This window comes from Seriola lalandi, unplaced genomic scaffold (assembly GCF_002814215.2).
Source record: "Seriola lalandi dorsalis isolate HSWRI2012SDOR001 ecotype SW California unplaced genomic scaffold, Sedor1 jcf7180002054470, whole genome shotgun sequence".
In the NCBI taxonomy this organism is placed as follows: domain Eukaryota; kingdom Metazoa; phylum Chordata; class Actinopteri; order Carangiformes; family Carangidae; genus Seriola; species Seriola lalandi.
The window spans coordinates 759,462-827,491 of record NW_019525023.1 but is presented as its reverse complement, the minus strand read 5'-3'; the positions used below and the strand labels follow the sequence as shown (position 1 = coordinate 827,491).

The 68,030-nt window shown below is 40.0% G+C and overlaps 3 protein-coding genes and 1 pseudogene across 6 annotated transcripts in view; all 4 read left to right on the top strand.

Moving 5' to 3' along the window:
* wdr27 (WD repeat domain 27) overlaps positions 1-19,533 on the top strand; it is a 44,529-nt gene extending 24,996 nt beyond the window's left edge. Inside the window, 3 exon segments of the mRNA XM_087175433.1 lie at positions 1,389-1,491; positions 4,649-4,747; positions 16,904-19,533. Coding sequence (XP_087031559.1) covers positions 1,389-1,491; positions 4,649-4,747; positions 16,904-17,017 — 316 coding nt within the window. The 3' untranslated portion in view covers positions 17,018-19,533.
* Positions 19,534-30,433: 10,900 nt separating this feature from the next.
* On the top strand, positions 30,434-48,281 carry thbs2a (thrombospondin 2a). Of its 3 annotated transcripts, XM_023411818.2 has the most exons (23): positions 30,435-30,681; positions 30,980-31,051; positions 31,390-31,943; positions 32,469-32,553; positions 34,988-35,187; positions 36,558-36,695; positions 36,781-36,874; positions 37,278-37,448; positions 38,294-38,470; positions 38,821-38,994; positions 39,496-39,623; positions 39,732-39,884; positions 41,167-41,385; positions 41,469-41,576; positions 41,669-41,828; positions 41,946-42,064; positions 42,157-42,391; positions 43,716-43,943; positions 44,066-44,337; positions 44,421-44,518; positions 44,963-45,102; positions 46,033-46,063; positions 46,430-48,281. In XM_023411818.2, the coding sequence occupies exons 2-23, from the start codon at positions 30,985-30,987 to the stop codon at positions 46,431-46,433; spliced, it is 3,555 nt and encodes a 1,184-aa protein (XP_023267586.1). In that variant the 5' UTR covers positions 30,435-30,681; positions 30,980-30,984; the 3' UTR covers positions 46,434-48,281. The 3 variants fall into 3 exon arrangements, with proteins under 3 accessions (XP_023267587.1, XP_087031558.1, XP_023267586.1); XM_023411819.2 differs by lacking the exon at positions 46,033-46,063 and having other exon boundaries at positions 30,434-30,681; XM_087175432.1 differs by lacking the exon at positions 46,430-48,281 and having other exon boundaries at positions 30,434-30,681; positions 46,033-46,067.
* Positions 48,282-60,393: 12,112 nt separating this feature from the next.
* LOC111658907 (1-acyl-sn-glycerol-3-phosphate acyltransferase delta-like) lies at positions 60,394-66,222 on the top strand. Its single transcript, XM_023411610.2, is given in 10 exon segments — positions 60,394-60,595; positions 61,401-61,582; positions 61,805-61,974; positions 62,073-62,234; positions 62,330-62,483; positions 62,627-62,729; positions 62,833-62,908; positions 63,386-63,539; positions 63,542-63,580; positions 64,250-66,222. Coding segments are annotated over 9 exon segments (1,128 nt in total). The 5' UTR covers positions 60,394-60,595; positions 61,401-61,404; the 3' UTR covers positions 64,342-66,222.
* Positions 66,223-66,313: 91 nt separating this feature from the next.
* The window catches only part of LOC111658960 (1-acyl-sn-glycerol-3-phosphate acyltransferase delta-like), a 3,485-nt pseudogene continuing 1,768 nt past the window's right edge, over positions 66,314-68,030 (top strand). Inside the window, exons 1-3 of the transcript XR_015437584.1 lie at positions 66,314-67,347; positions 67,578-67,747; positions 67,846-68,030. The exon at positions 67,846-68,030 is cut by the window's right edge and continues 226 nt beyond it. The product of XR_015437584.1 is annotated as a 1-acyl-sn-glycerol-3-phosphate acyltransferase delta-like (transcript). The remainder of the gene's footprint in view (positions 67,348-67,577; positions 67,748-67,845) is intronic.

Here is a 68,030-nt window from a genome sequence, read left to right as displayed (position 1 = left end):
TTATAAAATCAGGATTTTAGCGTTGCAGAGACTTGGAAATGGCTTGGAAGTAAGCCTGTAGTTTTAATGGGCTGCGTTTCAGTCATTATTTCAAACTTTTGACAATAGAAACAGAAAAAACATGAATAAGAACAGCTTTATTGGAAATTTGTCTGTATTAAAATACAGGATAAAATATAGGAGAGAAGCAAACAGATAAAATGACTGAACAGACTGAAAATGGTTGACACTAGGCAGATTGCAGATCGGATATGATGATGTCAGTTGTTTACAGCAGTTCCACAACAGTTTTCAACTACGCCCTCAATTTTGCACATTGAGCGCATGCAGTCCGGCCATATAGTAGTTTTTGACCTAATCTTGTTTTCCCATTTGATTGGCTGCATTTGCTGTCAATCATGCCCAAATTTTGATTTGTCAGCCTCTGTTTTCTCAGTTTATAAATGAGTGACTAAGCTCAGCTACATCTTAATTATGCTAATTACCTTTGCTCACCATACTCTTGTGTGTAACTCGAGACACAAGAGCATGGTCCCACAGTCTTGCCACAAACCTTTTTTTTTTTCAGTCAGGTGGCCATTTTTTAGCTGAACCAAGTCAATCTCATGAGGTGTTCAGTTGCAGCCAGAAACTTGTGACTTAAACTTCTGAGGGCTAAATGGGCAGATAGTGTAGTTAGCTGACAGCGAAAGTATTCTGGAAAAATGAGAGGAGCACCTTACAAATTAGAGTAATCCCTCTGAATTCAACACTGCAAAAAAAATCTTGTTGACTCAGTCTTAATAACAGTTTGACATTGTAAGATTCATAAAGGTTGTATTTATTGCTTAGCAATTATATGAACGTGTTCCCATGTGTCCACCCAGGGTATATTTAAAGAACTCACTGGTGCTGAGTATATCAAATTTCTTCATGGTCACAAGTGAATATGACCTACTTTTAGTTCAGCTTAATGACATTAGCATGTGAATGTGAAAGACATGCTCTCACCAGAGCCATGCCAGCCCATATAGAAACCCTAGCTCAACTAGCTGTTAGTGGCATTGTAAAGACATTACATGCTGTTGCAAACCAAATGAAACAGCACAGAAGTTGCACGTGGGGGCCATTCGTCATCTACTACCTTCTCTTTTCCTGTGTTTTGCTTGAGTCATGCTCAACTCTCCTGTCTTCGGCTGGTTCCGATGTTTGTAAAAATGTGAAGTCTGCAGGGTGGCATTCTGCTCCTCACACCAAAGATATCTTTCTATTTCACAGTCTTTCTTGGCACACAGAGATCAGGGTAAAAAAAAAAAAAAAAACCTAAACTAAAACTAAGATTGTATTATGACATCACCAGTCATGAGACTGGTTTATTAACCTCACCACTGTGTGCATCACTTCCTCAGGTGTGTACGGCGTTATGAGAACCATCTAAATCGCTGCCATCCATGCTCTTCAGCCATCTCACCATGTGGCCGGTTCATTGCCTCGGGATCTGAGGATAACTGTGTAAGTTGTAATAAGGTTTTCCTTGTAGAGTGTGTGTTTCATTCTCCCTTGTATAGACCTCTGTGGTCATATTATCCCAGACAGTCAGGTTTTGTGTAAGCATAATTTGAGAAAAAATTACAATGATAATCAATTTATTATTGATCTAAAATTGAATGGGGTGACAAAGCATTTTAAGAGGGTATCCATATATCAGTGTCTTCCTAGTTTTTGTCAAGTCTTTGGTGAATCTGCTGTTGAGAAAGCAACCAAATATGGGCTTGAGATATTTTCACAAAAGCATCAAAGTGAAATTATGCCTACAGTACCATAATGTAAAGGAGCAGATATGGCTTGTATACATTTTTTTAATATTATTTATATTATTGTTATAATTTTGGACCTTCTGCCATGTGTGTTAAATTGGAGCTGCAATTGACATAAGCAACAAAGTATTCGGACTACAGTAAATTATTTTATGTATAATTTGTTTATGCTTTATACTGTTTATATCTTAGCTGATCTTGTAAATGTGAAAGACAGCAACATGTCTTTATCAGTATTACCTCCATTTTAGGTGCTTGTTTGTGCTTGACTCAGAGATTTTTATTTGGAGCCAGGCCTTTTTCCATAGAGGTCAAATTCAGCATTCATGTTGAAGCAGAACTGTTTAATTGCTTTTCCAGACAGTGCCTTATAATTGCTTTCAAGACAATTTTCAGAAAACTGCCTCCCTTTTCCTTAACCATCTCTCTTTTCTTCTGGTGTATGTGCTTGTTGAAAGCAGTGGAATAATATATGCACGCCTCTGGTTATTATTAATTATGGGGACTCAACGCAACACGGACATTTGAGAGCATCTCTGTTGAGATCGGACATTTCCAACGTTTCGTGGAAATCGGGAGAGTATAGTGTAGTGAGCTACACCATATTTATTTGTAGCTGCCCAGAGACTTCTATAAGCCAGACACATTCGTACTTGTCTTAATATATCAAAAAGCAATCATGGAGAAAAAAGAACGTGAATACTCGAAAAAGACTCCCTAGATCATATTACACATTTTCCAAAAAACACAAGGCCAAAAACAGTCGGAGTAGAAAGTTATTTCAGTGTGGTCAACTTTAACCTGTTATATGTTCAATTGAAATATGTGTTATTTTCCCTTGCTTTGACCCTGCCTCTTATAATCTGACATGAAATTGATTTTTTTAGAAGATGGCAGTTTTCTTGTTTTAATTGTTAATCAAGACATATGCTGCTGATGCAGTTTTCATACCTCAGGCTCCATTGCTCCTGCTCTCTGCTTCAGTTACTGTTGATATACGGTGAACTGATACATCTGGGGATCCCTGTTATATTTTAGCATTCCTGAAACTTTTCCCTTCCAAGTATCTAATGCCCTGTTTGGCACAACACGTCATATGCCTCAGACAGGAGACACTCTACCCATGGACCATCTGACGAAGCTCACTTGAAGCGTTTTTCAAGGAAACATAATACAAAACAGCTGCAAGAATCTGATGAGTTGCTGTCTGGTAACAAACATCCCCACAGCTATTTTTATCTGTGCTCGTGGCACTGAAGCAAACAACTGAGCCTTAAAACTCAGGGATTCTACTTAAATAAAAAAAACTGTGCTAACAAGCAGATAACACATTCACATATCTTTTCTAATATTTCAGATTTAAGTGTTGATTCTAATGTCTACACAAGCAGAATGCATATATTTTTTGTGTATCCAATGCCAAGTGTAAAATCTACACCAACAAATTAAAGGGTTGGTTCACAAGTCTTTTACTGCCTCAAGGCAGAAAATAACAGTAATCTATGTGCAAGGGGTTCGTGTGAGTTGTCAATAAGTCTCAATGGCCACTTAATTTTGTCTCCTAAGTATTTGAGTGCTATGAGTGTGTGATGAGCCTCAACAGCCAAGACTTTTTTATTGCAATGGCTTTTGGATTTGATGCTGACGGGAAGTGTTACAGCAGTGTTTTTTGTTTTGTTTTTAAATGTGTGCGTTTTGATGTTTTAAATTTTACACTTGTAGAGTCTGTTTACTAAGAGTTTTTAGCATTTAAAGAGCAACTTGATACAAGAATGAAAATCTTTTTTTTGCCCTCCTTTCCCTTCCCCTTTAACTTCTGGTCTTGCTGCAGTGATGTACAATCACTGTTTTCACACATCACTGTTGGGCATAGTTACAGGTGCAACAGAGCAAACCTCTGACCATACCCAACCACAACCACCACTGATGCTGTGTGCTGGATACAACACACATGAAACTTTCAGCCTTGTGTGCAATGAAACACCACCTTTCCATCTGGTATTAAATTACTCTTGATCAAAATATGTGAAACCACTTTGTGAATCATTGTTTAATGTTACCGTAACAAGCAGTTTTACAAGCAGGGAATCAGGAAACGTTGCTAATTTTAGACCATTTTCTGTCAGCAACGAAAAATGAAACAAAATGAAGAATCTGGTAGTTTTTGATGTCAGCTTCTGATACGACAGACATAGTTTGTTTATCACTCAAAATGTATTGGATATTGTTTTGATTGCCAGCCCCAGAGTTTTCTTTAAATACACTGCAGAACTCCAGAGTCAGTTGGGTTTAGTTCAGCAGTTGGGATAACTGATTCTGGCACAGATGATGCATGATTTTATGTGTCTGATTACTGACATCAACATGCGCCAAGTCTTACCGTCTAGCCAATCTCTGAAAATAGTCAAAAAGGTCTGGTGTTCATCAAGAAAACTGTAATCAGTGAGAGAATATTTACAGTGAACTATTAAGGTGTCCAGACTCAATACTCTATTATTGACCCCAAATAGCTAATGGACAATATGGATGTTAGCTGTGCACACAATGACTGCATGAGTACGAAACATGCCTTTGTATGTGTGTTCTGGAGCTCGAACTCAGAATGATTGCAAAACCCAAACATAATGAGCCAAAGGTTTCCTTCAAAGTTGAAACTATCCCTAAAGTAAATCTGTTTCCATTTTTTTCTGTCTTTCTATTTGTATTGTATGTATTTTACACCTATAATGAGCCTCACTAGATGGTCAACTTAACTAATCTTATATAAGGTTAACATGTCCCACATCTGTATATCACTGCATGGTACAGTTTGCTTCTGCTTTTGTTCATGTAGTCCATCTCATTCATTTCAGGCCTATGTGTATGACATCCGTAGCAGCAGTTACCTCCACAAACTTCAAAAACAGTCGGACACAGTGCTCAGTGTGACGTTCAACCCTGCCACACCAGAGGTAAGAACCTTTCTTAACCTTTTGTCATTGTGGCTCTCTTATTTACTTTCTCTTGTTAGTCCTAAAACATGCTTTCAATGCCCCTTTTCTCATCATCTTAAATAAAGTATCATTCATATATCTCGACATCCCTGTAACATATTGACCAGAGTAAATATTTTGTTCACATGAAGTAAATGTCTTACTTTGACTTTCCCTTACTGACATCAGACAGCCAAAGTAAAACCAGAGATTGGTCTTATTTTCCAGATGTTGACCTGTGTTAACGCTGCATAAACACCCGAGGGGACATGCATACAGGCAACAGTGTTAATGTGTGTTCTACCCTCCACTCTATCCCTGATTTTGCATTCACATCAATACTGCAGTTCTACAAGGCTTGCTTATCCTTGCAACACAAGGATAGCTGAGTCTTTAAACATGTATCACCAAGTTTTCATTTGGCAAGGTGGATATTGTTTCTGCATCCCAAACAACAAACTGACCTCAATAAAAAAAATAAGGAAATAACCCTCCCCTGCACACCCTAGCTGATACACTACACTCAGAGTTAGAAGATTTTGTTTTAATGACAAATATTGTTCTTTATGTCAAGAATTTCAAGGTTATGAAGGAAAAATGTTCAAAAAAAGCAAAGAGGTCCCAGTGAGAAGTAGTGTCAGCCAGAGGTCATGTCATCTTTAGTCCAAAAAAACTGCTTCACCTCTTAAGTCTTTAAAAGTTTGATAAAGATATGCCTTGTACTTGAATTGTACTTGGGAAATTAACAAATATAATTACTGTCATATTGTTTTTCTAAATGTGATGTGATTAAAAAATTCACATTGCATGTTTTTTTTTAAGTTATATATACTGTAAATAATTTTCACAAATTTTGCATAGTCGGTTGGTTACACAGGTTTACATGATCTCTACTTGCTGTGGAGTCTTTGTAAAGAAGGAATGATATCCTAAGGCTGAGGTCACATAGCAGGTCTTATTGAGACCAACCCACAGTTCAGGGTGGGTGGATTTTATGTCAGGGACTTGAAGTAGCCATGAAGGAATTCAATATAAGGACAGAGTTAGAACTAATAACAAGCTCTTTGTATCATTCCATATGAGTGTGATGAATTTACTTCTATGTACTAGTGTTTTTATGTTTCAGTGTGTGGGTACATCTCATTTTGTCTTTGTGTATAAATAGTGCACACTATACTGAAATTTTTAACAAAACAAATTATCCTCATATAAAAATACAAATACCCCAGAATTCACATATGTATAAACCCCCACAAAAATTCTGTTTGCATAAAAACTACTGATACAACAACCTTTTTTTCTAAATGCTAGCCTCCTGGACCAATACCATTTTCATTTGAAATGGATATCCCCTAAATCACTCTCTGGGTTTAAGCAGTGGTAGCCAGTTTATAGTCCAATCAGATAATGACTACTGCTCTTCCACACCATAATTCTGTGGGATCTAGTGACTCGCTTTGTGCACTGTGCTGATCCACTTGTATGACTGACTGCCTGCAGGGTTGTTCCAGCCTGTGATTGGCTGCACAGTTCTCAAGTCGGCAAAAGGTATATACAGGGATGTGCTTGTTGACTTCAGGAGCTGCTTTCCAACTTTCTGTTGGCTGTTTATCATTTTTACTGTATCCCTTGTAGCTTAATGTCATGCCATTTTGTTGTGTTCTGTCTAAAATGATGCAACAGAGACAAAATTCAATATTGATAGGATTGTGTGAGCTTCAAATGTCAATTATGCTTTGAATTATTAAGTTTGTTGCTATGATCTTTCAGATCCATAAATATTCAGGGACAGTAGGCAGTCTTGCTAAAGAAAACATAAAGTAAAGAATAGCACAGGACAAATTTCTCTGTTGCTCTTGAATTGCCATTACAGGAAAGTAAGAATTCTGAGTTTACAATGGTACTTTATGCCAACATCCTTTCAGTGTCCAGAGCATTTCATATAGAGCAACAATTCCCTTTGGAGGTGTTTTATTGTCCAGTTAATGGTTTTCCTTTGTAACTGTTCAAAGCAAGTAGATTTGCAAAACACAGCTTTTAAAATATAATATCCCAACCTCTGCTGGACGCCTCATGAGACTTCTTGTTGACCGTCTTTTGGACTTGAGGCACATGTTTTAAATCTGCATGTCCATCTGTGGAACTCCATTCAGTTAAACTTTGCAGCACAATGATACATTCAGATTTCCAAGTTTGAAAGTGGAAAATTTGATCTGTGGCCATTTACTGGCTGAATTACAGTGATCTGCAGAGTTTAAAGACACACTTCATCAGTCAGAAAATGTCCATTCCCCATCAGTACCTCTGTACATTCTGTTTTGTTTGTTGGACATGCTGTCAAAGCAGAAACCCCAAAAAATACTGGCTTTATAGACAGAATTGTAATTGTATTTTTCACCACCAGTGTCACATGGACAGATTAAAGTCTTGTTTTAATCTTATCAAACTCAAAATGTATATGATATATTAGCAGAAAAATATAACCACTCACCGTAGTGGTATTGCAGTAATACATTGACAAACAATTCCCATGTGGAAATGTGGCTATTTTCCTTGACAAATATTCAAGTTTGTGCAGGTAATTCTTCAGATATATTAATGTGTCATTTTTTATGAGGTCATCTCTTATTGATTTCTACTCTCAGATTTATGTCACTGACCATCTCATACTACAGGTACTTGCAAAATTTGACCAGATTGAAGTCATAAATTTCACAAATGTGTGAAAAAAAACTGGAGGGCTCCAGAGGGTCTGCAGCTAAATAAAGAGCCATGAAAAGTCTTCCCACATTGGATGTCCAAATAGGAACACCCTGATTCAAAATTTTATTGACATACAGCACAAACTGAGTGAGAGCTATGGTATTTACTGTTGTTAGGTACAATACCTGGGACTTGAGTTTTGTTTTGTTTTTTTGCCTGTTTTGCAGGATTTCAGTGGTGCTCATGAAAGAAAGTTAGTTTGTCATACTAACAAATGACCAGTAATACTGTAGTCTATTGAAATACAGCCTCTTATTACACAAGCAATTCTGTATTGACAAACTGTCTGCTGCAGTATTTGTCAAGCAATTTTCTAAATGCAATAAGCACACAGCTACCTTTTTGTTTGCTAAACCAGAGGGACAGAGCTGTTCTTCGTCAACATTCACTGTAGCCTATTTAATGTTTCTGCAGACCTCTTTGAGGGAGGAAGACCTCTACAGTTCTCGAATTGAAATAAAACTGTATGAAATTGAAAAATTCATATCCTGTACCCCTTAGTTTCCCCAAATTAATTTCAGAGTAGTTTGACAAAATTATCCCAACGTGAGTTCCTCTTACTACTACCTACCTCTGTAGCACTTTTAGAACTTTTTGTCCATTATAACTTAAAGTTAGAAATGGAAGGTAATTCTTCATTCTTCAGGTCATCCATCCATTTTCTTCCACTTGTCCGGGATTGGGTTGCGGTTGCAGCCGTCTAAGCAGGGTATTCGAGAAGTCCCTCTACCAAGCAACATTTTCCAGCTCTTCTTTGGGGATCCTGATGCATTCCCTGGCCAGATGGGTTTTGTAATCCCTCCAGTGATCTCTGGGTATACCCCAGGGCCTTTTCCCAGTTGGAAAAACCTCCAAAGGAAGGCGCCCAGGAGGCAGACTAATCAGATGCCCAAACTACCTCAAGGAGGAGTAGCAACTCTACTCCGAGCTCCCTCCAGACATCCAAGATCAGTCAGGCTGATCCTGAACACTCTAAAGAGGAAACTCATTTCAGCTGCTTGTATCCACTGTCTCATTCTTTTGGACATAACCCAGAGCTCATGACCATAGATGAGGGTTGGAACATTGATCGACTGGAAATCGAAAGTTTTGCCTCCCAGCTCAGCTCCCTCTTCAACACAATTGTCCGGTACAATGTCTGCACTACTGCTCATGCCAAACCAATCCGCCTGTCCATCTCACGTTCCATTTTACCATCATTAATGAACAACACCCTGAGATACTTAAATTCCTTCGATTGGGGCAGCAATTCCCCCTCAACCTGGAGGAACCAGTCCACGATGGCCTATGACTTAGACTTAGGAGATGCAAACTCTCATCCCAGCCACTTCACACTCAGCTGCCCCAGTGCACACATCAGGTCATGGTCTGATGAAACCAACAGAACCTCATCATCTTCAAAAAGGAGTGGAGTGGTTAGACCAACAGTTCAGTCTGTGTCTGAGAAAATCTTTGCACAGTATCTGGGAAAACGTGAGGATTTATAATTATTTCAAGATGCTGAGGAGTTGACCTCTATATCCAGAAGGTTACACCTTTTACTCTCACAGTAATGCCCTTGTCATTTATATGGGCACTATTCTTACTATTACTGAGAGTGTAAGATCGCTCATAGACACATACATAGAGAGTTAGCTCTCAACAAGCTCTCCTTCACATTAACTGAAAAGTGTTTCTTTCCTATTCCTTAGACAGTTGAGCTACTACTGATATATTAAGGGCCTGGCTTTGCTCTGTGAGCCTGTTTCTAGTTAACTTTGAGTTGGTTGATCTAATGTCTGACTGGAAAGGATGCATGCATATTCAACTTTATTTTTCTTTTGTTTGTGGCCAAAGGAGAGATGTGTTAATAAAAAATGAGTAGAAGTTCAAGAAGTCCTGGGAAATGGCCAGTCAGTCTTAACAGTTAACTGAGACCAGGGTCCTGTGATATCATAATACTAACATTGTTGTTATTTCCTGAGCCTGTGCTTTCTCCTTACCAAGACATGAAAAAAATACTGGCAAAAAGTGTCCCCAACCTGTGCTCACCTTGCTTTTAGCCACATTTGAGGGCCAGATGTTCTCCATATTTACTGCTTTGAGAACCCTCCGATGCGAGGCACAGACAGATAATGCAATGCATATTTTCCACTCATTTTTCACTCATGTTTTCCACCTTAATACTTAAAAGACCATCAAGCAGGCAGATCTAGCTCCAGGGTTCATTCCCTCAGGTTTATTCCGGTACTTTAGTCTCTAATGAGAGATCCCAACTTTTACTGTCACTTTACTTTGTTGTCTTGTAAAATCTTGTGGGATTTCACATGGCATACTGTTAAGTTTTGTAAGCTCCCCTGTGTTGGACCTGAAAGTGCTACCATAAAAGTTGACTTGCAAATTTTAGAAGAAGTATTTTCTCACTTGTAATACGAATGATTTGCCTCGGCTTGTTCAATACATAAGTATGTTCTCTTTTAAATGTCTTTTCGGGGAGATTTGTTGGAGGCAAACAAAGCTTTGTCCAATTTGCATAGTGCCTGAAAACAAGACAGAGTTCATACTGTATCTGCAGTTAACTTCCTCCAATGTTTTTTGGAATTTAAGAGATTTAGGATCATAAGTAAAGGCAAGGAAAAATGCTGTAGCTTGAAGCGAATCAACAGCAACTTCAGAGAAACAGGTTACTAGGTCAGACTATAGAAATAGACTTCATGGGGCTGTGCTGTATTTGGGTTACACATATTTCTACCACCTCATCCCAAGCTGTTGATAGCTCCAATTACATTGTTCCACATCAGCAGTAAAAACCTCTTTGTAGTATAAACCAAAGATCAGCTTCTTGGTAAAGATGAGTTCTTTTAAGAGACAGTGGGGGACAGTAACCTCTCTTTTTTCTTGATTTATTTTCAGTGGACTTTTGAATGCTAATGTTATTTTTTTTTTATAAATCATAAGAAAAGTTGTTGAACCCCACAATTGTTTCTTCATTCAGATACCTTGGAGTTTTAATTGGTGACCTTTTCACTGACACCCCACTGAGATCAATTTGTGAAAAGCTAAAATTAAATTTTTTTCTTAGAAACATAGCCTTGTTTGTGCCTTTGTGCTTTGGATATTGGTCACAAATGGCAAAGCCCATATCTATCACTGTTGTTTATAAAGTTTCTTGAGTCTCCACCACCTTGTTTGTGTAAGAAGAGATTTTTAATCTTAATGACCAATCCCAAGGTAGGCAATTGTTAAATAAAAATGAAACAACTAGAATTTGAGTTGGCGACCATAACGAATGGCTCTCCACAATCTGAACTTTAAAACAACATACAATATCAATGAGAAATTACAAAGGAGGACATGACAAAGATACACTTTTTGTACACAAAAGTTAAAACTGATTCAAGAGAAAAGGGAAAGAAATCTTCACTTTAGTGTAAAAGTCTCCATATGTTATGTCAGCACTCATTAAATGTGACTCATACGAATTGGAACATTTGTTCTAACTTACCTGTGGGAGAGACTTTCTGGACATGAACAGGATGGTGCAGTGGGAAACATTTACAAGCCAGAGCCATCAAATAAAAACATGATTTTTGCTTTGAATAATCCTAAACCAGTTGTGCTTGTTTCAGTTTGTTTTACACATATTGGCATGAAGTTTCAATGTTAGCTGAATTAACTAGTAGTCAAGAGTCTGGGTTAGGGTTTGAGTAAGGGTTAGGGCTGGTTAAAATGACAAAAAGATCAGATGGATGAAAATGAAAGTTCATCAACGTATTAAAGGCAGTATTTAAGAATCAAAGAGACAAAAAATATACTTGAAAACCACCAACGAAAATAACTTTTCTTAATCTGACATAAAAAAACATACAATTAAAAGAGTTTGTGGTTGAAAATATAGAAACTCCTATCAGAGTCAGCAAGGTTTTTCTGTCTTTTAATAAGTGTGTTTGTGTGTGTGAAAGTTTCCTTGAGTAAGATACTAAACCCTCCTTTGTTCCAGAGACGCTGCTGCACTCTGACATATCTGTCAATTTTCAAATGCATAAGTTGTTTTTTTTGGAAGGGGATAAGAAAAGAAAGAAAATCCTAATTAGAACTCTTTCTTAAAATGAAAATACAGTTTTCAGTGTCAGTCTTTTGATTAAGTGAGAAGGTTCTGATCTCTTTCCCGCAAGTACTTTGGACCTCATTTGCACGTCATGTGTTGGAGTTAGTGCAGGACTCTGACCGCTTACTGACACAGGCAGCTGTCTCTAAAAGTTAACATGTTCTATCGTCCCAACTAGGAAGATGAACAGTGAGTGAATCATCTCATTGGCTTTCAAGCTCAGTGCTACTCTTGTCTCCATATGTCAGCATGTATCATCTTTGTTCTTTGCAGGCAGGCAGAAATGCAGCTGGCGTCCCACTAGACCTTTTTACTGTATCATTTCATTTGTGGCCATTTGTCTTTTGAAAAACTATTCACACGCCTTAGTTTTTTTTTTTTCATATTTTATCTCTTCGTTTCCTCTCTGCCTGACCCCGGAGAGCAAAACACTCCCTTCTTACTGTAGTGGCCAGACAGCAAATACAGAGGTGGACTCTGCTGTCTGGTCCAGAATGTCACATTAGAGTGAGACACAGACTGAGCTGAGACAGCCTCTCTGAAATCAACTGGCCTGTGTTCAGCACAGCTGGAACTGCAATGAACAGGAAGTGAGGACATAAAAAGTTTGGGTCTAGCCGCAAAGTTACAAGAAGTATCAAAACCTTTCGAATGTAGTAGACAGCATTTTCTCACTTGGCCATAGTGGATAGCTTTGTCCTGTTTTTTGTCTGAAAACCAAAACTGTGAGGAACACTGTAAACTTGAATGACACACAGCATTTGTCTTGAGTGTGCAGTTTCAATGCATTAAAGTAGCTCAGGTGTGAACATTTACATTTAAAATGAAGACAAAATTATGAAGGAGCATATATTATGTTTCTAATAAGTGAAAATTACCTGCGCTGGGGTTTTATGATTTAACTTTTTGAAATCACAGAGATCCGACTGATCTGTCCTGAACTCTGTGTAAGACAGCAAACACACTGAGAATCACACTGTGATACTCAAAAAAAAAGGAAAAAATACGCATCATATAGATTCAGTCAAAGATATACAGAATCTATTTAATGTTGGAGAGGTGAAGGACATTGTTTGTTTTGTTTTTTGAAGCACCAAATGAGAACTTTCAAGAGATTACACATCATGCTATAGTTCTGTTGATGTCATTATTAAACTTGCTTTTAAAATGGCTGAGATATTGGCAGGGCTAGCCCTATGACACTGTCATAGAATAATTATAATAATAATTAAGTAATAATGCGTTCTGTAATGGTGTCAGCCTTAATAGACATTCACCACTCTTTTTTTGGGGCCGTTCCCTGCACACATGGAATGTTGTGACTGTTATTGTATCTGTTTTTCTCGGCATTACTTTCACTCAGATGGGCGTATCCATGGCCTTAGAAATGAGCTCTATACCTACGCAGACACTGGCTAGAGGGCAGATGGATGACAGAGAGGCAAAAAGTTGAGTCAGACACATATAACTTGTGTCCTACTTTCAGTATTTGGATATTGTCATCATTATAATAATGATAAATATGATAAGAGCTTTGGTTGGATTAATGTGAACTTAGTTGAAAATTTATTGAATTAAAAAAATCATTGAGGAATGTCATGTCTCCAATGTGATGTGAGTCCAGTACGACTTGAAGAAGCTGAGGCTGCTCAGAGGATGTATTATAACCTCTTGTCTTGTAAATGCAACAATGGCTGAAGCTCTTGGCAAGACTGGTGAGGAAACAGCTTTTAATGCTAACAATGACTATGTAGCAATAGCAAAACTTACAAACAGCTCCTTTAATGCATAAAGATTATTTGACAGGTAAAGGGATCTTCAAAGGATCATACAGTATATATATATATATATATATATATATATATATATATATCGGTCACCATTAGCAATAGAATTCTTTTACTGATGGTTCACGCAGAACCGTGGTGAGTGTCCGCTCTTTTTCCTATCACCCGTGGATTATCCTCCCTCCCTCAACATGTACAGCGCAGAACATCCTGTATGTTGGCATTTGTGAAGCTTTTGTTCATACCAGTTTCTACAGATGGATATTTTCTGTGGGCCAGAATGCCAATATCTGACACAAGTGTTCACCACTGGAAAATCTAACCCACATTGTGTTCTGAATCATCATTTTTATTTCTGCTTTGAAGTATTGATTTGTGGTGTGTCTGTGATTTTTCCGTGGTATTCAGCCAGCACGCCTGACAATAACTTAGATTATGTAATATGCGTGACACACCACGCACATTCTCAACCTGATTTACGATCCCAGAATTCCTAAAAAGTTTTGAATGAGACTTTATATACTAAACATAAAAACAAATAAACAAAGAGATCATAAAATAAGAGGCAGCCCATATTTTCGTGCATGATTTGTGTGTTTGACATTACGAAAGGTCATGTGTCAAACACATCCTACCAAAACTGAAAGGCATATGCCTGTGAATGATATTAACTTTGAATACCTATTCACTACTGTTCAAAAGTTTTAGAACACCTAATTTTTTCCAGTTCTAACTTAAATTTACATAATTCAATGTCTCAGTTTTTCTGACATTAAAGAATAGAACAAATAAACAACTGGAGATTTTAAAAACAAGGAATCATGGAATCTTCTTGTTGAAGATTGAACTCCAGCTGAACACACTCGTGGCATTCTTTCTACAATGGAAATGAAATATTGTTTGTAAAGTTCGCCCCAACATTGTTGCCGAAGTTCCCGCAAATGTGTCGCACTTGTAGTTTGCTTTGTTTTCACCTTCTGTCCAGGTCATCCCAAACCGGCAACATGGGGTTTAAGTCTGGAGCCTGTGCTGCTCTCCTATTGTGGGAGACCCCCCTCTGGTTGTTTTCTTCTAATGTTTTGGGTCCTTATGTTGCTTTAGGATGAACCCCTGAACAACCTTCCTTTGTTACTTCTCTTTTTCCTCCATTCTGATAGCAAAATATAGTACTTCCTCCTGCAGTACAGTATTGATCCTGTACTAACACACTTTGTGCCAACACTGCCTTTGTACAGACAAAGTTTGTAAGTCATCAGCAAAAGTTGGTGCACATGTAGGAATTGTTTGCATTAACTTCCAAGGCTTCATTTATTTCAGATTTTCTATGAAATGTCTACGATTTTTTCGTTTTTAGAGACCTAACCTTTTTTTAACCTTGGGCAGTGTACTGCTTATGTCTTTGTACCATTTAAGGTTATTCACTGGACTTGAACTGTTGAAATGTCAATAATATGTAAAAAACTGTAAAAATGTGGTATCCTGAAACTTTTGTCCGGTAGTGTATGTCAGCATGAAGACATCTGCAAATAAATCTTGAAAATCTATGTTTCCTAGAAGTGCGATGTTGAGGAAAGCCTAATAACTCACTTGTGATGGCCCGGCATGACCCCTGCTATATGTCTACAGTGAATTAGCTCTGACCCTGAAGGTCACCCAAAACATTCAGTCCTCATTGGCTCAGCTCGCTTCAGCTTCGGTGAACAAAGGTGGATGGTTGCAGAAATGGAATGTGTTGGAAACAGATGTTTGTTGCAAGTGTATGATTTCAAAATTCCAAATGTTGTTATCCCCTTTTTAGACAACTCAACTCAGCTCTGGACTGCATGTTTGCATGGACGAGTGTAATGTCTAGGCGATAACACAGTCTAATGGTTTTCGAAAGCAGTTGATGAAGACAGCTGTGGTTGCTAATGGAACTGCTCTCTGACCCTCTTTAAGTTTTAAATAGCTATTTTAGCAGCCCGAGGGCAGGACCCAGACAGCTTGGCTATTGTTCATTGAGGTCATTGAGCAGGAGGTCATGGTGAAAGAAGACTCCTTGAAAAGAGAAGAACTAGTGAAATGAGCTGTCAAAGTGTTTGTTTTGTGGGAGAGTCTCAAACATTTTTATACACTAGAGAACACTAGTATGCTTATGTGGGCGTAATGTATTTGTGCTTACTTGGCTGCTTTTTGGAAGTAATCCTCTCGTCTTTGGGCTCCATGCACACCTGGAAATCTTCTGTGTGTCTATAGGAGAGAAACTGCAAGGATCACCCATCAAAGGAAGATTAAATCCACCCCAGTTTAGTCGTTGTATGTTTGAGTCATCCTCAGACCTCAGCTATTGTGACTCCCTTTCCCAGCACAGGCATCTGTGTGCTGGTAAAAGATGATTTCTCCTGCATAAAACAGCTTTAGTACATGGGAAAAAATGTTGGACTATTGTTGTACCAAATGTGGTTTTTATCACTGCTTGGCAAATCGTTGTTTTCCAAGATTCCCACTGTTAGTATACTCCAAAAAGATACTCTGTCTTTACAAGGCCTAAAATCTCTGAAATTACCATAAACAACACTGATACTCCACAGCAGATCTGGACATTCACCCAAGCATTCCTATTTAGTTTGCAATTTATTGGGTTGTTTTCACCTCTTTTTCATCATGTATGATTTGTGAAGTCCTTTAGGACTTTAAATGGGATTAAGTGTAGTACAAATAATCGTGGCTTGAAATAGTATGACATAGATTTGAAATGGTGTTTTACACACCCTGGTCTTACACGTTACGTACGCTTAAAATAAAGTGAAGATAGTGCCATTTATGAACAACTGTCTTCAATTATGATTGTTCCATCATATTATATACTCCATTTTGAGCAGCTGCAGGTATAAATATATATCATAAGCCTCATTCTGAACCTCTGCTGATTGATTGTTGAGGTAATGTTCCCTCACTCTCATCTGCTATACTGACTGATAAAAGGATGAGATAATCCTTGCTGCTAAAAAAGAAATATAGCAAAGAGGTGGTTCTCCACATGTGTGCTTGTGTTCATCTGCATCCACATGTTAGTTAGAGTGTGTGTGTGTGTGTGTGTGTGTGTGTGTGTGTGTTTGCACATGTGTCTGCTTAAATGGTCGTGCAGGGTGTGGGTTGATGTTAGTTTATTGATGTGTGGGTGCCTTATTAATCTGTAAACAGTTGCCTCACCATGACTAGCACTGGCAGGAACCCCGAGCCCCATTTTTGATTAAACAAAGTTATATAACAGAGTTCTGGTCAGGCAGTTTCTTGTTTTTTGTGATAAATGGCAGGTATGGAAAATCAAGAATTTCAATGGGAAACACAGTGTAGATCTTGACCTTGGTTAGGAAGCAGGTGTGCTGTTATGCAACTTGGTCCTCTAAACAGAGAGTCGGAAAAAGGAGAGTGATGTGTGACACAGTTCCTTGGAAATATCATCCACAAGAGTAAAAGCTGAACGTGATGTCATGTTTGTTTCTCTGTCTTTCCTAGCTGCTGACTGGGACCCTGGATGGGAAGCTGAGACTGTTTGAGTCCAGCAGTGGGGCCCGTCTGTCTCAGGACACCAGTGCTGCTGTGCATAGCGTCCTCAGCATGACTGGGTAATTACAGCAGGCTGCTGCAAAGACCATGCAGGTTTTGTTAAAGCAGTTCCAACCCCCTGGCTAGGATTTCACTTAGAAAGAAGAACACAAGGGTTTGTTTCTTGCTGTTAAATGAAGATCAAAATTAGGTACGAGTTGAAAAAGTTGTATATGCTTCCACTTCTTTGCTTCCATTTGTCAAAAGGAGCCACCCATTTCAGCTCACTCATCCTCCTGGATGTCCATCATTAGACCACTTTTCTTTTGACTGGGATCCAAAGGGTTGTCAGTGGTTTGATTGAGTATCTTTCATCAGGTTCATTTAACCACATTATCTTAATGCAACATTTACTTAATTGCAAATAATCACAGCTAACTTTGTGGAAAACAATTCTATTAGCAGTTATTCTCATCCGTTCATGCACATACTGCATGTTCAGGATTCAGATTTTGTTCTCTTACTGTATGTGGAACAGATGTAGACTTCTATATTACTGGCTGTGACCACTACTTAGCAGATCAGCACACAAAGCAATGACATCAACTGGGTGCAACCACTTTGGCTGCCAGAGACACAGATGCCACTACTGTTCATACAGACACACCCGTCCACATTGTTTGTGCTCTATAGTTACTCTTCCCTGCCCCAGTCACAATAAAATGTCAGTTACACTGAACAGTAATAGAAGAGAACAAAAGTACAGGACTCTGACTTTGTGAAATGACAAATTTACTGTAAAAGTGCAAAACTGTTACATCCTGCTTAAATGCATGTAGTGTGTACTTCACAGTTCTACTTTAGGACCACTTCTGTTTTCTATTTTTTTACTGATCTCATTAATTCTTTCTGATTGTCGCGTTTAATTGTATGCCAAAAACGTCATTATATATACACGTGGAAAACTTAATTTATCACAAATTCAAGAAGCTTTGTGATCTGACTTTAATAGTTTACAAACTTAGTTGTCAGCTAACAAACTCAATAAAACAAAGTCTTACACAATGGTCTTTGTTATGAGACAGAACCACAATTCCAAATTGTCCAAAATCCAGCTTTCTGGTTTTAGTTCATAACAACAGTCAATCTCTCCAGAAACTTGATCAAATTAAATATGTGGATTTATGGATCAACTCTGGAAATAAAGACAGTTAATTGTGGTATTTGTGTTGTCATTCCAGGCATTGTTTCAAATTTAAAGTCAGACAGAGATTTACTTCACAACTTACATTATTGATACTGACATCATTCACCAAAATTCTCTTAAAACCAAACTCTCATTGTCGTCTATAATAGTTTCAGAAGATTTGTACAAGGATGAACTGTTATTCTTTTGTTTGTTTCTTCTTCTACTTTACCACAATGCTTGATGCACTCTAATTTATGAGCTTATTTTCAAATGCACTCATTTTAATGATTGTTTGAAACAATGCTTCATCCCCTTTACTTCAAATTACTCACTCCTTTGTCTCCTATGAAATCGATTTGAAAAAACTTTTGTGTTGGGCTCTTTCTGAGTGGAATCATTCACCTGCACATATTCTTTCTCTTCATGTGGCGAATTTCAAAGTGTAAGTGTTTGGAAAACAAATTGCATTTGTTTTCAATAATGCTCTCATGAGATGATGCATCTCAGTGGATTTATCCTGATATAATAGATTTAACTGTTATAATACAATAAATTCACAGTCATAGTTTCTGGAGACCCCTGGAGACTCTATTAATCTTATTGTCTCAGTTTCATAAGTGTAATACCAAAGTTAAAAAATAGTTAAAAGTTCCTGGGGAGTTTTCACTGGCAGATACTTTCTTGAGATTGGGTCATAATTCTCTTTTTTTTTCTTTACCAGAAAAACTCTTATTATCACCTACTGTGCTGCCTTTATCACTGCCGACATGTTATAGGCCACAGCTAAGTCTTCAGAAAGGCTGTAGGAAAACTCACCCTATCTGGAATGGAATGAAATTTCAAGCGTCGCTCATTCCTTCCATTAGGAAAAGATATTGTACTTGACGCATTATCTGACGGTGACGCTGATGATAGAATGATATATCCTGATAGGCTGCCTTGTCTTAACTCCCTCAGACGGACGTGAATTCTCAGGAGACTGCTCATTTCTGCCTTGTCCTCTGTCCAATATTCTGCATTTAATTTACTGTGTCTTTTTGGACTGTGTGCTTTAATTGATACCAAGACAGACTGCTTGTCAAGATTGTTCTGTGTGCAGCACCAGCCTCAGCTAGGTCAGATGAAATATAGCTTTTAAGTTACACAATATCAGCAGCCAGGTTTCCTATCACAAAAACTGATGTTATACATTAAAGAAAGCAGGACTAAGGCAGTATGGGATTTATGGGGTGGTACCTATTCTTTTGTCATACATCTTATTGTGTGCGCGCGTGTGTGTGCTTTTTATGCCACAAAGATAGGTATGTACTGGCAAGGTTGAGTGGGCTCTGTCACGGTGAGCTTTAGTGTTCCTACAAACAGTTGAGACTTTCTACTGGAACAAAACACAATAAATTGTCTTTGGAGTAAATTTATGAAGCCATGTTCTTTCTCCATTTTAATGTGCTGGAATGTGTGTGTGTGTGTGTGTGTGTGTGTGTGTGTGTGTGTGTGTTTAGGAGTCAGTGTCTTCCCTTGAATGAATTAACTTGCTACTCTTAGGATTCAGTGAGCTCACATTCACAAACCAAAGTGATATATTGTCGTACACGCACATTCCTTGTCTGTGTGAGGTCGTTTTGGGTGCACTCCCTACATTGATCTCACCAGAAAAGAATGATGTGTTTATACTTGCAAATAAAAGGATTTCACTGATAGCCACACCCGCACATCATAACACAGTCAGGTCCAAAGTTTGGTCTCTCATAATGCTTTATCATTCAACTTGAGAGAGAGAACAACAGAGTCCGTCTCAAACTTTTCATATTCCAGCATCATCTACAACTCAAATATGGTCTGTGAAGTGTTTTAGTGGTTGACTTCCTCTCTGGTCTCTGGCCTGGCCGAGCCTGGCGTGGCCTGAGTTCTGAATGCAGGCCTTCACTTTCCCTCATGAGTAATTTATATGAAGAAAACCAAGATATACATCATGAGACACGTGCAGTTTAATGATCCCTCAGAGACCTCTGAGGATCTCTGCTCTTTTGTTTTCGTAAACTCGGTGCAGCTCAAAGTCAAGGGAGGGGAATATTTGTGCACATGTCAAAAACTGCTGTGATTCATGCAGGTCTTATGCTTTTCTGGTTTTATAATGTTCTATGAATTATTTAAAAGATATAAGCAGCCAGACTGATGGATATAAAAGTCATAATCTTTGACATGAGTAATGCTAGTAATTGCTACACTGCTAGAAGAAAACAGTGGTTTAGCTCGTAGGCGACCTACTTGATGAGACCTTTCAATGCTGCCTTAAAAACCTGCTGTAAACAAATGGCAGGATCAGACCACATGATATCAGCCTGATGATGGCCAGTCATGAAAAACGTTGGGCATCAGGAACAGAAAGTTATAAAGTGGAACAGCAGCAACAACAACAGCAGAGGCAACATCTGGGACACCTCACAACGTCCCAACAACAGTCCCAAACACGGGCGTGGAACTGTCTTTTACCTCTTCTTGCCAAGTTTGACAACTTTCACGTGTTGCGCGATGCACGAGATCAGACCACTAATGCATGCACAACTGAAAACATGGTTAAACAAAAAAGATATAATGTTGTCGGCGCTGTAAAGGGGAATAGTAAAGTCGGTTCTTGGCACCTCCCTTCTTATCGTCTACTGTGTGTATGTCCCATGTCATAGCTATAATTCAAGATTCTGATCAAATACGCCATAATGACTTTCTTAAAAGTCTTGTGTCTTGCTTCCCTGCGTACATTTTATGTGGTGGAATGTAACCGAGTATCCAACATCCAAGTACTGTCCCTACATACGGCGCAACTTTTTAGGTATGTGTACTTTTAGTATTCAGTTTTCTTTTCAGAAGGTAGAACTGTGCTTTTCATTATTTATTGAATTAGCTCTGTCTTGACCAAATTCAACATTCAAATACAGCCTAGTTAATGATAACATTAATGATGTTTTTCTCATAAAATACTGCATGTATTTTTACTACAGTACATTTTTCACAACTGGTTTTATAGCTCCAGCAGCAGCAGTGGTAGTGGAGCAGCAATAGACACTAAAGCTAAACAAAGAAAACAGTGCCACCTGCAAAAAGTGAAATTTCATCAACAGAAACTATAGCACCCAAAAGAAATATTTGAAAAGAACTGTGCAAAAACACGACAGTTCATCGCACCAACCACGCAAATTAGTGAGTAGCAATAGGGAGATAAAAGAACCACTGAATAGAAAGGGTGCAGGTGTGCACTGGCCTGTGTTTCTCTTTATTTGGGTTATGAGAGCGGCTTGAATGAATCAGCACGTCCCAGTGTTCAATAACTCTTACAGTAAGTCTTTTTTAACCACACCATATAAGGTAACTGCAAAGGATGAACATGAATGGTAAGCTGTAGAAGTGACTAGTAAATACTGGTGAAATATCCAGATGGAGCAGCACAGGAAGAGACAGACAGGGAAATCGGTGTCTTTGTACTTGACTCTGTCCCGAGCTGTTCTGGGCTGCTGTGTGCAGACAACGACGGAAATACAGATTAGTAGCAGATGGTGTCATCCAGGGTGCAAGGCATAAACATTCGAGTGCTTAACACTCCGATAAATCAACACAAGACCCTTGTGGAGTTAGCGGAACAAATGGGGAAAACAGGAGTGCGTAATGCAAGGTGCCAAATCGCTGAATGAGTCTTGAAATCACTTCAGATAGTAACCCTTTGAACATCTTGAGCAGTTTGCTGCATTAATTCCTGACTCTTTTGTTTTTGTTGCAGAAAAGGTTATTCCAAGTTTTCAATTGCACCTTCAAAAAGGAAAGAAGAACCACTTTCTAAGTGCACAGTCTTTCCTCATGCAAGGTCTCCATAAAGTTACGACACTTCGTCCGCTCCATTAAGCCAAGGTGCAATGGTGAGATGAGATGATAGCTTGGCATCTGAGTATAAACCATCAAGTCTCTCCACATTTCTCAGGGTCATTAACTCGCCCCCACCGACCTAAACCCCAACCTCTCGCTGACACAAAGATAGCATTTCAACATCAACCTCCACTATTAACAAATTCCTTTGTTTTTATGACAGAATTTATTCCCTCAAAGTTTTATGTTTTTCTCTCTAATCGTCTTTAACCAAGCTGGGGATTTAACAGCACATGTGGTTGAGATCCACTTCGCTGCATGGATGTGATTGGTATGCACGTCCGTGTGTGCGTGTTGCTTATATTTCTGCTATCGATTTGTGATATTACTGTTGTTGCGTAAAACCTAGCTGATGTTCCTCATCTTTTACTTTTGCCATAAAATGAAGAAACAAAACAAGCTTTCAAAAGAAAGATGTGATCAGACTAGTACTACTCAGGTTTAGTGTGCTGGCAGCATTTGAAAATCCATCAAAAAGAAGAAGAAGCCCAAATATGTCATCTATAATTCTGTGCTTGAGCTTAGTTTTCAGGTTGTTTGGTGGCCAACCAACCATGACTATCACCTGCCTGTCCAACTTAAATTTGAGGGAAGAACTTTAGGTCCCAGCGTTACTCTATTTCATATTGTGCCAGGTTTTCATACCCTCGAATGAACTCCAATTCAGCAGCAAGGAAAATGTCTCACAATCTAATTTTCTTCAGCACCGAACACACTGGCTATTGCAGGGACGTAGACAAATGTTATTCCTTCACCATGGCTGCAGTACGCTAATTTACCCTGAATGCTTAAAAACTTTCGGTGTACAGGCAGAAGCAGGATGCCAGCTATAAAACCTGGACTCAATAATGAGCAGGAAATTCTCCTCTGGAACATTTGGTATTCTTCAACATATCATTCCTGCTGACTGCACCTATCTTCAATGTGTTTTCAATGATTGTGCTCTTGTATCAAAGTCCGACGTGCAGTACATTCTCTTCTCAACTTGACAATACTAAGGCAAACAAGTAGACAAAGCTCATTTGGAGCCTACTTGTGTCTGTGTCCATGTGATGAATTTAAGTCCAATATTCCTTCTGCTTTCAGCTCGGTTTGGTCTCCACCAGCTCCTGAGGGAAATGTCTGGCTATTTAATGGCAATATGCTTCACTGTGTTCGCTGGCTGGTCGCTCAGTTTGTCTTTGTGTTCTTGGTGCTGGGCAGGTAGACCCGGGACAGTAGGTTTATCAGACCTTTTGTTTTTAGAGTCTCTGAAAATAGCTGCTGGAAACAGAGTTGATAAGAGAGGTGAGAGTGAAACTTAACAGTAAAGTTGCAAAACATAAAAACCAAAAACAAATGCTCTGTGAGGCTGATAGGATCTGCAGAATGAAGTGATAACTCTCTGTGGTTTTGTCATGTGGTTCCCTTTTACATAACACAAAGTTACTTGTTAGGATTATTGCAACTTTAAATGAAGGTAAAGGCAAAATGTTTTTAAAAGTACAAGTACTCACCATAGTGAACCTAGTCAGTATTATATACTGTATTATATTATTTTTTACTGATGTATACCATGTAAGCTGGATTTGTGGCTGTTCAAAGTGAAGTTTATTTTAATGGCAGTTTTTAAATTTCATACGGGCACTTCATAAAAAAACATAAATGTGCAAAGTAACTCAAAACTAATAATGCTAAAAATAAAATTCAAATAAACTTTCAAAAAAATTGTAGTAGAGTAAAAAGTATAATATGTACTATATATAAATATGAAGTAGCTAAAAATGGAAATATTTAAGTGAACCACTGTAGTACCTTAAAATTGTTTTTGATTAGTATTCAGAAAGTATTCAGAGCCCTTCACTTTTTTCAAATTTTGTTATGTTGCAGCCTCATCCTAAAATTGAAAACCCTCTTTTTCCCCTCATTATCCACACTCAATTCCCCATAGTGACAAAGGGAAAACTGCATTTTAGAAATGTATGCAAATGTATTAAAAAGGATAAACTGAAATATCACATTGACATAAATATTCAAGCCCTTTGTTATTACACCTGAAATTTAGCTCAGGTGCCTCCCAAAAACAAGCCAGGAGGTCTCCCATCTCCACACATGATCTCTGGAGCTAAGCCTGAGTGATCGTCAGATTCTTGGTCACCTCTCTTACCAAGGCCCTTCATTCTTGATTACATGACCTCATGGCTTGGTTTTTGCTCTGATTGTCATCTGTGAGACTTTATATGGGACAGGTGTGTGCCTCTCCAAACCGTGTCCAATCAGCTGAATTGACCACAGGTGGACTCCAGTCAAGGTGTAGAAACAACTCAAAGATAGTCAAAAGAACTGGGACGCTTCTGAGCTACATTTGAAGTGTCATAGCAAAGGGTCTGAACACTTATGTCAATGTGACATTTCAGTTTTTCCTTTTTAATGAATTTTTGCAAATAAATGTTGTTTCCACTTTGTCATTATAGGGTATTGAGTTTAGATTGATGAGGGAAAAAAATAATTTTTCTTTATTTTAGCAACAGAATGTGAAAAAACAACAACAACAAAAGTAAAGGGCCATAAGTAGTTTCTGAATGAACTGTACTTTCCACCACTGATGCAGGGATCTTGGGTGCGAAAAGGATATTGTACTTAAACATAATTATTACCCTGAACATAAACTTGTTTAGTTCACCTCCAAGAGCCTCCGACAATGTAGGATGAGTTTGTATAGTCAGTGGAGCTTCAGCTATGCTGCAGCACCTTCTGTGCCCAGGGACCCAAGGCCAGAGCTCCTCCTCTTCCTCCTCCTGCTGCTGCTGCTGCTGCTGGTGCTGCTGCTGCTGCTGCTGCTGCTGCTGGTGCTCCTCCTCCTCCTCCTCCTCCTCCTCCTCCTCCTCCTCCTCTCCGTTAAACTGAAGAGATCTCACTCTCACTTTGTTCTCTTTCTCACACAACACTGTTCATGGTGGTTGCTTTCACTGTCCATACACATCAGTCTTTTTGCTAGGTGCTTTGTTGTTGTTCCCTCTTGATCTCCTAGTCATACAAGCACATGCTGGACTGTGAAATGAGCCCAGGATTCTCCCATTTCTTAAGCGCTTATAAATTTGCACAATATATCTTATCTCTGTGCCATGCCTCTACTCATCCCGTCAGCACAAGGAGCAAAATGGGAAATCTGGAACTCATTACCAAATGATTGCATCTCAGAAATGAAAATGGAATTGTGAGAAAAGAGGGTGGAAGAAAAATAGTTCTTGTGTAATCCCCCACCCATTAACATAATGTAGGTAAGTATGAGTCAAAGTAAATTTAGGGAACCACTGCTATTATTAGTACTTTCTTTCATTTTATATAATACCTCACACTAATTTGAAGTTCAGAGCTTCAGCCCTGACTTTGTATTGCAGACCTGCAATTTGAGCACATTTTGCTTCTGTTCATATCCGACAGTTCAGATACACATCTGGCAATAAGTCCCGGCCCACTGAATTGACTAAATCCTGATTACGTCATTTTGACAAGCAACGTTGCATAAAGCTGGCAGTGTTTGACCCTCGCTAAACATGAGCAACCAGGAGGCAATTAATGGGGTTCTCACAGCCTGCCATACTTCAACAGTCCTGCAGGCAACAAAGGAATTAAACAAGATTCCTTCTGTTCATCCTTCCGCTTAGAATATTGGCTAAGCACAAACAAAGATTTGGCAGGTCTATGTTTTGAGTCACTTAGTGTGATTTTTGTACTTTTTGTGATAATAAAATGGAAGTGTTGCCCCGCGTTGTTATAATCCCAAGCATAATATCACCTTGGAAATATTTGCTTGTGTTGAATTTACAAATCATGTATCAACAAATCCCACCCACATAGGTCACATATAAACCTTTACGAGGAGAACAAGTGAAACATTGGTTATCTCCCTTTTATGCAATGCCTGGCGTAGGCCAAGATATGCGAGCCATTTTGATATGAAAAACTGAAATTAGATGCTTTGAAAGCAAACATGTGGTATCATGGAAACTAGTGCTCCTTTTTGCAAGCTCTACTTTGTGGTCGTTTCATACTAGACTCTGTAGACAATATGTATTATCACATAAAACCATTGACATAGTTCTTGTACTGAGTGCATACTGTGCAGATGCTGGTACTCCAGATCACTGAAAAATCCTTGATGATGATAAAATTGACCTTCTGGTAACATGAGTCCCCGTTTGTTGAAAGTGTAGGATGACTAGTGGGCAGCATCAGTGTGTCAGCACACAGTTAGAACTTCCTCCGAAGCCAGAGAGTCAAACTGGAAGTCCTGCCGTGTTGCAATTTAGTGATAAATGGTGTGTACAGATCAGCTTGAATGTTTTCCACAGTTTTCTCGGTTCCCTGTTGACTTCTCAATTGCCTCACAAAACCTATGAGAACAATTCATTGAGCTACTTTTCTATAAAAAAAGAGCCCCGTTGAGTGACTCAGATGTTGTTGTAAATTACTACCTGTAACAATCTATCTCAGTGTGAGAGGAAATGCTCTTTTTGTCCTGTTAGAAAGAGGATCAGGACAGGATAGTTAGGCGGTCTGGATGATTTCAGAAAGTCGATACAGATATTATCATGTTGTCAGTTTATACATAATGTCAAGAACATCAGAGAATGAAAGTGTTCAGAAATGACGTCACATGAGCTAGTAAATGCTTTTGTAATGAAATGCGTGAAACTGGCGCTGGGTTCACACACGAAATGAATAATAATTTTGCTAGATGTGTTTCTGCACAAGAACTGTCTCAGTTTTCTGTAGCTTTCCGCAGGCCAGAGGCTTTGAGTGGTGGTTGCTGTGATGTAGCTCCATACATCAGCTATGAACAATAAACTGTGTCATCGGGTCAAATGAACAAGCATGGAAGGAAGATACATTTTGTCTACAATTTGCAGAAAGAAAATAAGCTTGCGGGGTACACAATGTTTAAATTGAGGGATGAGACAAAAACAAATGAGGTCAGCGACGATGAAACTTCACCGACCTGTGTCTGGCAAGGAAACATTAAACTATTTTGACAGTGAAAATTACTATTATGAAAACTCTTCAAGATGTCTGTATCTCCAATTTTTCTTTCTCAGGCAGCCCTGTGTAGCTGCACAGCAGTGCTTTTAGCTAAGTACTAACATTCAGTAGTTATCGAAACATTTTAAACCACAACTGCCAACCTCATGGTGCTAAAAGAAAAGTCAGATTTTTCACTCTGAACGAAAGAGGTGGACCGACCAACGCCGCCATCCTCGAAACAGCTGCATTTTAGTATTGCTAAAAAATAGCTTTAAATAGCTACATGCTAACTAACTTTAACTAATCTAACTTTAGCCATATTTCAGCCATTTGTCAAAATGTTATACAGTTAGATTTGGCAGAAAAGGATGTGCTGTTTAATGTTTATTTATTTCCCTTAATAAACATATTAAGATGTTTATCTCTCCTAATAAACACACAAAAACATAAATCCTAATTAAATCAACAAAACAAAATACAACATAACGGGGAGGTATGGGTGCTGGACAAAGCTGTGTTGGGATGAGTGTAAACAGCAGAGTGTCATGTTATAATGTCCATGCTGTACACCTGCATGAATATGATTGGACATCACTTGTCACACAGCTGTGAATCAGCCAATAGGGAGCATGTTGCCAAACAGCTGATGCCAGTCCACAAGCACAACGTTAGATGGAACTAACGCTACGTTTCTTTTTAGACAAATCTAAATTTGCTTCCCAAAGTGCAAAGAATAATGTCTGCTTGTACCACTCATATGCCCCTTACTTAAATTTCGAACATAAGGCGCTATATGAATAACGTTTGATGCATTAGACTTAATTTTAAATTTACTTGGCATGCAGAAGCAGTTACCAGTGGTAATGTTGTAATCTACCTCTAGAATAGGCTCTAGCTAAATGGGAAGGGGGATGGCCACATTGGTTTTGGAGCAGCAAAGATTAATTTGATGCGATTGTCATAACCACAAGTACAGTAACACTAGTAACTATCGTACTGTAGTTAGTGTAGAGTAAATAAGGGCAGTGACACTCAAAGAAAATGCTGTTTCTCTCCAGATATTTACATACCTACTGTACATTATAGAGCAATTGTCATGCAAACGCAGCCGTCATTCCATCTGGGAGATTATGCAAGGATATTTTACAATGCCAGCCATTCTGGCCAAATTTGTTTCATTGGAATTACTCAACTGTTGGCATGATCAACTTAAGGGGGCTATTTGAAGTAAATCTTAACTAAAAAGACCATTTCTACCTAACATATTTATTTTCATCATTCCCAAAACTATTGTATTTTACTGAGGACGTGATTTGCATTACATGTGTCACTCTCTCCAGTTCCCGGTACTTTAAACATTTCAGGTGCCAGATTTCCTTTTTGGATTGTGCTCCTGAGTCACACTGAACCAATTTTTTGTTAAAAACATATAAACTTCCACGGTGAAGTCACAGCTTGGAGAAGAGAGCTGGAAACTATAATTGTTTATCAACCTAACTGACATCCATCACCTTTATTTCATGGCTCCTCCACATCTCTGGTCTTTGTAGCATTAATAGGGGAGTTCACGTTTATGTGTGGATCTCTGCTGCGTACTAGGTATTACGTAGGATCATGGTGTCGCCCAGATGACCGAGAAAGTTTTCAACAACATCTTAAAAATGACAGAAATCTTAACTGTGCACATTCTGTGTTTTGAGCAAGATATCAGGGCAGACTGTTCTCGACTGTCTCTCTTCATGGCACAGTTTGGCGTAAACAAGTCTTACATGGATTTATTGGTACCTTTTATTCTTCTCCTCTCATTTGTAAAAATGACATGACTTTGCATGGATAAAACTGCATTGCAGTTCCACTCCCCTCTGCCTACTTTTATCTGAACTATTTTTCCATTCCTCTGGGAAAGCTTCATTACTCTTGTTTGTCATGTAGGTGAAAGTGGGTAAATGCAGATTATAGAAATGAAAGGTATCAGTTGTTCTTACAGTAATGGTTATATATGGTTATTTATGGTACAATAATGGTAATCTAACAGTACTTTTAAAAGTCTTATTTATCATTTGTGTACATATCCAACTAGAGGTGACCTTCAGATCCAGCTTCATACTAAAAGAACCATTGAAAACTTTTTTCTTCCATAGCTGACATTATAACTTTGATGATTAATGATTTTTTTTTAAAAGAGCGTATTCAAACCCATCCACACAAATTAGAACTGACAATTGCACCACCACATTTCAAGAGTTCAAGTCTGTGGACTATTTCAACCCCCCCCCCCCCTGCAGAATGCTTTTATCATCAGCGAGCATCGTTATCCTCTTGTATGTCTGACTAACCGCACACTACTGTTTCTAATTTCTGTCAGGTTAACAAATCTGTGTTGTTGAAAGGAAATCGCCTCATTTGGTCTGTTCTTCACCCTCTTCTTTTCGTCCAAATGGAATGCACATTTCCATTTTACGCAAACCGTCCCTGAGACGTTTCCTATTGGTACACAAAGGCCTACCCACATCCAGCCCCATGATCCCTCTACAGGGCTCCAGGAATCAGACGTTGTATCAGCTTTTCTTTCCCTGACACCGCAGTAGGGAAGCCTTGGCAAACACCTGACGATCTCCAGACGCAAGACACTCCTTGCCAGCAAAGTGGAAGCATCCAAAGTATCTTTTGTATTAGAGGTCATTTTCATGTTCTTTTTCTGTCTCACATTGCAGCCATTGTTGGAATTCTCCATTTGAGTTACTGATTTTTTTGTTAAGTTTTTAGTTGTAACACTGTTTTAGTCCAAATGCTGTTACACATATTCCGAATCTTTACTTTATGCTTGTGTAGTTTTTTTTTAACTTTTTTAAAGAAATAAGATTCAGGAAAATGCACAATAGCTTTTTCCAGAATGGAGGTCAAAGCTCTGATTTTATACCCCCCAAAACTCTCAGAATTAATTAGAATTATGATGTTATTAATTGTATAGCAAACACATTTATGAAATGCACCTACATGCTGCTGCAGCTATTTTAGTTGGTTTTGGTTTATTTACCAGCATAACTTTGTCCTTCCAGAGAAAAACAGCCCCTTCCCCCCTCCCCTGCATCTCTCTCCCCCAGTGAAAGTGAATAGGCTCCATACACAGTGGGAAGGTGGCTTTGATAGGGAGGGGAAGGTGGGCACCACGGTGTGAGAGAGAGAGAGAGAGAGAGAGAGAGAGAGAGACAGCAGGGGAGGAGGGGTCACAAACCCCCCCCCCCCATACCAGCCTCTGTGTGTGTGCACGGATAAGAAAATTACGCCATCGGAAGATAATTATGTAACTCTGTCTCTTAACAACCGATCACAGACGGTTCATACCCAAACGACTTTGATTGACAGGCTCTGTGCGAGCCTCTATATAAGAGGAGGGAGGTGGGTGCTTCAGTCAGTGTTGTGCCTCAACTCCTCCAGACTGTGGATGTAGTGAACCAGATTGGACTGTACGTTTTTTTACGCACGAGGTTTATAGGAGATACCACTTCTCATCCATTTAATAATCGGCTCAGATCATCAAACAACGTGCTACTTTCCACCGATTTGAACTTTTTTTTTTTCATTTTCTTCTTGTCGGATATCTGACGGCATAAAAAAAAAAAAGAAAAACTGCAAGCGTCAGGTAAGTTACACGGACGGCACAACAGCTGTATTTTTTAAAGCGTTTATTTAACGTTAAATGTGAAATTCCTTACCAGTTTTTCCAGTCTTGTGTGTGATGTTGTAAAACAATGTATCTAATTTTTATCTTACTACTTTTATCATCTCGCCTCATTTTTCTCCTTCGAATTATTCACTGTGTTACCGAGAAACTCAAGTGCAAAGTCAACATTTGAGGTGGACCCAGGATGTCGAAAAAAAGTCAAGAGTGACTTATAAACTCTTTTTTTTTTAAAACCCCTTTCTGTTGTGTTTTGAAGGAGATATGATACTCAGGAGAAGTCTCTTCTTGCTGCTCTTATCAATTAATTTCCTCCACGCATTACCTCAAGGTAAGTGGAAAACTTGTAAATGTTTAAATGCTTTTTAATGCAGACTAATAATAATAATTAATGCTAATAATAATATTAATAGTAATAGTCATCGGTAGAATTATTTTATCACTAAAACTAACTGAATGCTAAGTCTTTCTTATTTGAGGTGCAATCATCTATTTCAAGATGAAACTGAGGACTAAACCCCCCAAAACATTTTTCCATATGTTTGCCAAATTTTGATATTGTTTCTTTGTCTTAAAATGGTGATTCCAAAAAGCTTATGAACTCTTCTTTTCCCCTAAAATATATGTCTTATACATGGCAATTTGCATTTTCTCTTGTCTGATTTATAGATGGTGAGCAGGAGGACGAGACATCATTTGACTTGTTTGAAATCAGCCACATCACACGCAAAACTCTGGGGGCCAAACAGTTCCGGGGCCAAAACTCAGACGTCCCTGCTTACCGCTTCATCCGCTTCGACCACCTTCCCCCAGTGAGCCCCCCCATACTGAAGCAAATTCTACGACAGATCCAAAACAATGAGGGCTTTGTGTTTGTGGCCAGCATACGCCAGGACCGCGCCTCACGGGGCACCCTGATTGGTCTGGAGGGCCCTGATGGCCGGCGGCAGTTTGAGATTGTGTCCAACGGACGGGCCAACACTCTAGACATTTACTACTCGGTGGACGGCTCGCAGAATGTGGTTTCCTTCGAGGACGTGGACCTGTCTGACTCACAGTGGAAGAATATCACTCTTCATATTCACGGGGAAAATGCAAACCTGTTTGTGGGCTGCAACCTGATAGACAGCTTCATCCTGGATGAGCCTTTCTACGAGCACCTGCAGGCTGAGGGAAACCGCATGTATGTCGCGAAGGGATCCATCCGAGAGAACCACTTCAGGGTAAGGCCAAGACTGTGGCGTTTTGGTGCCTAGACAAGGATTTCCCAGGATCCGGGAGCTTTCATTGCGTTTCAACGTCAGTCCCCTCTGTGAGCTGGCCCCTACAATATTTTCTCACCTCTCAGAAGTTACGAGACACAAAACTGTGGTCTACTCTGAGCTTATAATAGAAGCTCATTTTAAACAGCAGTTTCCAGAAGTAGAGACTTAACATACTCCCTCTTCAAAGCGTGGCTCAATGTTGCCCTGGTCCCTCTATGTGGAAAGGACTCCAAATTTAGCTTCTAAATTGCCCCTTGTGTGTAAACATGAGTGTGAATGTGTATGACAAGTTCAGGAGTGAACTTCTACGCCCAAGTGTAAATGTGTTTGTTAGACTGATCGCCAACACATCCTTGAATAGGAGTAAGTGGGTATAGAAAATGGACATTCTATATGTCACTTCTGAAATATGTCAAACTAGCCAAAATATGTAATAGAGACTGTAACTGCGGCGACTGAGACGTGTCTTTTCTTACCAAACAGGGCCTTCTGCAGAATGTGCGTTTCATCTTTGACACCCCAGTGGAAGACATCCTCCTGAGCAGAGACTGCGAGGTCACTAAGCCAGGTAAGAGTGGTTTTCTTGAAGGTGTTTAAACCAGCATTCACCCTTAAAGTTTCCGCTCTGTTGGAGTTTTTTATTGACACGATTTTCATAATCCAAAAGCTGAGTCGAAATAATTATATTTGCAAACAGTTTGAAGCTCGATACCTTGCAGATGTGATTGGGAAACTCATTCACATGCAATCCTCCAAAAGCATGGTATCTGTGTTTTGTTATGTGCCAACCACAGCAATTTTCCAGACCAAACAGTTTAGCGTTCTCAGTTGACTTCCCTTTGTATGAACTTAGCTCTTTCTTTTTTAAGTGGGTCAAAAAGCTTGCAGATTTGATATGTGGCAAGATCTCCCACCATTACTTCATATTTACGGAAACAGCAGTATCGATGCAGTGGCTTGAGGTCGAGCTGTGTGCGTGGTGAACAAAAGGAGATACAGATGCTTACATTTATTTCCTTTGGCAGTGGGCTCAGGATAATGCCTTGGGAAAGAAAATAGAAAAGAGAAAGTGAATGCTGTGCTGCAGAGCGGGGAGCTTCCACTTCCAGCTGCACACACAAACACACACACACACACACACACACACACAGTGAAGTCATGAATTGGCTGATTGGGTTGCTGTTCTCAGCTGAATCTTTGCTCTCGTGAGGAATAGTACCTCGTGATCCTCAGTGAAGCTCACGCGAAGAGTGGCTGCAACTTAAAAAAGAAAAAATACAGATATCTGAGTAACTATGTATATAATCATCCTTTACAGCAAGGCTACAGGGTCACCAGATCTGGAAAAGGTGTCTTTGGCTTGCTGTGACAAAGTAAATCCATATGCAGTGCGTGGGTTTGTGCGTGATAGAGCAGTTGTCTCATTTCTGTTGCCACAAGCAGTGTTGAATTCCAACTGAATGAGTTTATTTGTTTAACAAATGTCACCAGGACCTGGAAGTTTCCTGCATGCTGGTCGGCACCAGTTAAGGTTCTGCACTGGTAGCAATTTTAATGCCAAAAGTCACCCATAAAGCCACACAACCCACACACTTATAAAACCTGTCATGTTGGACATTAATGAGCGGTATTAAACCTACCCAAGCTTTTTGCTCTTTTTAAAAAAAAATAAAAAAATCTTTCCTCTATCTGTTGTACGAAAATAGAAAACGTCTATCAGGGACAAAAGAATGTGTAAATGCTTTCACAGACGAGCTAGCACGCGTTCACACGCACACACAGCGTGACGCCCTCCTGAGATTTGAATGAGTCCAGCAGACTGAAAAGGAAAGAAAACATAGCGCTGGCTACACTGGGACATCATTGGGCAATTTGGATGACTTCTTGATTTAGAGTCCCTGCTCTGCTATTAATCTTCACCAATTTACACAGCAAGATCCAAACCAGTTGCAGATATGTTGTGTGATTTGGCCGAATGACAGGCATTCCATGGCGCTGTGATATGTGTCTTGTGTGTTTGTTTTCGGTGTCACACATTCGTAAAGTTCATGATAATATTGGGGTTCAGTTGTTTCCGACACCAACTTGGGGAATTATTTGAGGGGTAAATTGAGGGAATCTAAAGAATAGATGCTGATAATTTCATATGGCTTAATGCAAACCCCACAAAAGACGCCCTGTCTTACTCTGTGATTTATGTTTTTGCCTGTCTGTGTTGTGCAAAGATCACAACTGGCAGACACGTTACTCTGGACTGGACTTCCTGCTCCAACTTTGCAGATTGTGCAAAGCAGACTCGACATTTAGCCTCATTACAGCCTTCAAACAGCCCTGTAGTTGAAGAGCACATTTCCTTTCACATTATGCACCGAAGGACCAGTTTCTAGTGTAAATCCTTCAGTGTTAGTAATGATTGATAATTTCTGTTACTCAAGGGACTTGACTTTGATCCGCACTAATGTGATTAGTGTGTTGACATCTAGACAAGGGTATCTCTGGTGCCTGTGCTACTGATCAGCCCTAAGGGCAAGAGCACGAGCTTCACAGGCTCCTTGTAAATCCATCTGTGTGGTCACTCCAGTCTGCTAAGTTCATATTGAAAGTGTCCACTTATCTGAAAGGTCACAGGGATTTATGACAACGGTGTGGTTTTCTCATCAAAGAAGGAACACCCAGATTTCTGCTTTTTGAGCTTCACAGTGACACCCCCTCCCGCCGTCCCACAGTCGGCCCTGCTGTCGTCTGCGGTGGAAAGTTTTACCGTCCCCGTTTCAAACAGATACATTTTTCAACTCAAACACCACTGACTCAACATCTGTTTTTGGGAACACAATAAACATTGTAATCACAGCATTGTTGTGATCTTTTGGCCGACTACAGGAAAACAGGAAATTGATTTGTTCCCTTTGAGTCCTTGAGTTTCACTCATCATATCTCTCAAATGTTTTCCATCTCCAGTCTGTGTTGCTTATTCGTTTTCTTGTTTTTTTCCCCCCCACCAGATGATGCTAATATTGTGAGTGAGAGCACAGAAATGGTGGATGTGAGTCCTTCCATCACTACAAACATTATAGGTCAGAAGACAGATGAGATGGGAGCCGATATGTGCGAACGCTCCTGCGAGGAACTTAGCACCATGTTCCAGGAGCTCAAAGGCCTTCGTGTTGTCGTTAGTAACCTTATTGATGGCTTGCAAAAAGTGGTAAGTAGTACACATGACATATGTGTCAGCTTGACTGATGCTCTCTTACATAGTGCAAATCAACATAATCCTGACTTGTGTTTGTTTTAGAAAAGCCACTGCCTGTTTCACCGTACTTTACCGGCCAATTTTAGTGATGGATGTCAAATCACCACAATCTGTCTTTGTGCGAGGGAAGAAAATTAACATTTTAGAGAAAATTGACATTTTAGAAAAATAAATGTGTGGGAGTCAGGAGGTAAGAGGTTTGAATTAGGTTACTAGGTAACCTACATTGGTTTGAAAGCAAACATTAAGTAGCCGCAGGACTGTTTATAGAGTCGCCCGTGATGGCTGAACCCGCTTGACTCCTGCTATCTGTGGCGGCGTGAGTCAGACAGATTTTATGACATGTTACATGTGGATATAGGAAGTGTTCCCCTGGCAGCGATAGGGTCCAGTCTAATGTCTGGTTGTGTTTAAACAGCCCATGTGTTTCCTCTGGGAGCCTCCCAGCAATAAGAGAGACTGGGCATGAACCTTGGGAAAAAAAAAAAAAAAACGGCTGGGATGAGAAGGGTCCCTGAGGCTCTTCCAGACCGAGTGGTGTCTTAGATTCTAGTGCTGCACACTGCTGCCTCCATTTTCCAAAAGGAGGACGCATGAGCACACACACACACACACACACACACACACACACACACACACACACAAACCTTTGGCAGCGGTTTATCGACTGACGGTTCCCAAGTGTTGAGGAGTCCAGCCAGAAATCCCCTGATCTCCAATTGGGTTGGAGGTTACAATGTGTACGACACTTTTCAATGGGTTATTTTCCTAGAAACATTAGAGAACTCTAGTGATGAGAGGCACATTTTAGAATTAACGTTTTACAAGTATTCCTGTTAATACAGTAGAGTAGCTTTTTTTGTGTAGGTGTACCTCTTTGAGTTCATTTAGGTTTTGTAAGTTCTTAGGCTCAGAATGAAACGACCTCAAAGCATCACTGAACTGGAGAGGGATGTATGCTGGTAGGATAGATTCATTGAAAGGGTGACAGGATGCTACAGTTGGCTCTTAATTATTGTCATATGTATTGTAGTGGTTGAGTCTTTCAGAGAGTTATGTTTGTTTAATATAATGTTGAATGTTTAACTTGTCTATGAATAATATTTAAATTGTATAACACTGCTTCTGCTGGAGCAGGATATACTGTTCCTCTGTCCGCATGGTGAATATTAACCTCGCATGTGCTCTCCTAAAATAATTGGCTTGTCCGCGGGTGTATACCATCACATGCTTAATGGAGTGCAGTATACCTGTATGATGTGTGTGTCCTAATCAATTTCTGACTGAGCTCCTTTTCCGACTGTCTGTTGTTGTATGTTCAGACGGAGGAGAACACAATCATGAGGGAGGTCATTGGGAAGCTGAACTCTAAGGAGAAAAACATGTGCTGGCAGGATGGCCGCCTGTTTGAGGATAAGGAAGACTGGGTGGTAGACAGCTGCACCAAATGTACTTGCCAGGTAATGCCAAGTCATAAAGAAATATGTACAGATTCACTGTGGATATCGGTGATCCTGATATATCTCTTATATTGAATGATGGCAGGAGTCCAAGATCGTGTGTCACCAAATCACATGCCCCCCAGTGGCCTGTGCCAGCCCCTCGTTTATCGACGGCGAGTGCTGCCCCGTGTGTATACGTAAGTCGTCGGACCGTCCTATTAGCCAATGCACCTAGCACTTAAATGCACATGCAGTTTTATGCACACATGCTATTTTAAATTAATGGTGCAATATGCCATAAAAACAATATTCCACGCACATTAAATTTTAATACTACAGGATTGTTGCAGCCAGTTTGTCTTTGTGAGTGAACCACATATTTATTGGTCAAAATATAACACACTAGTGGCTACTGCGGGTTTTTCAGATGAGGTCATGTGATAAACAGGCTGACATAAAGAATAAAAATAGTGCAGACATGATCTTTTTCCAGCACTTTTATTGTTCTGTTTTAACAATGAGTACTGTATATATGGGAATCTTTCTTATGCAAAAAAAAAAGGGAACCAAATGTTGACTCTGTGCTTTTACATCCTCCAGCTATAGAAAGTGAGGACGGCTGGTCCCCTTGGTCAGAGTGGACAGAGTGCACAGTCACCTGTGGTACAGGAACTCAACAGAGGGGTCGGTCATGTGATGCAACCAGTAACCCCTGCACCGGACCCTCTATCCAGACCCGCAAGTGTAGCTTGGGCAAATGCGACAGCCGTGGTGAGGATATTTAGTTTATTTAGTTTTTCACCTGTCACTCCGTTTTAAACAGCTGACATCCAGTGGTGACCTCCTTAGTGCTGGTTGGATATTATCTTGATCGAAGTATGTGGCGCATGACTTATGGTACATGGTGCAGATGGTGCATGATTGAACTGTGGAAAAACTCGGGCACCGAGTTAAACAAAAGATGAGATCCTCCAAAGTGCAGAAGACCAAGTTCACGCCTCCATAAATCTGTTGAAAATGCATCCATCTGAGTGAGGCTGAGTGAAGAGCTGGCTCGTATGGTCGGGCTGCAGGGTGTGCCCAGTTGAACTTTATTCCAAATAAATCACTGTTTGAGAGGGTTTTTCAAAGTGCTATGACTCACCACTGCCTGCCATGCAAAAATATAAAATACTAATGAATTTGATCATTAGCTGTACCATATATGAGATTATGAGATGAGGGAGGTTAGGAGATTTTTCTAGATTTGTCCTGGATGCCGAAACTGATGGACTGGGTGTTTTGATAAATTGTGGGATTAGCATTTGTTATTGCATGCAGCTAACATTACACTGCATCTGTTTGAGTGACTGAATCAGTTTAACCACTGCAGGATAGTTTACCCACGGTGACATAAATACTGGCGCAGGCATCTCAGAAAATCTTTGAAAGTGAGCCGTCATCGCCAACATCATGTGATGTTTACTTGTAGAAAATCTGGTGGTCATTTTTTTTTTTTTTTTACTTTTGCAAATTATATATGTCTGTAACTATTTTACTGAATGGAAGTCTAGAGGATAATACATGACATGTGTTTTGGTGATCTCTGCCTGATATGTTTGATGTTTGATACCCAGTTCGCCAGGACGGAGGGTGGAGTTTGTGGTCACCGTGGTCCTCCTGCTCTGTGACCTGTGGAGAAGGACAGATCACCAGGATACGACACTGCAATGCTCCCGTGCCACAGCTGGGGGGCAAAGACTGCGAAGGAAGCGGGAGAGAGACTCAGCGCTGCACTGCCAAGCCGTGTCCCAGTGAGTATTTCAGCCCGTGAAGGGAACATTCAACAGCGGCATCTCCATTACAACAGCTAGCGTCCGTGTCAAACAACCAGACTTCCTCATGCCTCATGGCTCCCTTGAGGCAACACTCCCCATGTGTTTTGGCCTCCTGTCTGTCTTTCAGGAAATGTTGACCCAAATCAGCTCAGTATGTTCTCTTGTAGTATTAAGTTCCAGGCTTCTGACTCTGGCTGCTTTTCAGATTTCAGGCTTTGAATGTTGACACACTTTTATTTAGAAATACAGAGGTTGAAATATCAGTGGAATTAAATGTTTGACGTCAACGATTAACTTCTGAACATCTACCTCTGTATCTTTTTTAGTTGATGGTGGTTGGGGCCCTTGGTCTCCGTGGGCAACCTGTTCAGCAACATGCGGAGGGGGGGTCAAAAGTCGAACACGCGAGTGCAACAGCCCTCAACCTCAGCATGGCGGCAACAAGTGTATCGGGGAGGCCAACGACAGTGACAGCTGTAACAAAGAAGACTGTCCTATTGGTGAGCACTAGTCACTTTGCATTATGGTTTTAGCCCTGGGAGCAGCATAGCTCTGGAGATGGCCCTGTTGGTCCGTCCACCACTTTGGTCCAGACTTAAATACCTCACCACATATTGTATGGATTGTCATGAAATTATGGATAAAATTCACAGTCCCAACAGGATGAATCCTACTGATGTTGGTGATGCCCAGATTTTTCCTCTCACATCCCCATCAGGTCAAAATTTAAATGTAGGTTATGACAAAATACCTTCAAGTGAGAATATACTGTATGTTGTAGTTTGGGTGAACCAACCCTTTAAAGTCTGGATTTTTAGGTCATACTGCAACTGTAGTGCATGTCCTAGCTTGTAGGTCTTTATCTTGACGCATCAAGTTGAAATAGAAACCATTACAAATTAAAGTTGAACCATTTGGAGACACACAATACGGATTTGTCCAATAATGTTTAATCAATTTCCTTTGTTTGTATCCATTCTTGTCATCTAAATCCCTTGCAGATGGCTGTCTGTCTAACCCATGCTTTGGGGGAGTGGACTGCAACAGCTCTCCAGATGGATCCTGGGAGTGTGGCCCATGCCCTGCTGGTTTCCGCGGAAATGGTACCCACTGTGAAGACATTAATGAGGTAAAGCTTCCTGTTTTTCTTATGTGCATAAGCAATACTTGTATTCAAGGGTTCGCACGTGTAACTATTTGTTTGCATTTTACTGAAGCTTTTCTTTCCCTCCTCCAGTGTGATATGGTGTCTGATGTTTGCTACAAAGTGAGTGGAACGCAACGCTGCGTCAACACTGATCCAGGTTTCCACTGCCTGCCCTGTCCCAAGCGCTACAAGGGCACCCAGCCCTTCGGTATGGGTGTGGAGGCCGCCAAGAAGAACAAACAGGTGAGCTGAGGTTACACTCATTCAGTGCCAGTAACAGACTATTGATCGAATGCCATTCAAACACGAGTAACTTTTGAAGAGGTGAAAACCAAATGTGGCAAAGGAAAGGATACAAAGTGGCCCTTAAGCTCCAGGCAGATTTTTCGAAAAGCAGTCGTGTGGATTTTTCTATGTCAGATCCAAATTTATGAATGATGGAAGCAGCAGCTCGGGTGATTTATAAGCCTCATTCTTGCAGTGAGAGTGCACAGTGCTGGAGGGGAGGCCCTGGGCCACCATGTATGAGTGTGACTTACCTTGACCCAGTATCAATAAGCAGAAGGAGAGGAGGGAGAATTGGACAACCCTTAACAACAAACATATGTCTTTGTTACTTTCATTGTAAGATGAGAGGACGACTGAAACAGGTCTTTATGCTGTACTTTTACTGTAAATATTGAATGGCTTTTATGCAAGTAAAATGATGTGAAACCTTTTTTCTTAATTTAGGCTTTACCCATTAGACCTTTAAAACAACTTTGTATTTCAACTTCCCACTCCCTTCCTAAGTTTTATCACCCTATCACAAGTAATATGACACGTCATATATGTCACATTAACTACTTGAGTGGAACAAACTGTTTTCTGCTCCCCTATGATCACTAAATTTACATAGTTCCTGGAAAACTGAAAAACTTGCCATGCCAATCTGACCGACACACACATAACATCCCTCGTCGAGCGTTTTGTCGCTCTTTGGTTTCCGCAGCTGCTTGTCTTTGATTTGATGTCCCAATTTCACTAATTGATTTGGGAAAAAGGGAATTGTCTCATCGCTGGCATTAAGGGACTCCATTTCATAGTTTTGATCAAAGGGCTGTTTTTGCCGTCACTTTCTGCTCTATGAGCTCATGGAGTGGCATCCAAGCTGGAGTCATTCTTCATCCTCTGGTAATGAGTGGCAGCTGTGAATACCTTGTGCTGCAATGAAGGAGTAACAGTGGGTCACAGTGGGACTTCTGCGCCCAGAAGTGCCCCATATTTTGGTTTTGTCCAAAATCTTTCCATTAACATTTCACTTCATTTTGGAGAAGCCCTCAGTTTGTAGTGGCCTTCCAAAAAGAAAGCTACGAGGAGTCATCCTTTTACATGGAAACCATGTTAAAAGACTGATGACAAGGGTATGGTGGCCATCTTGTTTTTGTTTTTTCTTTCAGGCGGATCACATCCAGTGTCACATGATGTTGCATTTGGTCGCTGACAAATCTCATAATACAATTTCAACTGCCATTTTTTCCTTTAGGTGTGTGAGCCAGAGAACCCGTGCAAGGACAAGACCCACAACTGTCACAAGTATGCCGAATGTATCTACATCAGCCACTTTAGTGACCCAATGTACAAGTGTGAATGTAGGACCGGTTACGCTGGAGATGGCTTCATTTGTGGTGAAGACTCAGACTTGGATGGTTGGCCCAATCAGAACCTTGTGTGTGGCGCCAACGCCACTTATCACTGCAAGAAGGTATTTCACTGAACTTCATTATATTGTTTGATGTAGCCCATCCTGCAGTGAATCTAAACAACTGTATCTGGAAAACTTTTCAGGACAACTGCCCCAGCCTTCCCAACTCTGGACAAGAAGACTTTGACAAAGACGGTCAAGGAGATGCTTGTGACAAGGATGACGACAACGATGGAATTCTAGATGAGAGGGTACAGGAGTCTTTAACACCTGGACATATTTTATTCTATGATCAGATTAATTTTAACGAAAGAATTCCTAAACAAATGTGTACTTTCCACAGGACAACTGCCCCCTCCTTTACAATCCTCGCCAGTTTGACTTTGACAAGGACGAAGTCGGTGACAGATGCGACAACTGTCCCTATGAACACAACCCTGCCCAAATAGACACCGACCACAACGGAGAAGGGGATGCCTGCGCAGTGGACATTGATGGAGATGGTAAAATAGACAAACCTAAACATGTAAAATACTGTAATCAGTCCATCTAGTGCAGCTAATCATTATATTATATCTTAAACTCTCAAGAAAATGAAATGTCTTTTTTTTTTTTCTTAGAAATTATGAATGAGAACGACAACTGCCCCTATGTATACAACACTGACCAGAAGGACACTGACATGGATGGAGTTGGTGACCAGTGTGACAACTGTCCACTGCTGCACAACCCTGACCAGGTACTGTGCCACACCGCATATAATGACACATTCCAGTGTAAGAGCAGGCACCGGAGGCGTTAACAAAGTTAACATCTGTATTTGTCCAACAGACTGACGTAGACAATGACCTGGTTGGAGATCAGTGTGACAATAACCAGGACATCGACGAAGACGGCCACCAGAACAACCTGGACAACTGTCCCTATGTTGCCAACGCCAACCAGGCTGACCATGACAAGGATGGCAAAGGAGACGCATGTGACTATGATGATGATAATGATGGTATACCCGACGACAAGGACAACTGCAGACTAACGCCCAACGCAGACCAGCTGGATGCTGACGGTGAGGATGTAACATTTAAAGAGTTTAAAGGTCGCAGCGTCGGTTTCATGCCATGTGCTTTTGACTCGTGTGTGAATCCAGCTGTTGATCTTAGTCTTGCAGAAATGTTAGAACAAAGGGTGCTGAAATTTTCCTACTCTGAGTCAAAGCTAGCTAACCTCAGACTAACCGACAGCATTTGTACTTAGATGTTGGAGCTTTCGAATGTAACATGAGCTTCTTCGGCAGATGGATTTGCCCGGTTGTCAGGAATTGTCGATGCATAGATTTCCCGTTTTTCTGAGCACTTCAAGGACGTTTTGTCTCTCTTGGTTTAAAATTCGAGATTGTGAGTTCATTCTTGACCTGAGTAACAGAAGTTAACAAAAATATCATCATTAATTAATGAATTACCATTTGATTACCATTAGTTAATAATCACCATTAATCTCACATGACCAGTTTATGACACATTAGCTGTACTTGTCAGTCTGGGAATTGATAATCCATAGCTAGATACATAGATTATATAATGGCCCATTATTTTCTGTCTGTTGTCACTTTGTGCTCATTACTTAGTGATGTTCTCATTTTGTCAGCAATTAGCTTCAGCTGCTGCAGGTGTGAAATGCAGTTGCTGTGGAAAGAGTCAACGACCGGATTGGCATGGGTGATGTCATTCTGCATGACTTCAGTGAGCCGCCCAGGAGGGCACACGTCAGCCCCTGAAGTTTTTCTTTCCTTTAGGCTTTTGCTCGTGATGAGTCCACAGTGCCAAATTTAAGCAGGGTTACCTTGAGTTTGTACAGCTGTCTGTAACTGGAAACAGACCGTGAGAAGGAGAAAGGCCTTGGACACTGACGCTTTCACGCTCTTCACAGCTCGTCAGATAGCGTTTATTTGATAGAATCGTTTTAGCACCTTGTGCAAAATAACAAAGACGATGACAGAAAGCAGCGAGCTACCTCCACACAGTGGCCTTCATTAGCCACTGGCATCCTTTCCACTTTGAGCTCCTGGCCTGCAGTCTGGCTCTAATAGACTTCAGGCCTCAGATAGTTACAAGTATCAGTGGAAGTTGTCACAGCATGAAAAGATGGTTGATTTGCCTTAGTAGACTTGGCAAAGGTATGAAAGCCAGTTTCCTGGGAGGAATTGCTATTTTTTCCATTAATTTTCAATATTAACTTGGACGAGCTCCTCAACACTCACTGCTGTGGGAGTATTATGACACTCACATTAGCTGCCATAGAGATTTTCCAACCTGTGGAAAAATGTAGTATATATCGTGCATGTCTAATTTAAATCAGGTCAGACCTAGTTATTTGATGTATTTTTTTAACAGGCGATGGAAGAGGGGATGCCTGCAAAGATGACTTTGACAACGACAGCATCCCAGATATTCTTGATGTGTGTCCGGAGAACAACGCCATCAGTGCCACAGACTTCAGGAAGTTCCAGATGGTCCACTTGGATCCTAAGGGAACCACTCAAATTGATCCCAACTGGGTGGTCAGACACCAGGGCAAAGAGCTGGTCCAGACTGCCAACTCTGACCCAGGCATTGCAGTAGGTGAGCAGCACACATATGTGTCCTCCCCTGTAATCTATTTGTGTTAATTTGCTGCTATTTAAAAGATTTGAAACTCCCTTTAACTGTGCAGAGTCCTAACGGCTTCTTTGACACCATCACAGGTTTTGATGAGTTCAATGCAGTGGACTTCAGTGGAACGATGTACGTGAACACAGACAGAGATGATGACTATGCGGGCTTTGTGTTCGGCTACCAGTCGAGTGGGCGCTTTTATGTAGTCATGTGGAAGCAGATCACACAGACTTACTGGGAGGACAAGCCCTCCAAGGCCTTTGGCATCTCTGGAGTTTCACTCAAAGTTGTCAACTCAACCACTGGCACTGGAGAAAACCTCAGGAATGCTTTGTGGCACACGGGCAACACTCCCGGACAGGTGGGCAGCAGTCTAAATACCAGTGGTCTGTTTTAAAGGCTGTAGCAGTATTAATATTAAGTACTGTTTACTATTTTATGTAGGTGCGTACTCTGTGGCATGACCCCAAAAACATCGGTTGGAAGGATTACACAGCCTACAGGTGGCATCTCATCCACAGACCAAAGACGGGCTTTATAAGGTAAGAAATGAAGTTCACCACAACGAGACAACATGTCGTTTTCCTGTTTCAGTGACAGGCTACTTTGACTGCAGGACTCCAAAGAGCTACAGTATGTGTTTTACTGCAGGTTTTCTGTCACATGGCCTTTTAGAGCCTCACAGAAAAGACTAGAAAGAGGTGAGACACCGAGAACAGAGAGAAACAGAAGAGCACAAACAAGTCACTTAGTGACAACAAAAAAGAAGTTTACAAAAATGAATTGGTGAAATGTTGGTTTAGACACAGATTTGTGTACATACAGCCAAGGTGATGAATGTATATTATGGAGATTGATGTACAAATGGCCAGTTGTCAGCCACCGAAATACTGATAGTATAGCAATGCCGTATATATGCTGTATATTTGTGAGCACCATAATCTCATTGCATTACAAACTTCATGCTCACCGTGTTATTTTTGCAGGGTTGTGGTCTATGAAGGTAAACAGATCATGGCCGACTCAGGACCAATTTATGACAAGACTTTTGCCGGAGGAAGGTTAGGCTTGTTTGTCTTCTCGCAAGAGCTGGTGTTCTTCTCCGACCTCAAGTATGAGTGCAGAGGTTAGTACAAACACTTTCATGACTTTAAAGTTATAACCAGTAATGTTTCTGACGTGTATGTACGTGTGTGTTTGTGTTTGTGTATGTGTATGATATTAAATTTCAAAAACAGAAACTTGCGATAGCTAAGACACCCACACTTGTGTACTAAACCTTGTGCAGCTACGATAATGCATTACAGGATAGCTTGTACCAAAAAGTGTCACATACATTCGGAAATATTAGCCAAGCTTTCGGAATTTTTTTTTTTTTTTGTCCACAACTTTAGCAGACAATAGCAGAAGTGTGTAATTATGTGTATAATTAGTTTAGATTTCTTTGATTGCGGTTTTTCAAGTTGAGATAAATTATTCGCAACTGTAGAATATTGCAAACAAACCCAAGGAAAGTGCACTAAATGAATTTGTTGCAACCATCAGATGCCAAAAAAAAAAAATGTTCGTAGTTAATAGCAGTTAAGGATTCACACTGTAATTCCTACATTTGTGCATGTGGGGGAGCTGTTCCTTACAGTTTGAGCTGTTTAATGAATTAGATTAAATTATGATTTAAGACATGATAAACCTTTTTTATGGGGTTGGGAGGACAGGTTAAATCATCCTGTCTCTGACGCAGGGGTTAGCCATGTTTCTACATATACATCCAGATATCGTGAATTCCGTAACTCTTTAAGTAGAAATATTGTCTTAGGTATCAAGTTCTTAGAAAGCAGTGTGATGCAGGCAGACTTTACATTACATGATCGCAACTTAGGCATTTGATGTTTATTGATGTTTAAAGGATCGCTGCAGCAAGCGTGTGTGTGTGTGTGTATACTTTATGTATGCGTGTGTAATGCGGACATATGTATGGACATTGGAGGAGAAAACCTCCATGTTTGGATAATGTGAGTAAAGTCTTCAAACCTTCAACATTTTTTTCAAACCTCAGATAAGCCGGAGTTGCCAACAGTGTTCACGAGGTAATGATGATGATGAGAGGGGTTATGTGTTGTGTGTTGGCTGAAGCAAGAAAAAGAGTCACGCTTATTTGTTTGTGTTTTGTTTGTTTGTGCCTGTCAGCTTGCCCATGTACAATGCCTCAGATGCATTGTGAAAGGCCTTGCGTATTGGTCCTTCTTCAGATCTTCTGTTGAGTGCTAAACAGTGAAAAATCAGCCTGCAGCCTTTTCACAATCACAGCCATGTTTCTGCAGACACGCTTTCTGGCGCACACAATGCACATGTTGTTGCACTCTGGCACTTTGACTGCGTGAATCTCATTGTGTGTCCTAGTTTTGATTATAAATGTGGCGGTAATGGAAGTTATTTTCTCAATCTTTCCGCAGATAACTGAATCAAGTCGGATAGAAAAACATCAGACGGCAAAAGACAAGAATCTCTCAAAGTAAACATTACATCATCGCTAAATCCATTTCGATGTAAATGAGACTTTCCATACTTTTCCATGTTTTGCCCTTGATCCATCCACTGGAGAGGAAAGCATGGCCGATTTCAGTTTTCCTGGTGACTTATACGTATTTCCCAAGCTGGGAAAGAAAAACTGATGGGAGTGGACGAGTTTAAAAAAAAGGAAAAAAAAAGCTCTCCAGAATATCCAGTTATAACTTGTGTACCTATGTCTACATTTTTAAAGGATTCATTGTACAACCACTTACATGCTGTATGTGCTTTCCAACAGTGTCTTGGTTCTTACAACTTGTAAGTGACTCAGTTCTTCTATGTTTAATATGTTTCGTTCTGTTTGGGATTATGAGGTTCGCTCATGGCTTCTGTCATGCAGAACAACTGATCATAGTGTCTGACAAACATAAACTGTAACCAAAGCATAATCATTTAGCCGTCTCAAGTACATTACTATTCCTCTTCATTCTTTTCATCCTGAAATTGTGTTTAGTTTTGTTTTGTATTGGGTTTTTTTTTATACGGAGAACGTGAGTGAACGATTTAATTAAGCCATTTTAGTAAGTGCCAAAGATGTTTATACTAAGTCTGTATAATAATTCCTTTTGTAAATTATTTATTCCCTGCTTGTTTTGTTTGTTTGCATTTATGCTTGTAAATAATTATTTATTTGTTTACACTGACAAAACACATAATTGAACATCACAAACATCAAGATAACACACTATAACATTGCCAGTTTTTCGGTGTTGTCATGCACTTCCTTAACTTGTTAGTTTTTCAGATCTTTTTGACCATCTGTAGTGTAAGACTTTGGGGAAAGGATAAACATCAGCTGCTTCTTAAATAATCACATACGTAAACACGTGCTGTGTTTACGTATGTGATAGTAGCTGCCAGAGAACATTAATTCTGGTGGGATGTGTATGTTAAAAAAAAGCCACTGTGTTTATTTCCATAGCCGTCCAGACAGGGGCCTCATTGTCCTCAAAGTGATATATCACTTCGGTACAAGTGGAACATTTTTCAGTTCTCATACTCTGCGTCTAGTAAATGGTCCATCATCAAAACTGGCTGCATATTGGGCTACATCTACAAAAAAAAATTAAGTAGATCAAGGTAATAACATCAGTCTGAAAGGTATGAATTAAATAGAACTGCAGTTTAAGTGCCTGATTCCCAGTAAATCCAATTTTGTGTACCGAGCGCCAAGTGACATATCACATCAACAGCTGAGAGTCTGAAGTGCAACAGTTAGTCATTATGTGTGATGGAGTCATGAAGATCAAATACAGTGAAAACATTTTATACAAATTACCTTTTTTTCTTGTCATAAGTATCGCTTATGGATGTTGTGAAACTGTTCGGTGTTGGCTGAAAAGGAATCCAGATGAAGGTCTCTCAAAACAAATTGTGACTGTGTGACTGTGTGGTGTGGATCGAGGACGTGTCAGTGTACAACCTTGCTGTCGTTAGTGTGTATAGCATTCCTGTTCTTCCGTGTTTGGTTTCCATCTTGTTCATTTTGTTGAGAGTTTGCAATGCACAAAATGTAAATGGGTTTTTTTTTGTATACTTGTGTTGTTAGATATACATTTTCTACAAACATTAGTGTAAGATTGTTCTGTTTCCTAAATAAATCACTTGTACACCATTCTGTTGATTATGTACACGAGGATTGACAGATATCCCAATGTAATTACTGTTGTATAATGTATTTTAACCAACATTACTCATACAGTATAAAATACTAGCTAAAATACATTTTAAAGCATATGGCTGGTGTTTATGTTTTTGTTATGCTCAACAAATGCCATGCATAGACAAAAGCTAAGATTTGCATTACAGTCTCTTCATTCAAAGTTTCTCAAAATGGTATAAATTGTATAATTGTTGGGGACTATTTTCAGTGGCGGATTAATACATGATGCTCAAAAAAATGCTCGTTCACTTTAAGATGTAGCCCATTTTATGAAAGTGAAGAAATGTTAGAAATGTAACTTCAATTCAAAGAAAGGTGTGCTCAAACCTATGGCGACCATTGTAGAAAACTGTATGATATAGTAACATTAATTCATCTAATTCTGTCATTCATGTTTTCTTTTCAAATTTACCACATCCTGTCTTTTTGAAAGGTTTATCAAATATACCAAGTTTGCCTGATCCATGTCCTGGATGCACTCTAGAACACTGACCTGAATATGAGCAGTCCATTTCCTGTAAAAGCCTCCATCTTTACTAGGTCAGTTCCTAAAATACTCTCCATGGTAAAATAAAATTAGAAAGAGGTCTTTGTTACAATGCTCAACTGAGTTTGCAGAATCCTACGGTTTCTAGAGACGAAGGGGTTTTTCGGTGGTATTGCACCAGACCATCTGTCTCACAGTGCGGAAACCAGGGAGGGAAAGGGTTAAATAAATGATGGTCAGGCCAGGAAAAAAATGCGCTATTAGGGAAAATGGGGAAGTCAAAACCTTGCTCTCGTAGCTCTGTGGCAGCGATATTTGGGTCGAGGCTCTTGGAATAGTCCACGTGGCACACACCAAAGATTGGCTATATGGGTCTGGCACCGGTGGCTGGTTTCAAGCCCAGAGCACGTTCCAGGGTGGTTCATACAGCTTTGCCAGAGGATGTCAATGTGTGACACAGTAAACCCGGCTTTTTCTGCTGAGGTGAGTATTTAGCAACCAGCGAGCATTTTAAAAGGATGAATAACCTCAAACAAACTGGCTGCAATTAACTGAAAGAACATCAAGACAAGTTCACTTTCACCCGTGGTTTTTAAGGAGAAGTGTCACAAGGTGAGCGGTTTTGGATTAACCCCAAGGATGAGAACATCGTTGCCGAATGAGTTAAAGATCAGACAGTTTGGTGTTGGCGTGTATGTATTTGGAGGTACAAATGTGGAGTTTGGCACCAGATTGTCAGTTTTAACAGCACAGAGAGACACACACACAGAGCTGAGGTTGGAGAGGGAAGCCTCTTATTCAAATACAAGTTTAAAAAGGAGAGCTGCTCTGTGGGTGATGTTCCCCCTCAGTCACACGGGTGTGAAATACCAGGCTGTTCAGTGCTGGGCGACAGTAACAGACAACACCCCACTCGCTGACTTTCTACACTCTGACTCTACTTCCGCCTCTCTCTTTTCTCTACATGACCATTTTTCATATCATTTGCTTATGTAACTGTATGAAAATAAAGAGAGAAGATAAACTCAACTTTGGGGTTATTTAAGAAATCTGCACATGTCTGAATCACATTAACACCTTTTAGAAAATATGAGACATTAATGACAAAAGTCGTTGCTGATAAACAGCCAGAGATTCATCTGGTCCAAAAAATCTTATTTTTCCTAGAACGTGGAAGAAATCAGCCAACAGCTGATATAATTTCATCTGTTTGCACTGCAAATCAACTTCTTCTTCAAAAACATTTGTGGGTTAATCGGCCTTTTTCTCATATCAAAAGATATGTATTTCTTTTTCTACAAATATATTATCTGTTAAAGTGAGCTAGTTTAACATTCTGGGAAATGCACTTCTTCATCTATATGGAATGAAGCTGCAGCCAGCAGCCGGTTAGCTTAACTTAGCACAAAGACTGGAAACAGCTGGAAACACGGAGGCAGCTAGCCGGTCTCTGTCCGAAGGTATCAAGCTCCACCTTTCATATCAGACCTCAATAAAGCCTCAACCTATGCTTAAACTCCAGCCACCCAGTCCAGTGCATCGACGGAAACAAACTTTTGATCAAAGACTAATTGTAGCTTTGACTCCTGGGAAGCATACTTTTTGACTTCCCGGAATCCAAGAGAAATCAACATTTAGTGTTCCCACCGGCTCCTTTAATGAGTCAACCTATGTTGTTGCTGAACAAAGTGACTGAGGGGCTGCCAAGGGCAAGTGTGCTAGGAAAGAAGTGGGTCTGTCATTTGAAATAAAGTAAGTCATTTATTTCAGGGCATGAGTTCCTCTACTCATTGGGAAAATATCCATGGTCCTTCTCTCTGCCAACCTTGGGGGCGCACACTCGTTGCACCCAGAAAACAGAGGTGCCAGAGGCTCTGGGCTGCGAGCTGAGGTCCTGCAGCACAGGGGCTCCAAGCTGTCTATAAAAACCCAGCTCTCTGATATTACTCATGGCTTTGAGAGAGATGTTTGAAATGACTGACATCAGAGAGTGGTACAAGAAGGAGTCAAGAAGCAAGGGCTAAAAAGAAGTAGAGGAAATGTTCAAGTGGAAAGAAGGAAAAGAGAAAGGAGTTTTTCCATGCAGCAGTAATTATATGTTTGCACATTTGCTCAAATCCAGGCTGAAAAAAGGTACTCATCTTTTGAGATGTATATATTTTTCACAGATAGCCTGATCCTCAAAAAACATCCAGGGTGTCAGAGCAAGGCTTGTTTCCACTTAGGTCTTGATGGCATCGGTGTGAAACTGAGAACAGATGCATTGGGTCTCATTAAATCAGGTTGTGAAGTCTTGGCCTGGCAGTAACCTTGCTCAAAACAAAGCCAGACAGTGCAGCAAGCTGCAGGCCCTCTAAAGGCTGATTTATCTGATTAACAACAATCAACTCTAAACAAATACAACCATATCTTTTGGAGAGAAGAGATCATCAAGATACCCCCTCACTTCCCTTTGCTTTGAGATGAATCACATTTCATTTTTTTTTGATGCTATCATCCAGGAATGAAAACGTCCGTGAAATTGTTTAATATTTGGAGAGCGGTGTTGGCTGGGCATTGAGATACTTGAGCCACATCAACACAACAATACATCCTGTGTCACCAAAGATTCTTTAATCTTGGGTTGGATGATTTTCAAGTACTGTATTAACTTTTTTAAAATAACCCGATAAGTGCTCGAATCCGCTGTTGCTTCGAGAAAATCTGAACGGTGAGTCAGTCTGAAACGGTGCCAGCGAAGTGTCCTTGAGCAAGACACAGCCTCCACCTGCTGAAGTAGTCAACGGCGCAGGTCACACGGAGGTGAAAATTAAACTGAACCATTCTGAAATGAGAGATAAGTTGACATTGCCCGTATGCCGCAAATACAAAGATCACACAGTTTGTTGGATGTACAGCTACACATTGGGTCTGAGGGAATTCTTACATGCAAGATTTTGTGACAGACAGATAAATTCCAGCTGGAAGTCAGACTTGTACTTCTTCGCCGTGCTCTGCTCACTGATGGGTGCTGTCCACTGGAGGCATGTGGAAGAGTGTCCAAACTTTTGGCGCACATAAACCTTTTTTTACACAGACTAGACATCATGTTTCACTAAACCTGCATCTGTAATAACAGTGAAGCCAAATATTCTTTTTTGCTGTATTGTCACAAGGCTTTGTCTGTTTGCTGCTTGAAGCTGTAAACCAACAAAAGTGAGAATAATCAATCACCGGTGATCAGTGAATTTAACCAGTAACACTTTATGTCACTACATAAACAGAATAAACAGTTTATAACAGACTATAGGCTAGTTGTAATACAAAACAATCATTTTTCTTATCAAGTGTTGTCATTGGTGTATAAACAGTTAATTAATTTTTTGATAGGACAGCAATCAAACTTAATGACATTTCATTACCCACACCAACAAATCTACATACTTGTAATATGTTGTAGCATTTTTTAACATGTAAATCAATCACAGGTATAAAAGTGTTCAAAACCCATGAAGACATGAGGAGCTTGACAGTTCACTTGCTAGATTTCTTCCTCCTCATCAGTGTTTGCTCTGTTGTCAGGTGAAGAAGTGAAGTAGTTATGAATAAAATTTAAAAGGTATTTATAATAAAATATACAGTGGGGTCCAAAAGTCTGAGAGCACTTTTCCATTCACTATATCTGTTTACAACTACATTATAGTGTGTTATAAAGCATTCATTAAACATATGCTGCTCATAAAAGCTAAATGGGGTGGTATTAAAACAAAATATTAGCATTTTTGCTTTCAAGCATTTTAATGGTTTTGGTAAGAAAACTTTATAAACTCTAAAACAGTGTTTCCAGTTCTGTTCAGTGGTGGATCAACACGTCAGGAGACGACTCTTTATGAGCGGGACTACAATGCTACAATCTCCCCTCTCTTTTTCACCAGTGGAAACAAGTGATCATAGCATATCATTTTACATCTCTGATGGGTTTTTCAGCCATGTTGCTCTCTGCTGTAATGGAACATCCAGTCGTGAAAATACACATGGCAAGCTGTTTGAAGATATCAGCCATTCTCTCCTCTATTTCTTTTTCTTTCTTTTTCTTTTTTTGTCATTTCCCCATTGCAGAACTGCTGGATAACTGCCAGAGATTTCCATTCTTTGTGCTAAAGCAGTTTATTTTATTAATATTTGAAGATATCAAATGACATGAATTTTCTTTACTTCAAAAACGAAACTTTAAACAGGTGTATAAAGAAACGATTTGGTGTGATTTCATTTCAATTTACAAAATAGAAAGACAAATTTCTATATTCACCATGTAATATTATAACATATGATTGAATTTCAGTGATACCTTTGAGGAAATCTGACAGTTTAGCTATGATAATAATGCATGGTATAAGTTCTGATTTTGTTGTAAGTGACTTTTAACTTAGTTCTGAACAGAAATGCACAAAAATGTCTGGAAACATCTTCAAATTTTCCCTTTAAGTGATAAGAACATAGACAGCAGTTAAACTGACGTTAACATTTTCCATGTGTCCTCAACAGACCGCGCACTTCAGTGCCAACACTTCAGCTTACTGTGTACTGATTGATTGAAGGTGACTTATCATCAAAATGGAGAAAATGAGAAATTGCAGGGTTCTGGTTTTTCTTTCAACCTAAATAATTCATCTTAAAGAAAATGTGGTGAAGTCTTTGACCGCACTTCCCGCTGTGCCAGCATGCACCGCCTCCAAAACTAATGATATAGCTGGATATATATAGCCTGGCTGGTTGTAAAATCAAGTCCAGTTTTTTTTTTTTTTTTTTTTTTACATGTTAACAGTCTTCCGACTTCTGTGAGAGGGTTGTTGGCTGCACAGCTGTTGGCACTGTCTAAAACAAAGCAATGTCAGAATGTGTGTGTGACAAAAATCTTTCTAGGCAATCATTTCACTACCAAACAGTTGGAATATCTTCACAAGCTATTTGGAAAAAATGTGATGTGGCCCCTTTTTTTAATGCTTGCCGGAGCAGTAAAAAATGGCCCTGATAACTTCAGTCATTTGTAAGAATGCTGACACAGAACTATGGGGGCTCATTCTGTGTGTCTGATGGTCCTGCAGACTTTAATGGTGATTGTGAGGTAATTACTGAATTTTATTTTTGGGTGAACTTTCACCTCATAAACTAATCATCACATGGCCTTAATGGCTTTAGTAACATAAAAGCACAGTAAAGTACTTTACTATTGATTGGATTTAAATGCCACTTTGTGTTTTACTTTTGGTCTGTTAGGTTTTAATGCAGGGTTTCCAGCTTTACTTAATTGGCTTTTTTTCTTATTCTGTTTTTGAAGTTGTTTCTCTGGCCACCTGGAACATTTAAGTCCAATATTTACTGCCCTTTTAGCTTTGTTTTGGTCTCTACCGACTCTTGAGGGAAATATCTAGCTCTAACAGCTGCCTCAACATCTGGAAACAATGCTGATGAGCGCAGTGAGCGTGAAAACCAAAACAGTAAAGTCGTTGACTGTAAAACCAAAACTATGAGCTGAAGTGGTCTGTACAGCTGACGGGAAGTGCAGAGTTTGTTTGACATTACGAGGAACTCCTTTCACATTATACATAGTGATTTCATCAATTGATTATATTAAAATGTTGATTGGAATCCCTTCAAAGGAGCTATTTGTACGTTTTGATATTGCTACATAGTCAATGTTAGCGTTAACAGCTGTTCACTTACCAGTCTAGAAGAAACGTTGTGAGCTCAGCATCAAACTTCATTCCTTTACTTGCCAAGATCTGTGTCCAGTGGCGGAAAGCAGCTGGATCTTAACTCTTGTTTTGCTTCTATTGCTGTCACTTCTTCTCTTCTACTGAAGTTAGCATGCTAACCAGCTAGCCACGGACCATCTTTCTGATACCGAGTCACTGTAGCATCCAGGCTGCCCTGAAGAAGCAGCGCTGCTCAGAGGACATATTATAACCTCTTGTCTCGTAACGATGCAACAATGGCTGAAGCTCTTGGCAAGACTGGTAAGTAAACATCTGTGAATGCTAACACTGGCTATGGAGCAATAGCAACACTTACGCATAGCTCCCTTAACAAAAATCACAAATGATGAAATCATCAAATACTCATGCTTTAGAGTTCTTGCTACTGAGAGTAACCGGAGCAAAAAAGTTCAAACCAATGTGATTTTCCAGACTGGACAACACAGAAACATCCCTGTGCCCAATCAAAAGTCACATATCGTCAGTTAACACTGGATTCCCTCAAGTATACATGTTATATACAATATCATCACTTTGAACAATACTGATTGAAAGAGCGCCCCCCCCCCCCCCCCCCCCCTTCTTCATTGCCTTTTTTGCTACTGCAACTACCACATTCTGCACAGAGACAATAACTGGATCACCATTGCAGAAACATTAGAAAATATCACGCTATTCCCACATTACACTAACTCCACAAACTTACTAACCATACGTGCTGAGACCAACATCCAGAGTTTTGCAAATGTGACCTCAGTTTGAATCATTGTCTCATTCCTGAGCATTCAAATCCCAATTCTGACATCTGTCAGAGGAGGCAGGAGTAAAAGTTGAAGAAGAGGACATGTAATTGCATAACCATGCAATATTTTAATCTTCTTCACCTTGGTGATGGCGTTACATCAAATAATTTCACTCAGGCCAGTACTTTTTGGCCCTCGGTCCAGGCCTCATGTTTGGGCCCCAGAGAGCAGCAGAGCAGGTGTCTCCAGAAAACCTCCCAGTGTTTCACTGACAGTCAGATGTGTCGTCAGGGTTACTTTGCCTGATGGACGACGCTGCAGAGCTCAGCCCCGGGAGAAACACACTGCATACATCAGGTTCTCATTACTGGCTTACTGCACATATACATTATGTCAAATAAAGTTTAGGCTCCAGGCTATGTTGTCACTTTTTCTGATTTGTACTTTTTTCCTATATGTCCAAAAGCCTAAAGCATGAGTACAAGTAAATCTGAGCACGTTATCTCCCTTCATGACATTCCAACATGCAGTCATTCAGAATTACTTAATCAAATTTATCGCCTTATTTACTAAAGCCTGCGCAAAACCTGAATGAATAGAGCATTTTCCAGGTCAGAGTTGTTCCTGATTTATTCGACCATTTGCACAAATGTAGTCAGTCGCACTTTTCCAGTAAGGATACCAGGTAATGGGGCGTCGTGTAGCGTAGTGGTTTAAGCAGGCGCCCCATGTGTAGAGGCTACAGTCCTCGCTGCAGTTGGCCCCGGTTCGAATCCCGCATCGGACGGCCTTTCGCTGCATGTCATTCCCCCTCTCTCTGCCTCCCTGTTTCCTGTCAATCTCCACTGTGCTGTCCATTAAAGGCATAAAAGCCCAAAAAAATATACTTTAAAAAAAAAAAGGATACCAGGTAATGACTGTGATGCCTGGTCAGATCATTTGCATCAGGCTTGTCGTGCAGCTGCATTTTGTGTTTAAAAACATCTTTTCCTTGCTCTTTCAAAGCAATTTTTTGAACCGCACATTGTGTTATAATAAATAAATTCACTGTATTGTGAGGAATACGCAGGTAGGCTTTCCTCAGAGTGAGAAGGATGTGAATCATCTGCTGATAGACCTGTTACTATAAAGAGTCATGCAGAGGGCTGGGGTGGGTGTTCATTTGTTTCAGGTAAAAGGAGTTAAAGCCAGTCATAATCTATTGACGCAGAATGGCTCATAAATCACACTTATTCAGTGATTTCACTTAATCCTTGGTGCATTCTTTACACAGCATGCTCATCCAAATCACCCCTGTGTTGCTGAGCCAAAAGTATAGCTCTTCCTGGCTCCACACTGTTGGCTTTGGCCAACTGCATCAACCTGATTCAGTCTTGACTGAAAAAAGTCAGCTGCAGCCACTGATTTTTACAAGAGTAACTAATTTTTTTCAGTAAATAAGTAAAGGAACGAGCATCAGCTATTAAAAATTTGTTCTGCATTCCTAATAGTGTGATAATAGAGGGGGTTTTTCAAGATTGAAGCGGATGTTTTGGTGCTAGCCAATTTTCCTGCATGTCAAAGAAGCATGTAGTCCAGCTTCATTACATCTGGTCTTTAGTTTGATCTAGCAAAGGAAGCTTTTTTAAATTATTTTTATAGCCTCTCTGCTTGATTTAACAGTGGACAATAAATAAGAGCAGGGGAATGTCATGCAACAAATGTCAAAAGCTGCACTCAAACGCACGACATTGCTCTTATATGGTATCCAGTTGCCTGCTGTACCAAGGAAGGGCCCGAGAAGGGCAACTTTAACAGTAACACATTACTCATTTAATGAAAGCTGACATTTCTTGGAAAAGGGTAACTTCTTGCGGTGAAGTGTCCATGCAACACATTTTTGAATCCAGTAACCTCGTATCAACTGCACTTTTCCACCAAAGAGTCAGTGAAATGTGAATGAGACGCTCTTCTTCCTGGCTACCCACTTTGGGTAGGAGGTACTCTTATGGTTAGTCATTTCACTTTAACAACCAATTTCAAGACGTATGTTTTCACTCTGATTTACATTTTCCACTGAACAGTTGTTCTCATGTACTTGACTCTTGCATAGCTGTGTGTGTGTCCTACAGCCAAGGCAGCTTTTAGACTACAGCTATAAGAGTGACAGATATTGAATGATTAGTTTATTGTGTCTATTAGCTGTGCAGAATGATGCACGTGCAGAGTTTGACACTTGGAAGACTTGTTTTCAAAATCATCTGCTGAGGGAGAAATTTCTCTTTCTTTTCCCATAAATCTGAGTTGAACATGTGCATGTACTGCACAAGCATGATTTTGTGGCATCACAAATAGTTTGGAAACCAATATGCAACGTACACAAGTGTGGTGTGGAAACTTGAAGCCTCCAGCGCACTTATGCTGAGAATGGACTGTTTAATGAAGAAGAAAACATCTTGCATCCAGCAGTTCAACTTCTGAAACTAAGTTTATTTGTATCTTCATAGATTTGGGTTTTTAATGAGGGAAAATAAGTAGATATGCTTTTAATCATTTATAAATAGTTTATTAGACTTTTGTGTTGATAAAACATATGAGAAAAATGATTATTCAAAACAGATTATTTATATGCAGTATGTCTTCAAAGATTGTCTCGAGGGAATATTTTAGTATCATACTTTTATTCTATGGTAATGAAATGGGCACTTGTGCTAATACTGCACAAATTACCCTAAAGATAGTAAGAGCATAACTCCACATTAACAGCGAGAAGCCTGCACCTAAGAGGACGAAGGCAGTGAGTTGTTGATTTTAAATCCATGTATCTGTGTTTTCTCTGACCTCCAAGTTTGTGCACTGATGGCATTTTATTCCTGTTTAAAAGGAGACTGCATGTAACCTGGCCTGAATAAACTAAATAGAAATGGTTTCCTTCATGTATCACAACAATTTCACTCATACTAGGCTGCATTGTACGTAATGTGGAGAAAGTCCTATTGTGTGATTTTCTAAAATTGTCTCCGCCTTCTATGAAATCAGGTAACAAAGGAAACACAACCCCCTAAACATTGCATTTGCAATGAGCGTTGAACTTGAGTAAATAAAATGATGACTTCTGATTCATCTAAACCAGTCTGATGCAGGTGTATTTAACCAGGATGCCTGAAAGTGAGTTGGATACACATCAGTGTTGACCTTGGCCACTTTGTAAAGGTGCTATGGGATTTAGAATAATTGACTTGTGCATTCGAATTCGTAGCGATTTTTCCTCAGTTCAGCTAACAGTGTAAAAACCTGCCGTGCTCCATCACCTCTGTAGCCACAAAGTGACTCTGCATATACTATACTTACTAAACATGAATCCCTAGAGTCCCTTCACACTCTTTGTCTTTGGTATTTGAACATAAAGAGCTTCCTGAGCTACTTTACCGTATGGTTGGACCTGTTCAGACAGGCATGTCCTCTCTTCAAGGTTATTTGGTCGTAAAGGACATGAGGGCTGAAGCATTATGGGACCTGTAAAAAGAGAGCTTGGAAACACTTCTCAGCAATCCCCAAGGTGGATCCCATTAACCTCCATATAGGGGTCTCTGGGTTGCAAAGAAAAGATAATCAGATACTGTTTGACTTGGCTTGGTGGTTCCATATAGATAACATATCACAACATTTTTTAAAGCAGGCAAAACAGAAAATATGAGCACATTTACAGTATGGGCAACAGGGGATGTTTTTCCTAAAAATACGGGAGCTGTGTTCAGTGCATCTCTATTTCCCTCTGGTGTTGGCAAGAGGAAATTGCCAAAAACTGAAGTAAGCATTAAAAGTGGATGCCTTGTATGTTAGTGTATCTGTTTCCACTTCTGCTCTGTTTTACTTTCAGCTGAGGAATGGTATTATTTTCTGTGAGGAGAGAAACTCTATTAAACTCAGTGTTTCCATGAGCCAGCTCACACAGACCACACTCCGCCTTTCCTGTGACCTTTTCATTTTGGGAAGTGGATTATTTAGCCAGTTAAAGTTATTTGTGTTGCAAAGTTGGTGGAGGAATCTTGCTTTTATAAAACCTGACTTTATAGCCAGAAAAGGAGTTTATATAATAAACAAATTTAACAAGATGGGGGGAAAGCTTTGCTGGCAGAGCTATAAAATCGTAAATCAAAGCCATTAACAGCCTCAAGTTTTAAGCCAGTGTGTAACACACCATGCAGAAGGCATCTGAAATATTTCCATTTGATGCAGTCTTAAAAACATGGCTTTTTTGTGTAGACCAAAAAAAATAACTTTAAACCTGCCTGAGAGGCAATTTAAAGGAGCAAGAAGTTTAATTTAACAGGTTAATGAGTCCAGTAAAGAAATTACTGTGTTATGTATTTTGTAGTACTGGATAGCACCAGTCTCTAAATCAATACTTTTGTACAATGCTTCTTTTGAGTCACACCCCAACCTTACTGCTACTGAGACTTAACTCTTGGACTGGAGTCATTTGGGGTCAACTGTTCCTTTAAGAAAGTAAAATCACTTTTTCTTACGCACATACAACATATTACCTGCAGGGGGTGCTGTCCACCAAGAGGCAACACTGTTTACCAGTTTCCTGCAAAATCCCCGTCAGTATGGCTCCCTCACAGTCTATGACGGCTCCGTATTAAACAGAGTTGAAATTGGGGTATGACTCTGTGGTTGTTACTTAGATCCTGTCTAAACCGAGCAAAGGGACGACGTTTTCCTCAGACAGCTGTCACTTTTGTTGGCGTTATGATGCTTGATTACATTGATCACGAGAAGACCACGGCGCATGCACCCTTACTCCGCCTTTCCTATGGCCAAATAAGGGCAAGGCAAAGACTAGTGAAAAACAGAAAGAGGTCTCACTCAGTCCCAGTTTGTGACACGAAGAAACAACTGCGTGTAGGTGTATCAGTATCGGGAAATGTTGACATGCTGATTAAAAATGATTAACTTTTTAAAGGTGAACTCGATAAATCACCCTCAGACTAAATGTATTATTATCATCCTGAGGTGAAATGTATTTTATTGAGCTAATTACTTGTGAGGGAGTTTTATTTGCTATATCGGTCACCATGGTGACAGAGCGGCTCTGCTGGTTTAATCAGTCCTGATCAGCGCGACCACGTCCCCCATCTTTGCAGGCGACCTGGCTCCAGAGTTTCTAGAAGGAAGAAGAGCTCTCACTCATGTCTCCATCCTCGGGTCCAGGCGTGGCTTTCGGATGGGTGTGGTTCCTTGTTTGGGGGAAGTTTTCTTTTAGCAGTGAGTCAACTAGAGAATGAAAATGAACATGACTGAAATCTGAAGAACAGCACGAACTCCAAGTGGCATGGATACATGGTGAAGACTGGTGTTTTCTTTTAATTTGTCTACTTTTGTGAGATTGAAGGTTCCTGTGGCAGGACAGCTCTCCTGAAGAACATAGACTGAGCCAGGTAAATGTCACATTTGTCAGATGAATGATGGTGTTTTTCCTGTTTGTTATGGATTAGTAATAACTTGACATTTGACTCTGTCAAACTACAGTTTGTTGAAATAATCTTTGTCACTGATTGTATTTATTCTGATCATTTGTGTAGTTGTATTTCCATCTCATCTCACCACTGATATGTAAATGTTGCTTGAAAATTTTAAGTGGTATTTTTGTGTCATTGTTATCGTGCTATTGTTGTTGCCACTTACTTTGTAGACTTGCATGTCTGTGTTGTACCATCAAAACCAGTTTGATGGTGAATAATAAGGACAGTGTTTGTCAGTGCTGTGGAACAGCTAAAAAATGCGACCTTCTTATAGGCTGCTAAACTAAAGTGGGATTGGTCTGACCTTTCAGAGCACACTGATTCAATAACAGAGCTAATGCATTTAAACTCATATTACCTGACTTTAAGGAAATGCTCTGACAAAACTACAACATGGTTATGGGCTTGATGATGATACATGACCCTATACCCGAAAAAGAGTAGGCTACAGTGAGGAGCAAACATTTACCCTGTCATATGCCGTTTATGCACAGTCCAGTTTATGCAGAGTCCAGCACAGAAGCTCCATTCAGAAGATTAAATCCAGTCAAAGAAAACCTTTATGTCAGAGTGGGATCAGTGCTGTGAGAACAGTTGCTGTCACAGCCCAGGGCAACTCCAGCTGACGACTTTGTTTGACAGAGCTGGCTGATGAAGGGGGGTGTGTGTGACACGAGGAAGTGGTTGTGTTTTAATGCTTTAAGTTGTGCAACTTTGACAGAACAATGGGCGTCCTGCAGCTGCTGAAGTCTCAGTTCTTGTGTCACCTGATAATCTGCTACGTGTTCGTTGTCAGCGGCCTCATCATCAACCTGCTGCAGCTCTGTACTCTACCTCTGTGGCTGGTCAGTAAACAGCTGGCCCGCAGGATCAACATCCGACTGGCCTACTGTGTCAGTAGCCGTGAGTGTTGCTCTTATTTTCTGCCAAATAGATGATGCTGGAGGCTGAAGTCTGTTGGTACTGTGTTTGTTTTGCTGCTGGAGGGAAGAAATCTGTCATTTCAGTGGTAACTTTGTTGCAATGAATCAAAGATTTAATATCAGTCTGCAAGAAGCATAAGACAACTTTGCAAACGCAGTCAAACTACCATTTTTTTCACCATTGTGTCTTCCTGATCTTCAGAGATGGTAGCCGCCCTGGAGTGGTGGTCTGGGACAGAATGCACGCTCTACACCGACCCAAAGAGTTATCCACTGTATGGAAATGAGAATGCAATTGTGGTTCTCAATCACAGTTTTGAAATAGACTTCCTGTGTGGCTGGACCTTCTGTGACAGATTCGGAGTCCTGGGGGTAAGAGACAAGTGTCCCAGAAAACCCAAGTGCTTAGCCGTTTTTTATGTAGAGGATGTGTGTAGTTCCTTAACGATAAAAAATGTCAATTTTCCCAGAGCTCAAAAGTTTTAGCCAAGAAGGAGTTGGCGTATGTGCCAATCATCGGTTGGATGTGGTACTTCCTGGAGATAGTTTTCTGCAAGAGGAAATGGGAAGAAGACCGAAGGACGGTGGCTCAGAGTCTTCAGAACCTGCGGGATTACCCAGAAAACTACTGGGTAAGTTTCAGCATGTGAAAGTTATAATAAAATCAAGATGGCTGAGAATGATGTCTTTAACGTTGTTGACGAACACTCTCTTTTCCTGGGACTAGTTCTTGCTTTACTGTGAAGGAACACGCTTCACACCAAAGAAGCACCAGGTCAGCATGCAGGTGGCTGAGAGCAAAGGTCTTCCCAAACTGAAGTACCATCTTCTGCCAAGGACCAAAGGATTCTGGGTAACTGTCCAAAACCTCAGAGGAACTGGTGAGTATCCATCTCTGACGAAGAGTTTAAATATGGCCGTCAGTAGATACCAGACACTGTGAGCTGGGTGTCTTTGAGAGGGGAAATATTTACAAATTAAATGAGTTGTACAGTTAACTGCTGCTGTGTCTCGTCTTGTGTAGCTGCGGCTGTTTATGATTCCACACTGAACTTCAGAAACAACGAATCACCAACCTTGCTTGGAATTCTCAATGGGAAGAAATATCATGCAGATTTATATGTGAGGTACAAAGAAATGCTTTCCAGTGAAGATTTTTTGTTTCATTTCCTCTTTGGTGATGCAATCTGTTTTTATCTGAGAGATCTGACTTCCCTCTTTTACCTGCAGGAGAATCCCGCTAGAGATGATCCCAGAGGATGAGGCAGAGTGCGCTGCTTGGCTCCACAAACTCTACCAGGAAAAGGTAAGAGTGTGTTGAAGGGGGAGGTTTCTGATGGGGTGAAGGTTTTCCCATGAGGAACTGTGTAGTAGTCCTGATGGCCTAAAAACAAGATATACTAATTAATTTTACTGTGTAAAAAAGTGCCTGTGCTCTTTTTCCCTGAAGGCTTGTGTTTTATTTCATATAAGTTGGATAGATGTAAGAGGATAAAAAACTGTGGGAGATCCTGGACTGTGGTGTGTTTTTTTTGTCTTGTTTTGTTGGGGTACTTTTGTGGATTTGGCTTCTGTCATTACTTTTCTGTTCACACTTTCCATGACCTAAGTAACTCATTAATCTGAATGCCTAATGTGAAACATTAAACAAAGTTGTTATATTTTGGCTCCTACCACTTTCTAGACACACTGACAGCAACATGGCTGTCAAAGAACAAACCTGGACTCACCTTACATTTTGAGACTTTGGTATTGACTTGTGTCTGTATTGATGTATCTGCAGGATAGCTTTCAGGAGCACTACACACAGACAGGGTGTTTCCCTGGCCCCACAGTGAGCCCTCCACGCCGACCCTGGTCCTTGATCAACTGGTTATTCTGGTGCTGCTTGCTGCTCTACCCTCTGGGCCTACTACTGACTCAACTCTTCAGCTCTGGATGCTCTCCATCTTAGCTTCTGTGGCTCTCTGCTCTGCAGGTTTGTTTCATACATTCAAGCCCAAAAATGGCTGTAACAGTCCCTCCCTCAGTTTAACAGGCTCCTTTTTTGTTCAAATGTTTCATAAAGCAGCAGATCTGACAACTCAAATGTAAGTCCCCTTTTTTTGGAAGATATGATTAAGCTGTCTTGGGAGCATGTCCCCAACAGCATTCAGGCATGTGCTTACTCAGAGTCAAACATTCATCTATCTAATTTGTTTCACAGAGATGTTAAATAGAGAAATATTTTTTTTCTGACAGCATGGGTTCAGGAGGAACATGTTACGGTTTCCACAATAAATGATTAGCCATGTTTGTGGTTGAGGTAAAAATGACAAAATTGGTTATCTTGGAAGTGACAGCTCAGTATTAAGCATTTTGTGAAAAGTGCCAGTTAAACTGGAACGTAATTTGGGATTTTCTCCAGACATTGGTTGTTGACAGACTCAACCCTCAGTTTCCAGTCTCAAAGTGGCAAATTCAGCCACGTAACTTAAACGTGATCCTGAAAAATCTTCATACTGTGAGGGCAAATTTACAAAATTAAAAATTGAATTTACTGTGGAAATAACCATGTCCTGTGCAGGATCTCAAAATCTGTCAGCCCTTCTTGTGACTTGCTCAGATAATATTCTAAATGTACTCTCTCTGACTCTTTCTTTCACAGCTTCACTGGGAGTTCGCTGGATGATTGGCCAGACTGAGATTGACAAAGGCTCGAGCTATGGGAATAAGGAGGTTCCTCTAAACAGAAACTAAGGAATCCTGACCCTACTCAGAGCTGCTTCTTTGCACAGCCTCTAATCTGCAAGCTGCTGGCTGCAGACTTTGTAAACACCAGTCTGACAGGTTCCTGTTGGTCCAACAAGTGCAAACCTGCTTAAAAGCACAATGCAGACACGGTAGTTTTGTCCTAACACTATGCTGCATAAGCTCATCACGATAAAGATCATGAGACTGGACTGTGGTGAGCAACTTCCTTTAGGAAACTTATAATAGGAACATGAGGCAAGATAAAATATAGCTTGACTACATTCTTCTAAAATCAGAGGGTAAATATTTGAATACAGTCAAGGCAAATATTCTTGCTGATAAGTCAAACTGAAATTTTAAACCCAACTAAGTGCAGAATGGTCTACCTCTTTGCTTGTAATCTAATATGACATTTTCATGGTGGAATAAAATATATATTTCAGTTTTTAAAAAATAAAACATATTGGTTTATTAATATTGTTTGTACAAAGCAAACACTATGAGAGCAGCAGAGGATCAGAAGTTGTGGTGTGTGTGCCAGTGTCTGTGTTTGGATGTTTGGATGTTTTGTGTTCGGCCACAGGGAGGGAGAACAGGCCCTGTTCCTCATTTTAGTTGGATACACTCCACTTACAAGAACAGCTTTTCACCAGTAACTAGATTTACTCGAAAATCCTCTGAAGGCCTCAACTTGACACTTACTCCTCAGCAAAGACAAAAAAAATAAACTGTACTATGAGTATTAGAGTATTTGGAAATCAGGAATTCTTTGAAATACTTGCTGAAGCAGTGTCTCACCCTCTGCAAGCTGAGATAAAAACGAGGAGAGAATCACTACCTGAGTCACGAGTCAACTTCCTACGGTTTTAATAAATGAAAACATAAATATACTGCACTGTTACAACAAACAGAAGCCAAGGCTAATCTACACTGAATCTCTTCTTGACAGTATAAACAGAGGTAGAGTAACTTAGTGAGCACATACTGTATTTCAGTGGGTCTCCTCCCTCAGTCACTGTCACTCCTTACCTTTCCTGTCACCTCAGTGAGGACACAGGCTAAACCCCAGATATCCGCTGCGTGTCCATAACCTTCACCCTTTGCTGTGATACACACATATTAAACTGTTAAAATTTGCATCACACACTCATTACCAGGACAACACAAGGCCATAGCTGGTTTGAAACATGGAGTGCAAAAAAGAAGCTTTAGTGACCCCCGGTGGTGGCATGCAAACCAGACACGAGACATAATTTCTTACCTGCTGTTCCCAGAGTTCTGTTCACCTCACCTGGATAAAAGTATGAAAAGCCGGAGTCACTCAGCTTAAACGCGCCTGATGATGTCACAGTGTTGTTGGCTACTCATTTAGAAAGACAAGTAAATCACAGTTATGAGGATGACTGACACTGACCCTTCACATATCAGTGGACAGATTCATTTGTTTGGTTAAAGTCTGATGACATGTTTCTGCAGCCCCAGTCTTTTTTATTTATTTATTTATTTGTCTATGTAACCAACATACTGTATCCTCTGGCCACCTGCTGGTGCCTGGACATTTCATAATTAATGATTAGACCTTTAGTTTTTTTGTGTTGGTTTGAACTCACCAGATGTTTTTTTTTCTCTCTCTTCTTATGAATCACTCAGAAAATTGCCCACAGTCCAGTGATATTTTACTTCAGCTTTCCTCCCATAATAAATATGAGCCACTAAGTGACTGACATGCCCGAGCTCAGGGACACAGAGTGATGATCCTGGATCGATGATGAAGAATAATTAATTTAGTTACTAAAGACTCCAAATCCAGATAATTATCCTCTGGCCGTATGTGTTTTATGTAATTATGCCTCAATAAATGCTTGTATTAAAAAAAAATACATAGAAGCGCATTGTGTCTGCCTTGTGCATGAAATGCGCTCTATAAATAAAATAAAATAAATTAAAAAAATAAATAAATAGAACAATGTGCATTCCATTTAGCTTCTTTGTTTGATTTTTTTGATTTCTAATTTGGCATTATAAATCCTGCATTTTGCAGTCTGCTGGTATCAACCAAAGTTGGTCTTATTAGTGTAACTTTGGGTGTATACACTTTTCTTTGTTTAACTCAGGCTGCCAGGGTCTCATATTAGCTTTGGATGAACTTAAAAATTAAATTTTCCACAAATTTTGAGACATTAGAAGATGAGAACTAGGAACTACAGTGACTCATGACTTCTTCATATTAACTGAGCACATGTCAACCTATCTTTTAATCTTATCTTGGGAAAAGGCACCCAGATCTGTAAATAATAGTTAAACTCACAAATCAAGTAAGATGTTAATAATACATAATACACAATTCATGTATGAAATCCAAAATGAGGTTAAAATAAGGTAAAGGCAAAAAGAAAACATTTAGTTTATTTCCTGTATGTCTACGGAAACCCATTAGGTTAAGCATGCATCAGAATTACTTAACAGTTCAAATGTGAAGGTAAGATCTCAATAGTCCATGTAATGGTTTCAAAACCACACACAAACATGCCAAAGATCTAAAGTCAGTGGATCACCAGCAAAAAAAGGCAGGGCTGATGTTAACAGCACTATAAAGTCTCTCTTTATACTACAAGTGATGCTGGAGTTTTGACCTCTTCGAAGTTGATCTTCATGTAAGAGCAGGCTGAGTGCTGTAAGGGCAGTTACTGTCACACCTTAGGTCAACACTAGGCTTGATAGGTGTGTTTGACAGAGCTGAGTGATACAGTATCTCGTACCATTGAGTCAAGTGTGTGTGACACGAGGAAGTGGTTGTGTTTTAATGCTTTAAGCTGTGCAACTTTGACAGAACAATGGGCGTCCTGCAGCTGCTGAAGTCACAGTTCTTGTGTCACCTGATGATTTGCTACGTGTTCCTGGTCAGCGGCCTCATCATCAACCTGCTGCAGCTCTGTACTCTACCTCTGTGGCTGGTCAGTAAACAGCTGGCCCGCAGGATCAACATCCGACTGGCCTACTGCGTCAGTAGCCCTGAGTAGTTGCTCTTATTCTCTGCCACATAGATGATGCTGAAGTCTGTTGGTACTGTGTTTGTTTTGCTGCTGGAAGGAAGAATTTTTCATTTCAGTGGTAACTTTGTTCCAAAGAACAAGATCATAGATTTCAACTCTGGTGCAGCATAAGGCAGCTTTACAAACATACACAACTATCTTTCCTCACAAAACATAGAGGTGACATCATTGTGTCTTCCTGATCTTCAGAGATGGTAGCCGCCCTGGAGTGGTGGTCTGGGACAGAATGCACGCTCTACACCGACCCAAAGAGTTATCCACTGTATGGAAATGAGAATGCAATTGTGGTTCTCAATCACAGTTTTGAAATAGACTTCCTGTGTGGCTGGACCTTCTGTGACAGATTCGGAGTCCTGGGGGTAAGAGACAAGTGTCCCAGAAAACCCAAGTGCTTAGCCGTTTTTTATGTAGAGGATGTGTGTAGTTCCTTAACGATAAAAAATGTCAATTTTCCCAGAGCTCAAAAGTTTTAGCCAAGAAGGAGTTGGCGTATGTGCCAATCATCGGTTGGATGTGGTACTTCCTGGAGATAGTTTTCTGCAAGAGGAAATGGGAAGAAGACCGAAGGACGGTGGCTCAGAGTCTTCAGAACCTGCGGGATTACCCAGAAAACTACTGGGTAAGTTTCAGCATGTGAAAGTT

What these genes read in the sequence shown, in the direction of transcription:
- thbs2a (XM_023411818.2), top strand. Translation starts at nt 30,985, where the DNA reads ATGATACTCAGGAGAAGTCTCTTCTTGCTGCTCTTATCAATTAATTTC. An exon ending in TGACCCAGGCATTGCAGTAG is followed by an intron (nt 43,944 to 44,065) that starts GTGAGCAGCACA and finishes ACACCATCACAG; the next exon opens with GTTTTGATGAGTTCAATGCA. An exon ending in CCTCAAGTATGAGTGCAGAG is followed by an intron (nt 45,103 to 46,032) that starts GTTAGTACAAAC and finishes TTCAAACCTCAG; the next exon opens with ATAAGCCGGAGTTGCCAACA.